The sequence below is a fragment of the Coptis chinensis genome, chromosome 7 (assembly GCF_015680905.1).
Source record: "Coptis chinensis isolate HL-2020 chromosome 7, ASM1568090v1, whole genome shotgun sequence".
NCBI lineage: Eukaryota > Viridiplantae > Streptophyta > Magnoliopsida > Ranunculales > Ranunculaceae > Coptis > Coptis chinensis.
In genome coordinates this window covers 65,767,598-65,839,686 of record NC_141462.1, presented here as the reverse complement: position 1 = coordinate 65,839,686, position 72,089 = coordinate 65,767,598, and positions in this window count along the sequence as shown.

The window sequence follows — 72,089 nt, the reverse complement described above, 5'->3', positions numbered from 1 at the left end:
AATTGGGTAGGTTGATTTTTTTATTTTGTTTTGTTTTGTCAGGGTAAAGGATTTGTGGTTTATGAAAGGCTAAAGAAAGGCTCAGAGGGGCGACTAGCGGAAAATAATTCATAGGTTTGAATTTCTTGCTATATCGATCCAAAGAGGGCCTAAATTCTCGCTTAGGATATGGTATAGTAATCAAGCAAGTGGACGTGTGATTTCTCTATCCAGATTTTACTTCTCCCTTGTGTCATTTCTCAAATGTTCACTCATATAAGGCTTTAGGCTATATTCTCACAGGATTTGTAGAATAAGTACTCTAGCCTACATTTCAGAAACTTACTGCTAACAATCATAGATACTCATGTAACATATTTATAGATAGATGCAAGGATTATTACCTACATATTGGCCTAAGTTTCTAAAACTATTCTAATGTAAAAGCTACGTGAGACTTCTAGATTATTGAGAGCATAGAGAAAGAAAACAATACCAATATTTCTAAGTGTATAGCATACTTTTTATTTATATTTTTAAAAATTTTGAATTTTTTAGCTAGAAAACAAGTGCATATTATACATATCTATATCCTAACAGATGCCTTAATTACACGTGTTTCTATGCTCTCCCCAAATAAAAAGGATGCTTTGTCCTCAAAGTATTTAAATAACTAGGGTAGAGAAATACCATTGAAACGCGTAAAATTCTAGAGCATCTGCAAAATAAGGTTAAACATACTAATATAGAAAAGAAAAACTGACGCAACTTTATTAGAGTTCCACCCGTTATGGGGTTAATGAGAAATAGATTGCTTGGGACATAAGCAGACACTAACTAAAACTAACATTTACCTGCACTCCCGTTTAAACATTGTCCTCCTCATTTCTCTCTTTAAAGAGATGAGGTTCCTTCGCATCTTGCCATGCCATGGTGATTTGTCAGGCTTCACGCCACTTATCGTCTACTATAGCTAACTTGTCAAGCACCACTTGGTCGGATGGGGTGTAAGGTGCAACCTGATGAGGTTGTATCTTCCACCCTTGCCAAGTCATTGCACGGAATGATCGTATAATACAATTGGTGGGTCTCACAATGTCGACCCCAACCCAATCCGTGAAACGGGCACAAAAAATAGGCATAAGAAGGTACTCATGCCTCTTGGCATGGGCTTGGGCTAAACTAGACATTAAGGTCTGGGGAATATCATAGAGTGTACGTCCCCCAGCTAAAGCAAGGAAAATATCACAAGTTTCATCATTCACAGAAGAATAACGCCATTCCCCTCTAATCTTTAGCATAATCCAAAACATAACAGTGCCCACGTTCATAGACAAGCTACCAATGGCGACGTTATAATCCCCTTGATCCTCTATCCTAAAGATTCATGCCCCGTAATGCTCATGCAAATCATCATAGTTATACATGTACATATTATCAACCAAATAGGCCCATGAGTCTTGTATTTCGGCCGGCATAGCAAGTCCAAGAACAAAGTCTATCAAGAACCTGGAAATTTCCATTGGTTCATCCCCGATGGTGATGGAGAACACTTGTTCTCCATCTGGTCTATCAAAGAACTTACAATTATCATAAAAATAAAATGCAAGTGTGGGAGAATAAAGTTCATTAGGACTTACTAATAGTGGCTCCCATCCTACTAGAATGATCACTTCGCGAAACCACGCACCATAGGTGTCACTTTGGAATAAGTCTTCAAAAGGCTGTTCTGGTATGATACGAGGGAAAGTCATCCCCAATAAACTTGTTGGAATAGCTGTGAAGGATCCTAGAACAATCCTCGGAAAACTGAAATTTTTGGTGCCCACAGGGGTCAGGGCTCAGGGTGCGCTCAAGGTATGCCTGGGATGGGCGCGGGTTACGCTTTGTTGAATTTCGAGTTCCAGGCACTTGGGCGCAGGGTGCGCTCACTTTTAGCCTGGGATGGGCGAGGGTTGCGCTCCGGATGAAAACTGGAATTTTAGTGTTTTGGGCATGTATGTATTTTCAGGTTGAAATTTGGGAGAGGGCGCAGTCGCTTCGAGGTAGAATTTCTCTCGACGGGGCTTAGGGGGCAGGTGTGGCGCCCACTAGGGCGAAAGCGCTTCGGGGAGTTTTAGGCGAAGCGAAGTCTTGAAGGAAAAATAAGGTAAAGTGGGAATGAAACGTGAGAGATGAATGTGAGATGTAGTTGGGGTTGTGAATGTAGAATGAATGCAGTTTTTATAGGATTTATGTTGCTAAAACGAATCGGGAAGTTACCAAAATGATTTAAGGAAATTGCCGAAAACAAAAAATTTCCAAAACCGAAAACGGAAACAACCCATATTCTCTATTCCAAAACAAACCTAATATCTTTTAGGTTGAATTTAGGTTAGATACTGCCTAATTCATTGAGATTTCATCCTATCACAATATCTATTCATAGTGATGCCTATATCGGCAATATTCTCACCCCTTACTCCAACACAACTACTAAAATGGAGGATCCTATAACAAATCATGCTAGGCTAAATAATACCACCCCCAAACAATTCGGGAAGGTGGTTTTAATGATAAAAACAACGCATAATTCGAAATTAACCAACTTATATTAAAATTTAAATTCAAATACAATTAACTATCGAATTTAAATTTAACTACTGAATTTAAACAACTTAATATCCAGACTAAGAAAAACAATAAAAACAACTAAATAACATCGAAACCACATATTTTTAGAAAACCTAGCCATGTGATGAAGATTGATCCTGAGATGGAGATTGGGCCTAGGATGAGGAAGGACCCGAGCCATCCATTCTTTGGCGACGACACTCATGCCACTCAGACTCATCTGAGACAGAACCCTCCAAGGGTGGCATGCGTCGTAGAATCTTTACTCGGAACAAGCGCTGTGCTTCCATCTCAGCCTTTATTACTGTATACTGGGCTTGGTGACGTTGGTGGATAGTCTCCATGTTACACAAGATATCTTTTTGACCCTTTTCGAGCACTTCTAAACTCGTCTGAAGGTTCATTTGTTTATTTCGAACTATAATTTGCCTATCTCGTATATCTTCACAAATAGTGTAAATGCAACGCACGCTAGTGTGCAACAATGACATGTGTTCTGAATCAGACGTACACCTCTTCAAGGCATCTTCATCCAAATATGTCATGTCCTCCATTTCCTCATCTGAATCCACCACCCTATCCTCCGGCAACATCCAAGTCTTTTGGATACACTCCTTATAACTGATTTCATTTGCATGCAATTTCAACATCTTCCGCTCAGTTTTTGGTTTATTCCCCGAAGACAATATTATCTTCGTAATTAAAACAAGGAAATGGTGCGATACTCTTCCTAACTCCTCTAATCATATTTAGCAAAAACTCGAGGATACAGAATTCATACCTCTTCTCTTGCAATATCCAGAGAACGTGCAGACATGTGAACCCGATGTCGCTCATTTTCTCCTTCCCAATAACGTTCTTACCAATCCACTAAGCTACAGCCAGTTGGTTGGTTAGCAAAGGTGACTGCCGAGCACAATGAGAAGTCGTATTATATTGACTCTCCATGAGGGTGTCGTTCATTAATGCAGGAACTCCAGTATACTGGGATTCCTGCATGGTGGCTTCTAGGTTATGTCCAGGCATAATGCCTAAGATTTCAGCCAACTTCTCTCTCGATAATTCTCTTCTAGTCCTAGCCACTTTCATGAAAATTTTATGACTGTCTAACTCTCTCTTCTTATAGAACTATTCGACCAAATCAGAGTGGTAGAAATCATCTGTCGAGTACCACAACTGATTCCAACCCCTTCTAATCATCTCGTCATCGTAAAACGGCGCGAAGCGGTCGGCCGTAAATGCTTGTTCCGGCAACAACCTTCGTCTTTGAGCCATTGATATTTTAGAACGATTTGGGCTTTAAAAGGACTGTGGGAATGGAGTTTGAGACTCCCTTACTAACAAAACAGTAGTGTTGGCGCGGGGGTGGCGCATCAGTTCGAGTTTCGTTGAGTTTTGGGTGTTTTTCGGTGGTGGAAATTTTTGGGATTGGTGGAGGAGTGTTTTGGAGAAGATTTGAAGTTGGAATTGTATTGTGGGCGTGGGTGTATTGAGGTTTATTTTTATTTTTATTTTTGGTTAGGTTTTTGAATTTGGTAATGACGGAATTAGAAAGAAATCGCGATTCTGTTTGTTTTGGAGGAAGGAGACGCACACGCGTGCGTTGGGCCCAAGCCTAAAATGATTTTTCGATTTTTGTCAATTTTTAGCGCAACTTCAAACTAAAATTTCCGCTTCGTTAACGGTCTGATTTTTGCGAATGAGGTATGGAAATAATCAAGAGAGAATTTCCAATCCAATTATCTATAAAACGCTCTAGTCTAACCGTTGGTGACATGTAAGAAGATGGAAAATACCTCGAAGTGCGTGCATAACGTAAGTTATGCAAACGAATGAAATCTAATTTCATAGATAATGTCAACCTGGATCGGAATACGATTAAACGGTCTAAACAACATAAATGGAAAGTTTGACCATCAATGAAAGAAACCCGAACACCCCATCCCCAAACAAATTTTAGACAACAGAGTTTAAAAAATTTGTTTTAACAATGGGTCTTTTAAAGTCAGATTCCCGAGACCTTTAACAATTAATTGGATATATTAATATATATACCATGCAGTTTTTCATATATTAACAACCTAAAGAGTTGTGGGTCTTTCCATAAATAATTACCATGGAATGCACCCCCAAATAGAATCAAGCACCAAGATTCTTTATGACGCAACTTATTGAAATGAAAGCGAAGTCTGATGGATCTAGAATGTAACCGCGCATGCACATTCTTTCTCGCCTTTAAACGAGAGGGTTTCCAAGTGAATGATCATGAGAAAATGGATGTTTGTGGAAGATATGGTGGATATGGATAAATTTTAGATGTAAGAAATAAGAATATAGGTTTGGCACAAAAGTCATTCATGGTGTAGGTGGGAACTATCTCAATTCTGAAAATGAAGGTGTCAAGTGCCTTTCCCTTGGGAATTATTTTTGTATTAAGAGGATTTAGAAAATCATTAAGTACAGAAGAAACAAAAGGGTCAAGCGCAAACTCTAGGTTCCTTTGAAAGGGTGGAAGGTGGGGAATATTAGTGAGGGAAGATGAATGAGTGTCAGCTAGAGCTCTCAGGTCTATATCATTAGAAGCCTTGAGATATGCTAGACATTCCTCAATAGGTAGGTCAAAAGAATCACTGGGATAGAGGGTGAAAAATTCATCTTCCGTCATAGCGTCAAGGGATAAAGGGATGTTGGCAAGGAGGGACTCGCGAGGTTGTAGGGAAGAGTTGCAAAAGAGTTGAAGGAAATCTTCCTCAATTTCCTCTACGTCCAAGGAGTAGTTGTTGAAGTTAGAACTTCCAAAGGAAAGGAATTTGTGCCTCTGGGCATTTGGAAACGTGGTTTTGAAATAATCATAAGTTAAGCTCTCGATCATGCTAACCTCTCCATCAATATTTGTATAAGACAACTGTTTGATCGTCTTAAAAACGTTAACCGCAACGGAAAGATGGCCAAAAGGCAAGGACATCGAACCATCGCGACAGTTTATAAGTGCGTTGGTAGTTGCCAAGAAAGGGCGTCCTAAAATGATTGGAACAGAATCATTAGTGACTTCTGTATCGAGGATAACAAAATCCGTAAGATAGTAGAAATCCTGAACCTTAACCAGCACGTTTTCCACTACACCCTTAGGATACTTGATAGACCTATCAGCTAGTTGCAACGTCATTGTTGTAGGTTGTATTTCATGTAGACCTATTTGTTTATATAAATAATAAGGGAGTAAATTAACACTCGCCCCAAGGTCTATTAAGGCAGTGGTCGTGTGAGTATCCCCTAAGGTGCATTGTACAGTAAGACGACCAGGGTCCTAGTACTTAACTATTCCATTGTGTTCTATTAAAGTTGGAAACTGTTCCATTAAAAAGGCGTCTTTAGGAATCTTTGTCTTATGCCTAGTAGTGCACAACTTTTTAAGAAACTTAGCATGGTGAGGTAACTTTTTAATCGTTTCAAGAAAAGGTAAGTTTATCATTAGATTTTTAAAAACTTTCCTATTCTCATCAAAATTTGTATCCTTGTTTAACATAGCTAATTTATGAGGAAACGATGGTTTCTCTCTATATTTAGCGTATGAATCAACTAGATGTCTAACCTTTGCTTTCTATTTCTTAGGTTGTGGTTTAACTGGTACCTCTACAGGGGTAGGATCTTCAGTTCCTATTTCGGTATCTAGTATAATATCTAGTGTAGGGACTATTGGTGGGGTAACTATAGACATAGTTACTTTGTTATCCACCACTCTACCTGAACAAAGAGTGGTGATGGAATTTATCTCCCCTACGTTTGCATTTTCATTACTAGTATTACCGTTTACCTCAAAGGTTGTGTTTGGTGTTTTCGGATTAGGTATCAATTGTCCTAGAAACACACCTTTGGGTTGCACTTTCTCTTGAGCTAACTGCTGTAAGGAAAGTTGGATGGCTTGTAAAATCTGTTGTTGAGATTGCATAAAGGTATCAAAACGATCCAGTTATGGAGTAGTATTTGCTACTGGTTGTGTGACAGGAACTATGTCACGTTGATTATTAATGGGTGGATTTTGGTAGTTATTATTTATCGTAATGATACCTCTATTAGAATTATAATTATTATTGTTATAATTATTATAATTACCCTGGCCTTGTCCTTGTCGTGGTTGAGCTTGGTTGTTATAATTATAATTTCCCTGACCTTGTCCTTGCCTTGGTGGACCTTGGTTGTAATTGTTTGTTTGCCTAACATTTGGGTTAAACAACCTTGGAGGTTGTTGATTATTCCGCCAACCGAAGTTGGGGTTTTGTCGCCAAGCTGCGTTAGGTTCGCTATTAATGGAACAAACATTATCTTGTTGTGATTGTTGTTGCTCATAGGCGAAAGGACAATAGGAGTCGGGATGCTCTGTACTCAAACAGAAATTACATGGATTGGAGTTGACATTCATGACGGGGATAGGCGTTTGTTGAACAGAAATAGCCTCTACCTTTTTAGTTAGAGATTCGATTAAATTTTTAAGTTCCGGATCGGGTTTCATCTCAAACATACCAGCGGCCTTTACTGTTATAGAAGAACTAGCGTTGCGGGAGATATCGTCACTACCCCCCAGTTATTATTATGCTTAGTCTGATCTTCTAAAAATTTATAAGCCTCTGAGGCTCCTTTACTTAAGAAACTACCCCCATTCATTATGTCAAGGAGTTCTTTATGGTGGTGTAGAAGTCCCTTGAAAAAGGCACGAACTAACGTGTCTTTCGCGAGGTTATGATGTGGACACTCTATAAGTAGATCGGTGAAACGATTCCAAGCCTCTGAAAATGATTTATGAGGATTCTGTCGAAAGAAATGAATCTTGGAAAGCATTTCATCTGTCTTCAGTGGTGTGTAAAAGTGTTCCATGAATAGCTGAACAAGTTTAGCCCACAAGTCCACAGATTTTGGCGCTTGGGCAGTTAACCAAGACGCCGCCTTATCGGCTAAAGTGAAGGGAAATACCCTTAGTTTAATTTGTTCAGCACCAACCGTAAGATGGTGAAATGTAGTAAGGATTTGGTCAATCCTACGCATGTGCTGATAAGGCTTTTCATGGTCTAACCCATGAAAAACGGGTAACAAATTAAATATATTCGGGGGAATTCGGAAATCCCCCACTGGGTCTGATAGAACGATGCAAGATTTAGGGCTATCGTTCAAGGCTTTGTAAAAGTCAGAGAGAGGAGACTCTCTTTCTTCAGCCATTGCTTCAGGTGGTGTGTGTGGTATATTAGTTAGAGGTGTAGTCGATGGTATACTAGAAAGGCGTGTTTGTTGCCATTGTCGGTTAATTACGTTAGGCGTTTTTCTTCGGCCTGACCTTAATCTCATGCAAGGCTAAGACCAATCTTAATAAAACACAACAACACTCCAAACAATCCTGATATGCTAGTATGAACCTCTAACAGAAGATGTGAGGTGTTGAAAAAAAAAGTACCTGAAAGCCTCCTTGCTTCGCTTATGAATAGCGTCTTGTTTACGCGTGCTCAGTGTATATAACAAGTTAGAACACTGAAAATCTTGAAGAAATGGAAGTTTGAATCAAACCTGTGGAAATCGGGCAGTTTCAGCAGAGGGCGCAGTCACGCTCAGAATAGGCCTAGGCTAGGCGCAGGTCGCGCTCAGGTCAAGTTAGAGTTCCAGGCAGGTGGGCGCAGGTCGCGCTCCAAGTTAGCCTTGGGAGAGCGCAGGTCGCACTCAGGCTTGAAGTGGAATTCCAGGCGTATGCTGAAATGTAATGTGCCGGCGAAAGAAATTTCTTATCACCCAAAGTGTAAGAAGTTAAACATCACACATCTTTGCTTTGCAGATGACATCTTGCTGTTCTATAAGGGTGATGAAACTACTATGAGGGAAGTACTGAAGAAAACCCTTGATGGTTTCACTGAGTGTACTGGGCTCAAGTTGAGTAGACAGAAGACAACACTGCTGGTTGGAAGTATGAGCTATCTTAAAGCAAAGGAATTGGTGAACATTATAGAAGTGCAACTGGTACAACCCCCCATTACTTATCTTGGGCTCCCCATCATTGCATCTAGAATGGTAATCAAAGAATGTCTTCCTTTGATAGAAATGGTTACTAAGAGAATTTCAAATTGGAAGAATAAGTCTCTCACTCATGCAGGTAGGCTCCAGTTGATTTAGTCGGTTTTATCCTCTCTCCATGTTTATTGGGCACGAACTTTTATTTTACCCAAGAAAACATTGAGCGACATTGGTAAGATTTGCAATAGATTCATGTGGGCTAGTCCAGAGATGACACCCAAAATGCATCATGCTAGCCACAATATCATTCGTCTTGGGAAAAATCAGGGTGGACTGGGGATAGTAGATCCGAAGACATGGAATAAGGCTGCCTATTGTGGCCTCATTTTTAAGATTGCAAGCTATGAAGACTCTTTATGGGTTAAATGGTCTATTGAGCATCATGTCAGAAAACAACACTTCTGGACTATGAAAAGTCCAGCTGATTGCTCGTGGGTCTGGAGGAATGTCTTAAAGCATCGGAAGGCTACCTAGAAGCTAGGAAGGCACCAGATAGCGAAAGAAAAGAAGAATTATATATGGCATGATCCTTGGTGCCATGATACCCCGTTACTTCAGTGGCCGGAAGCAGTTCAACTCTTACAAGTACCAGAGAATGCTCTAGTTAGTGATCTTATTACTGATGGGAGATGGAACCAACTAGTTACTAGTCTACTTGCGAGTGAACTAAAAAAGAGCATAGTGGATACTAAGTTGAACTCTATGCTAAGGTAAGACAAGGTCATCTGGACTCCAACAGTCTCAAGACGTTTCACAGCCAAGTAAGCATACATGGCACTCAAGCAGACTAGAACAAAAGTCAAATGGTACAGAGTGGTTTGGGGTAAGCTAGTTGTTCCTAAACACTCCTTCACTGGTTGGCAATTGTTTGCAAATTATTTACCTACGCAGGATAGGATGCTTAGGAAGAAAATTATTACCCAATCTATTTGTAGTTTCTGCAACTCTTCCAGGAGCACTCAAAGCATCTATTTTTTGATTGTCTATATTGATAAGCACCCAAAACTGAAATATTAAACCCTGATAGACATAGCATTTTGATCATTTATGTGTTTAATAATCATGTAATAATTATAATTTTGTACTTTTGTAGGTTTCCGCAGTTAACATGAATATAATGATAAAACATGCATCGAAGTAAGGGAATACTGGAATATTTGAAGTTTCCTACTCAATCCCAGTGAATCCCAACAAAGCCTGACTAGAGCTGAAGTTTCCAAAAGAACAAAACCAGTGCAGAATGGGTCCACATATAAAGAAGCAGCAAACTTCTGAAGCTCACATCTGATAAATCTAGATGCCGATGTTGGCTAGTGAACTGCCAGAGCGACCAGAGCGACCAACTCTACACAAAGACAGAAAGTTGTAAAAATGCCAATATCAGCGCCGCCACTAAACACACTAAGTGGACCCACTCTGCGGGCCCAAAGGCATGACGAATCAGCATAGGCAGGTGGCAAGTGATAGTCACAATTTTGTGCCACCTTGTAGAAGGAAAAGACACGTATCAATTCAATGTTTGAATTTAATTGAGCAAAGGGACAAAAGCAAAACACAAAAGGACAAAACATTAAATGAAAGATTTTGTTTCGTCGAAACTTTGGATAAAATGAATTCACTTGGAGACTATCAAAGTTTTGAATGTCTCAATTTGAGAAATGGCCAAAACTCAATTAAATCATTCTCCAGCCATCCATCCTATATATATGAGGGGGTCTTCGATATAGCTTATGCATTAGTTAGTTTTCATTCCAGCACTTACATTCCGTCCTTTTTATTTCAGCAGCTTAAATAATGTAAGTCATTTTCTTCTTAATAAAAGTCATTTCTTTTCAAGTTTAATTTTTGTCCTGCATTTACTTATTTAATGTATACATCAAGTTTAATTATTCCTTCAATGACCATGAGCTAATCCCCCCCTTCAGGGGAGGGTTATGCTGCTCGTGTGAGAATCCAGATTGACTCTTTAATATTCTAGAATCACTATTTATGAATTAGGTGTATATTAGACATCTGGTCCCAAAATGACTAAGACTGTACAAATTTGGAGTGCTGATGCTCCAGAACAGTCTCGCGAGAAGCCCAAAATGTCTCGCGCGCGACTCTCTGATGTTAGACAGCTCTCCAATTTGTCCAGCTGATGTAGAATCGAACCAGGAGCTGAAATGATATTCCAGAGATGAAATATTAGTTCAACTTCTTATGCTAGTGCGATGCGGCTCAGAGATGTGGGCATTTCGCTAGGGATCAATACTCGACGTCGTCTCAAATTTGTCTATGAACTCGAGACGAATTAGAGCTGTAGTGATGTGGTAATATAAACTATTAAAAAATGATTCTTGCATGAGCATGATTAACCCTCTCACTGTTTCTCTATCTTTGTTTCTTTACATCGAAATCACTGTTAGTAATTTACATTATTTACATTTCCGTTAAATTAATTAAACCAAATAAAAAACCTAAAATCCTACTCACTAAAAGTTGTAATTCCAGTTGTGAACCTTGCCGAGCCCTAAGGTTTGGACGATCCCTTACTCAACCTATCCTACCAAACCTACGCGAGTAAGGTAACTTGACTAAACGAACGACTATATGGACTTTGGACTTTGGACTTTGGTCTTCGGACTTCGGACTTCGGACTTAACTAACTAAAACCATAAACGTACATTTAGCGTTTTATCAAATGGCGCCGCTGCACGCCGAAGGACTCTAGACATTTAATGTAATAACTGGAATACATCAAACATAAACCCCCTCCCCTGCCCCTTCATCTTTTTGATTTCCATTTCCGGTATTACGTACCTATTTGCCCCAACTTTTTCTACTAACAGATACCTGTGAACCAGATCTTGTTTATTTTTATTAGCACAGTCCAAGTATTCCGTAAGAACTTGAAGTACTAAACTGACAAAAGAGTCTCGGACAAGACTAAATTAGTAGCGCGCGAGACTAACCTGGAGTATCAACACTCTGATTTTCAGGTACAGGCCAATTTTCCTTTCAGTACTCTTTTGGACTTTCTAGTCCAGTTTATCCAGTAAGTTCACGAGCTCGGGAGTTAGTTCGATCGTTGTACGAGGAATCGTGGGACACCAGGTTTCAAATTCTTAAACTCCTCAAACTTTGTCGAGGATATTATTTGATTGTTGCTATAACCTATTTTACCTTGCATGTTTGTGTGTTGGCATGAAAACTCTTTGCATATAAATGTGGTTCGTCATTACATCTTCACGTTAACACGATTAATATGATTCAAATATATTTGGATGTATGTGTAGTTTCAAACCACCTGCTTAGAATATTTTTGTATGCGTATATTACATCAATTCACGTACGCGGTATTCATTTGTATGAGTTCGTTCTTGACATTCCCCTAGCTCACATTTAAGTTACACGTATCGATAGTTATAGATTATTACATGCGTAGGACACATTTCTATTCACATAGATTTACATATGTAGACTTCCTGTGTAAAACTAGTATGTGTTAATTGTATGTTTAGTTTCTATTTTGACATCCATCATTTTTAATTACATGTTTCGTAATCACGTCTCCATAATACATTAATTACGTAAACTAAAATTAAAAAATATATATATAAAAATTAAAAAATATAAAAATTAAAAAATAATAATAATAATAATAATAAAATTAAAAAAAATCCTAATAATTAAAATTTCATCTTAATAACAGCCCGCATAAATCATCATCCTATTCCATCAGTGCCTAGGAAACTTAAAAAAAAAATTGAGGTTGCCTAATTAAGAAACGTGCTAGCACAAAAAACCTCCCTCAATTCTATCAAGTGACCTAGCTGCTGGAATATTCACACGTTGTCCTAGTTTACCTGCTCAAGTTAGCAACAGCTCAGGAAGACGTGCTTCACCTCCCTCCTCCCTTAATTCTAAAATCTCTAGTCACAATTCGTTCCTTATGAGCCTTGAATTAAATTTGTATTTGTATGAGACTACAGTCTGGTAAACATAAGGAATTAGAACTTACATATCGTCGTCGGAAATACAATAAACAACTGCTTATGCTATCTCTTAGACATAGTTCCTCCTCCGTAAACCAACCTCGTCAAACATCTCCATTGCCATTATCTACCTTAGTTATGGCTCAGGAAAATCCCACAGTCGAGAAACCCCTTTCGGATTTCTATACTGCCTTACAGGAAGGACCTGTTTCCTGTATTAAACTCGATGCGATTGTAGGTGATTTTCGCAATCCGCCAAATATTTTCGGTTTGTTACCTGTTTACCATGGTTTAAACCATGAAAAACCATACAATCATTGATAAACGATAAAATGAATAGTTTACCTACAAAATGAACGATGAAACTCAAAACGTAAGTAAACTAAAACTAGATTATGTGCCTATATTTTATCAAAGATTTCTACTCTCAATCCTATGAGATATAGTAGAGTAGAGTGATTCGTTCCACTCCTAGTCCTTCCGCATGTTGTGTTCTCTACATATAAGTATTCTTAACTCTAAAGTCTAATGAGAGATTTACGAAGTGGTGATAAAAGTTATTTTACGTATTCTAATTATCTATGCGTAAACACAAATAATCAATTTACGTAAATACGTGTTTATATCAATATTCCTACTCTCAATAACGAAGTAATATATTAGAGTCAGGAATCGTTCCACTCTTAAACCCTCAAGACTTAATTAGAATTCAACTACTCGACACAAGGAACAATGGTGAGAGTAATGGGTGATGTGAAATTTCTAATATCATTATACTATCATTTCTATATGAAATTGAATACAATATAATCTAAAGATTCTAACTTTATGAAATTTAACTAAACAATAATCCAACCCAACATCAATAACTACGAAATGACTAACAACCAAGAAATGAAATTAGATCTAAGCAATAGATAAATGACAAAATCGAATTTGATCAATAATAAACTACTTAATTTATCTAATGAAGCAATAACAATATTTTAATACTTTAAATTAAAACAAGGGAAATGAAAACTAATTAAAATGGAGATTTAATTCTAGATCTAAAAATTATTCTAACCCTAAACTCCATTAACATTAGCTTCCTAACCTAACTTATTTTCTAACCAAACTATCTTTAACAAAGAGTTAAGCTTTTGTTTTTATACTTCCAGATCCAAAAATCGTGCATGGGCTTGGAGCCATGTTTTGGGCCGGAAAATCTGGGCCCAAAACCCAATTTCTTTAGTCCAAAATGGGCTCTTCAGCTGCAGCTGGCTTCGACAGATGTTTTGTCCACTTTTGCTCCTCTGATTGGCCCAAAACTTAAACCATTGGAAAGCTCTTTTCGAGCCGGTCGTTTTGACATAAGCTACTCCCAATTCCGAGATCTGAGTCCAAAGATACGGCCTTCGGAAGTTCTGCTGACTTGTGCACTGTTTCTGCCCGTGTTGACTTTTCAGCTTTTGACCGGGCTTTACAAAGACTTTGTCTCCTTAAATATTGGCCTTTATTCACAGAACTCCTTAGCAACCGACCTTTGCTCCTTTATCTCGCTAAAGTGGCACATTTCTGCACATAATAGACTTTGAAGCCTGAAATGCATAAAAACACGTAATCAGTATTAACTCTTAATTATTACTCACATAATTGGTCTAAAAGTATGATTGTTAAGGGGTTAAAACTACAATTTTGGGTTCTTATCAAACCACCCTCAAACAGCATTTTGCTTGTCCTCAAGCAAAGATAAGAAATTAGAATAAGTGACCAAAAATAGAGTTCTATCTACTCTCATTTCGCTGAGTGCGATTGCATTGACCATATGCAACAAGGCTTTAAACCACTAGGAATTCCCTAGTGGACGAGTTATAGCCTCGTGAGAGTTTTCCAGTGAAGGTACTCACAAACTTCATCTATACTACAATGACTAAGAAATAAAACTATTGTTTCCTCATTCATGTCTCAACTATCTATACATCTCACTAGCAATTGAATAAGAATAACCAAGTCAAAAACCTAAACTAATATATGCATAATAATCAATCATCTATGATACAAATATATATACTATGAGTAATACTATGAAATGCCTAGCGAGGTTTGTTTTGAAAACTTCGAATAGCGTCCTTAAGTAGGTCCTCACATAAATGTCAAGACAAAACCACTCGATTTTTTCTGCTCAAGTTTCACAGCTACTCGATTAAAAAGTGGGCACACTTTACCTTTACAATCTCAATGACAACAAAGGAAGCCGGAGTCGATCAAACACATCTGCCACTTACTATCACACTAACCTATTCCTAATTGAGCTAGAGGTCTTTATTAGGTGTTTGCGGGATTAGGATATGGTTTAAGAAGGAAGGAAATGGATATTCAAAAGGACAAGTCCGAGATAATAGACTCTTCATATTATGTAACTTAGAGAAAACCTTGTTATTTTATTTTGCTTCTATACTTTGTTTCCATCCTTAGCCATATTTTTTTTTTCTTTTCTTTGGCTTTTGACTCCCCTTTTATTCTATTTTTTTGAGTTTTTAATTTATTTCTATTTTTTTTTTCTTTTCCTTGGATGGAAACTTCTTTTCTTTTTTCCTCAAGCAACTAACTAATTTTTTGTTTACACAGATTTTTCTTTCTTCTTTCTTCACTCATTCTATTCGGACTTATTCTAGATTGGGTAAGTTGATTTTTTTTATTTTGTTTTGTTTTTGTAAATGGGGTAAAGAAATTGTGGTTTATGGAAGGCTAAAGAAAGGCTCTCGAGAGGGGCTTACTAGCGGAAAATAATTCATAGGTTTGAATTTTTGGCTATATCGATCCAAAGAGGGCCTAAATTCTCGCTTAGGATATGGCATAGTGATCAAGCAAGTGGACGGTGTGATTTTCTATCCGGATTTTACTTTTCCCTTGTGTCATTTCTCAAATGTTTCGCTTCATATAAGGCTTTAGGCTATATTCTCACAAAGATTTGTAGAATAAGTACTCTAGCCTAGATTTTAAACTTACTACTAACAATCATAGATACTCATGTAATATATTTATAGATAGATGCAAAGATTATTACCTACATATTAACCTAAGTTTCTAACAATTATTCTGATGCAAAAGCTACATGAGACTTCTAGATTGTTAAAAGCATAGAGAAAGAAAACAATACCAATATTCCTAAGTGTATAGCATAAACTTATTTATTTATATTTTTGAAATTTTTAACTTGAAAACAAATGCATATTATACATATCTATATCCTAACAGATGCCTTAATTACACGTATTTCTATGCCCCCCCCAAACAAGAAGCATGCTTTGTCCTCAAAGCATTTAAATAAAGAGGGTAGAAAAATACCATGAAAATGCGTGAAATTCTGGAACATCTGCAAAACAAGGTTAGAACATACTAATATAGGAAATAAAAACCGACGCGAACTTTATAAGAGTTCCACCCATTATGGGGTTAATGTAATTAAATTGCTTGGGACATAAGCGCACACTAACTGAAACTAAAAACTTACCTCCACTCCAAAGATTTACTCGCCATCCTCCTCTTCTATAAAGAAGTGAGGTTCCTTCGCAAGATCCCGCCATGCCATTATAATTTGCCAAGCTTGCCGCCATTTATCATCTACGGATCCTAACTGTTAAGCCACTTGGTCGGATGGGGTGTAAGGTGCAACCCGATGAGGTTGTATCCTCCACCCTTGCCAAGTCATTGCACAAAAAGATCGAATAATAGAATTGGTGGGTCTCACAATGTCGACCCCAACCCAGTCCGTGAAACGAGCACAAAAAACAAGGAAGAAACATAGTATAATACGGCAAACTAATATAGGCATAAGAAGATACTTATGCCTCATGCTATGGGCTCGTGCTAAACTAGACATTAAGGTCTTAGGAAGGTCATATAGCAGGCGTTCCTCAGCTAAAGCAAGGAAAACATCGCAAGTGGCATCATTCGCAGAAGAAAAATGCCACTCCCCTAATATGTTTAGCATGATAAAGAACATTACCGTATCACATTAAGGGACAAGCTACCAAGGGCTACGTTATATGTCCCTTGGTCCTCTACACGAAAAATGCCAGACCCATAAGCCTCATGCAAAAAGTCATAAGTGTAGACATGCATATTATCTACCCAATAGCATCATGGGTCTTGTATTTTAACGGGCATGGCAAGTCCAAGAACAAATGCTAGCAAGAACCATAAGTGGTTCCCAGCCTACGTGTGTGATCACCTCGCGAAACCAAGCACCATAAGTAGTGCTTTGAAACAAATCTTTGAAAGACTGCTCCGGTATTATTGTAGGAGATGTCATCTCAAAACTACGCTCTGGAACAGCTGGAAATCACCCGGGAACAACCCGCAGAAAACTGGAAATTTCCTGGTCTATGGAAGTCGTATGCCGAGCGCGCTTACTTGAAGCCTTGAAGCGCTCTCAAGATTTTGGAATTCCAGTGTTTGAGCACGAGTCGCTCACCTTGCCGAAAAGGCCCTGCATAAAAATTCTGAAAATGTGTAGGGCACGAGTGCGATCCTCTGAAGCGCAGCGCCGCCCGAGGTCTTGATTTGTGAAAATGGTGAAGAACAACGGGAAACGTGGGAGTGAAAGGTGAGAGATGGAAGTTAGGTGTAGTGTGGGTTGTGAGTGTAGAATGAATAAAGTTTTTATAGGTTTTGAGTTGTTAAAACGAATCGGTAGGTTGCCAAAAGCTTTAAGGCAATTTCGAGGAAACAATAAAATTTCGAACCGAAAACGGAAACAACTCATATTCTTGATTCTATAACAACCCTAATATCTTTTATACTGGATTTAGACTAGTAACTTCTAAACTCTCTTAGATTTTATCATACCACCACATCTAATCATAGGTATGCCAATTATGACAATATTCTCAACCTTCACTCCAAAACAAACTCTAAAATGGAGGATCTTCTACAAATCATGATAGAATAAATAATACCACCCCCAAACAATTCGGGAAGGTCGGATTAACAATAAAATCCATACACAATTTGAAAAGAATAATATTATATTAAAATTGAAATTCAAACAACATTTAACTACCAAATTCAAAGTTAACTACGGAATTTAACAACGTAACATCCTATCTACTAAAAATAATAAAAGACAACATCAAAACAACAAACAAAGATAAATCTAGCTACTCTTAAAGGGAGCGAGGTGGGGATAAAAATAGGAAGTTTAGTGATCAAGCATGGAAAAATCAAACACCCCACCCCCAAACAAATTTTTGAAAACAGGTTTGTAAAAATTTGTTTTAAAACGTGGGTCTTTTAAAGTCAGATTCCCTAGACTTAAAGTGATATATATGTATTTTACATGCAGTTTCCCATATACAAAAATCTAAAAAGTTGTGGGTCTTTCCACAAATAATTAACATGGAATGCACCATCAAACAGAATTAAGCACAAAGATTTCCTATGACGAGCTTAGTGGAATGAGAGTAAAGCCTTATAGATCTAAAACCTAATCGAAAGCATACAATTTCTTCTTTGTCCTCCCTGAGAAGGGATGCCAAGTAAATGAATGTGAGAAAATTGATGGTTGTGGAAGATAACGTGGGATGTGGATAATTTTGAGAAGGAAAAAATGGAAAAAATGAAAAAGTGTCAGGTGGCTTGTCCTTGGGTGTTACTTCTTCACTAGTTGGTTTTAGATAGTTATGAAGCATAGGAGAAACGCCAAGGTCAAGTACAAACTCAATGGTTCTTTGAAAAGGTAGAGGGCGAGGGACATGCGTGATGGAAGGTGAATGAGTGACATGAGGATGTGAGGTGGGTGAATGGTGTTCAACTAGTGTTCTTAGGTCTATATCATCAGAGGCCTTGAGATATGCAAGACATTCCTCAATAGGTGGGTAAGAAGAATCACTGGGATAGAGGGCGAAAAAATTCTTCTTCCGTCATGGCGTCAAGAGATGAATGGATGTCAATAGGAGAGAACTCGCGAGGCGGCAAAGAAGGGTTGCAAAAGAGTCGAAGGAAATCCTCCTTGATGTTATCTACGTCTAGGGAGTAGAAATTGTGATCCTTGTCTTCTTCCATAAGAGGGGTATCTACTTGTGTGGGGAATAAAGTGTCAGCCGCACTAATGTGAGGTACAAAACTCTCAATGGACTTCACTTCCCCTTCTACAGGCAAACCTAGTTGTCCCTGTGTTTGTCTAAACATGTTAACTTCTACAGAAAGATTTCCAAAAGTAAGAGTCATTGAGCTATCCCGACAATTAATTTGGGCATTGGCGGTTGCTAAGAAAGGATGCCCTAAGATGATGGGAATGGAATCATGAGCAACTTCTGTGTCAAGAATAACAAAGTTAAATTTGGATAGTAAAAATCCTGAACTTTAACGAGAATATTTTCAACTACACCCTTGGGATACTTAATAGAACGATCGGGCTAACTGCAAAGTCATTTTGGTTGGTTGAAGTTTTGTTAGACCTAGTTGTTTATATAAATAAAAGGGAGTAAGTTAACACTGCCCCCAGGTCTAATAAAGCAGTTGTGATGAAGGTATCACCTAAGGTGCATTTACAAGATGGGATCGACCGAGGGGTCCTTGTACTTAACAATTCCGTTATGTTAGGATAAAGAGGATATTGTTCGGTTAAGAATGCTTCGTGGGGTATGTTGGTTTTCCTCTTCTTGGTGCACAACTATTTTAGAAACTTAGCGTGTCCAGGTAGACTTTTTATAGCTTCTAGAAAAGGTAGGTTTGTAGTCAAATTTTTAAACACTTCCCTAATCTCATCAAAATTCTCGTCCTTTTTAAACACAACTAATCTTTGGGGATATGGTGCTTTATCGCTATTTTTAGCAGAAGGGATAAAAGTTTTATTAGTCTTTATTTTATCTCTAGCCGTTTTCCAACTAGGTGTCCATCTTGGAACCTCTACAGGTGTAGGGTCTTCACTTTCTATTATTGGGTATTGTAATGTTTTCCCTTTTGGTTGTGGTTTAACCGGTACTTCTACGTTTGTAGGTCTTGAGTTTCTATTATAGTATTTGGTATGGCATCATTTTTAGTTTTGGGTAATCTTTAGGCATAGTCACTTGGTTATCAACTACCGCCCTAAACGGCGGTAGTGACTACTGTAGGTCCCCTTTGGTTTATATTACCATTACAATAAATTGTTTATTTCAAAGGCGGTGTTTGTTGACTTAGGATTAGGCAATCGCTTGACTTGGAAACACGCCCGGTTTGGTTATTATTTTGGTTAGAAGACATGTCTTCAATAACCTTTTGGCACAAAAGACTGCATCATTTGCATCGTTTGTTTCATCATATTAGAGTTTTGATCATCTTTGATCTTTCATCAAGTTGGAGTTTTGTTGCATAATTTGATTTTGTTTCTCCAACAAGGTCACTACTACTTTGTCTGTAGATGGTTGTATTGGAATTAAAAAGCTTGTTGGCGTTCATGTCTTGATGTTGATAGTTCGGGTTATGGGTACTAAACCTCTATTCGGGTCACCTAAGTTCCCTTGTCCTTGATGTTTAGTTAATCGGGTTGAAGTGTGATGGTTGTGGTGGTGTTTGTGCATAGACAAAAGGACAATAAAAGTTGGAATGCTCAAGATTACAACAGACATTACAACGAGTAGAGTTAATGTTCATGACTGGAGTGGGTTGTTGTTGAACAGAGATGGCATCTACCTTTTTAGTGAGGGCATCGATAAGAGTTTTAAGCTTCGGGATCATGTTTAACCTCAAAGAGAAGAAGGAGAGGGCCGGGAGGAATCGTTTCCTCCCCAATTGTTGTTCTTCTTAGATTGATCTTCTAAGAATTTATAAGCCTCCAAGGCTCCTTTTACTAAGAAAACTACCCCAGTCATGATATCTAGAACCTCCTTATGATAATGTGAAAGCCCCCTTGAAGAAAGCACGAACAAGCATGTCTTTTCGCAAGATTATGATGCGGGCATTCAATGAGAAGATCAGTGAAACGATTCCAGGCCTCATGAAAAGGATTCATGAGGATTATGGCTGAAGAAATGAATCTTGTGAAGCATTTCATCTGTCTTTAGTGGTGGGTAAAATTGTTCCATGAACAATTGAACAAGTTGAGCCCATGAGTCCACAGAGTTTGGTGTTTGGGCAGTTAACCAAGACGCCGCCTTGTCGGCTAGGGTGAAAGGAAACACCCTAAGTTTAACTTGATCTGGACTTACGCTAGGATGATGGAATATAGTGAGAACTTGGTCTATCCTACGCATGTGTTGGTAAGGCTTCTCGTGGTCTAAACCATGAAAAACCGGTAACAAGTTAAATATATTAGGGGGATTCAAAATCCCCACTAGGTCTGCAAGAACGATGCACGACTTAGGGCCATCGTTTAGGGCTTTATAAAAATCAGAGAGATGAGTCTCTTGTTCTTTAGCCATTGATGCAAGTGTAGTGTGTGAAATTCTAGATAGGCGTGTTGTATTTATTTCTATGAAAAACAAGTCTGATTATACTAGAATTAAAACTCCCCTGACAGAAGAGGCGAGGAGTGGAAGAAGGAGTATCTGAATGCCTCCTTGTTACGCGTTTGAATAGCGTCTTGTATACGCGATCTCAGTGTATTTAACAAGTTAGAAACACTGAGTAACTTGAAGATATAAAAATTTGCATTTACCTATGAAAATTGGGCTGTTCACACTGAATTTTCCCTTGAGGGCGCGAGTGCCCTCTGTTTGGGCGCGGGTGCCCTCTGTTTTGTCGAAAGTCCAGTGTTTTGGGCGCGGTCGCGCTCCAAAGTTTTCAAGTTTTAGGACTTTTATCTTACTCCAAAAAATCTAAAATTTTTACAGTAATTTTCTAAGACTTCTATCAAGTATCCTGTAAAATTTCAGATCAATCGGAGCTGTGAAAGTCCCTCTACAGCCCTTCAAAGTTTACAAAACGGTTTTCGGATACAATACAAACAACCGAATGGTTAACCCATCAATACGAATCCAAAAATTGCCAAACTTTTACTGGAGACTCCTGACAGATCCTAAATTTTCCTGTAAAAAATTTAGAGCAATTGAAGTTCTACAACCTCTCCTTATTGGCTGGTGGTCCAGATATTAAGTGTTTGCAACACTGCAGAAACACACTGGAAACACTCTACTATTTAGGAGGTCAAAACAAATAAAAAACTCATCAAATTTTTACTACAAACTACTGACTTAGGATAGATACTCCTGTAAAAATTATAGAATTTTTAGAACTCCCTAAGTAACCTTACTCGTCTGTTTTTCAAGAACATACGGTGTGAAAACTGAAATGTAGCACTGTAAAGATCGTATTTTTTTCACAAGGTAAACCAACTTTGAAAACTCTGAAAATATTCCAGTAAATCAACAACACATTATATATTATGTATGAAAATTTTCAGAATTTTTGAAAATTTGGAAATACCTTCACCGCAGTGTTTTTCTCTGTGAATCCGCAGCCCCTATACCTGAAACAATGAACAGATCCGAAAATTCAAGAAATAAGAATGAAAAATTAAAAGGGTGGGTGGGTAGAGAATGGGGGATTTCCCCTTGGATTCAAGCAATTGAATTCTTGTCTTGAACGAGATTAAGATGGCAGCGGCGCCATTTGATAAAAAAGTTATTTTCGTGATTCTAACTATATCTATCGTAAACACAAATAATCAATTTACGTAAATACGTGTTTATATCAATATTCCTACTCTCAATAACGAAGTAATATATTAGAGTCAGGATTCGTTCCACTCTTAAACCCTCAAGACTTAATTAGAATTCAACTACTCGACACAAGGAACAATGGTGAGAGTAATGGGTGATGTGAAATTTCTAATATCATTATACTATCATTTCTATATGAAATTGAATACAACATAATCTAAAGATTCTAACTTTATGAAATTTAACTAAACAATAATCCAACCCAACATCAATAACTACGAAATGACTAACAACCAAGAAATGAAATTAGATCTAAGCAATAGATAAATGACAAAATCGAATTTGATCAATAATAAACTACTTAATTTATCTAATGAAGCAATAACAATATTTTAATACTTTAAATTAAAACAAGGGAAATGAAAACTAATTAAAATGGAGATTTAATTCTAGATCTAAAAATTATTCTAACCCTAAACTCCATTAACATTAGCTTCCTAACCTAACTTATTTTCTAACCTAACTATCTTTAACAAAGAGTCAAGCTTTTGTTTTTATACTTCCAGATCCAAAAATCGTGCATGGGCTTGGAGCCATGTTTTGGGCCGGAAAATCGGGCCCAAAACCCAATTTCTTTAGTCCAAAATGGGCTCTTAGCTGTAGTTGGCTTTGACAGATGTTTCGTCTACTTTTGCTCCTCTGATTGGGCCAAGGCTTAGACCATTGGAAAGCTCCTTTCGAGCCGGTCGTTTTGACATAAGCTACTCCCAATTCCGAGACCTGAGTCCAAAGATACGGCCTTCGAAGTTCTCTTTGACTTGTTATAATATATTTACGCCTGCGGTGTTGACTTTTCAGCTTTTGACCGAGCTTTACAAAGGCTTTGTCTCCTTTAATCTTGGCCTTTATTCACAGAACTCCTTAGCAACCGACCTTTTCTCCTTTATCTCGCTAAAGTGGCACATTTCTGCACATAATAGACTTTGAAGCCTGAAATGCATAAAAACACGTAATCAGTATTAACTCTTAATTATTACTCACATAATTGGTCTAAAAGTATGATTGTTAAGGGGTTAAAACTACAGTTTTGGGCTCTTATCAAGTGGCAACTAGACTACGATGCAACTACCCACAAGATGCAACTAGTCGACTATTAGAACAACTATGGGAATGCTACGTTGATTCTATGATAAGGAGTTAGAGGGGGATTGATTCCACCTTAACTTCGATTTAATCCTACTAACGGCGAATTAATCGTAATCGAATGAACGCTTCAAGAGAACAATATGGTTACTCCTAATCCCTAATTACACATAGCATTTCTACCAATTCATAACTAGTATGTGAGCGATTAAACCCATTCTCATGGTGAACTAATCATTTCTAGAGTGGAAAGGAAATTACGGCGACTCTACGATAATCGAATCAAGCTTTCATCAAGGTTTCTCAACCCCTCAATGGAGGTTTAGCCGAGAATCATCACGCTTATCATTCCCAATGGAATTCACACAAGACATGATATAAAGATTGAAACTTTGCTTGTTTAAACCCAATTCAAAACTACTAATGCAATAATTTGAATTAAACTAATAATGACAATTACTTAAATCATGAATTGAAATTAAACAATTAATGGAAATGAAACTAACTTATGGAGAACACTATTTTATCAATCTAATGAATAATAAAACAATGATTCAAATACTAAATTAATAATCTAACTAATCTAAGTCTAGCTATCTACGTAATAAGGGAAATTAGATCTACACAATTGTAAATGACAAGAATCGAAATTGACAAACTATCTAATTTATTAATCAAACTAATTAAGAATAATGATTCTAAGAGTTTAATCTAAAACAAGAATTGAAATGGAACTAAACTTAATTCATTTACTAAAAACTAGATCTATAATTATCTATAGTTTTAGGTCTAACTAGCTACCATTAACTATCTACCCTATCTACCATTAACAAAGAGCAAAGCTTTTGTTTTTATACATTCAGATCCAAAAATCGTGCATGGGCTTGGAGCCATGTTTTGGGCCAAAGAATCAGGCCCAAAACCCAATTCTTTCAGTCCAAAAAGGCCTCTTCAGCTATAGTTGGCTTCAACAGACTTTTCGTCCACTTTTGCTCCTCTGATTTGGTCAAGGCTTATACCATTGGAAAGCTCTTTCCGAGCCGGTCGTTTTGACATAAGGTAGGCCCAATTCTGAGGTCTGAGTCTAAAGATACGGCCTTCGAAAGTTCTGCTGACTTTGTGTCTTTCATTTTACGCCCAGCGCCGACTTTTCAGCTTTTTGACCGGGCTTTAGAAAGGCTTTGTCTTCTTCAATCTTGGCCTTTAATCACAGAACTCCTTAGCAACCGACCTTTGCTTCTTTATCTCGCTAAAGTGGCACATTTCTGCACATAATGGACTTTGAAGCCTGAAATGCATAAAAACACGTAATCAGTGTTAACTCTTAATTATTACTCACATAATTGGTCTAAAAGTATGACTGTTACAGGGTTAAAACTACAGTTTTGGGCTCTTATCAATCATCTTCGTCGGATGCAACAAGTAGTCACCACTTTCCGCCATCCGACCGTTACCAACGAACAAGTCTTGCTTAGGTTGTTCCCCTTCACCATAGCTGATAAAGCTTCAGTTTGGCTCGCCGGACAAGCGCCTCAATCCATTGACACATGGGCCAAACTCGTACAAGCATTCATGATAAAATTCTATACTCAGAAGAAAACTACAGAAATGCCTCAGAAGATTCAATTCTTTCGCCAACACCCCCAGGAATCTTTTTCGAAAGCATGGAGCAGATTTACTGATCTGCTTCTCGAATATCCCCATCATCAACTCGACACCGCTGTATTAGTCTGTTCATTCTTTAATGGTCTCTCTGACCATCAAAAGGAAACATTAGATATTATGAATGTCGGTTGTTTCATGGATAAAAGCGCTTCTTAAGCATACACTTTCCTTGAGAAACAGGCTTCACGAAGCACCCATTGGGGAAATACTGATTCTTCCAGATCTTTTAAAGACACTCCTACCAAAGTTACGTCTATGTTTGAGGTCAAACCCGATCTGGAATTAAAAACCCTGATCGAGTCCCTAAACAAAAAGGTCGATGCTCTTTCGGTTCAAGTAAATGATCAGAAACCCAAACAGGTCATGGTTGCCAACACTTCCCCATGTCCTCTTTGCTTAAGTCCTGAGCACGCCGATTCTTATTGTCCTTTGGTATACGAGTGCCCTCCCTAATCTTCTGAAGAGGCTTGTGCTTTTAACATCCTTAATGCACCTTGGCGACAACATCCGAATTTGGCTTGGGCACCCCCTGCCCAACAACAAGCTCTTCCGAGTGTCAACAACGCTTTTGCACGACCACCCGCGAACTACAATTCCTACTGTCAAGGAAATCCTCCACAATTTTAGCAAGGGCAAAATATAGGGTACCAAAATAGCCGCAACTTTGTTCCCGCTAATCAAGGATATGACTACCAAAATCAACATGTAAACAATAACCATGAACTTGTTCCTACTGCTCCACTAGTACAATCCGCTGCCGATAAAACTGCTGAAACTTTTCTAACTTATATGAATCAACAGAATCAAATCTTAGCATCTATCTAACAGTCTCTTCAGCTATTAACACAAGATAAAAGTCAAAAGGGCTTGTTCCCTGGCCAAGCAGTTCCAAACCCTAAGCTTACAAACACTGCCTTTGAGCTCAACAATGCACCAGGATCTAGTAATCCAAGCCATGGTGAGGTGAATGCCATTACCACTCTTCGTTCTGGCCGAACCATCGACAATAACATACGTATGCTAGACGAAGAATCGACGGAAGCCATGGCTGACGTCCTTCCAACTCCTACCTCGCAACCTATAATAGACGAAGTTGTTCCTTCCAAATCTACACCTACGTCCCTAGGGAAAGACGCCACTGATCCTTATGCGCGATTCCACCCAAAAGCTCCGTTCCCTGCCCATTTGGCAAAGAACAAACGTGACGAACATTTCGATGAGATCCGTGAAACCTTCAAAATTTTGACCATAAACTTACCTTTTCTAGATGCGCTTAAGCATTTGCCCAAGCATGCCAAGTTTTTGAAGGACATGTGCACCACCAAACGACATATGAATGTTCCTCAACAAGGGTTCCTCACTGAGCAGTTTCCCTCAATCACTACTACCAATGGTGTGGTTAAATACAAAGACCCAGGTCGACCAACTGTACCATGCACGTTGGGCGACAAGTATACCACTACCGCACTTTTAGACCTAGGCGCCAGTGTTAACCTGCTTCCCTACTACTTATTTAAGCAGTTAGGTCTTCATAAATTAAAACCAACCAATATGACTCTACAACTCGCGGATCGCTCCATCAAGTACCCAAAGGGCATAGTAGAAAACACCATAGTCAAGGTCCAAGATTTTTACTACCCTGTTGATTTTGTCATCCTAGATACCGAAGTGGCATGTGATTCCATTCCTATCATCTTGGGACGTCCATTTCTTGCAATTGCTAACGCTCTCATAAATTGTCGGGACGGTTCAATGACGTTGTCTTTCGGGAACCTTTCTGTCGAACTCAACGTATTCAAATTAATGAAACAATTTCCGATCCTATAATGGAGGGTGAGATTAGCTTGGTTGATAGCCTGGCACATGATTATTTCACAAACTCTTTTTCCGAAGATGAGGTACACCAATTTCTTTCTTTTGATAATCCTGAGTTTGACAATGACTCGTACATCAAGGATGTCCACGCATTATTAGAGTCAGTACCACTATTTGATCCTACTACTGTAGTGTCAACTGATTCAGAAGAACCGAACTCGATCTTTGCCATTGAAGAGATGGTCGCTCACGAATCCTTAATCCCCAATCCTCCAACTCCATATTTAAAACCTCTACCCTCTGATTTGAAGTATGTGCATCTCGATCCCGATGGTACTCACCCTATAATAATTTCTGCTCACTTAACTACCGACGAAGAAGCACGTTTGATTCGTGTTATTCGTGAACACCGCTCTGCTATCGGTTGGTCCTTAGATGATATCAAGATAATAGACCCTAGCGTATGCACGCATCGTATACATCTCGATGACGTCTCAAAGACATCGCGAGAACAGCAACATCGCCTTAACCCCGCCATAAAAGAGGTGGTGAGAGATGAAGTTTTACGTTTACTTGATGCGGGTATCATATACCCTATCTCTGATAGTGACTGGGTTACTCCTGTCCACGTTGTTCCTAAAAAGTCCGGCATTCAAGTTGTTCAAAATGAAAATGGTGAATGCATCTCCACTCGCATTCTATTAAAATGGAGAATTTGCATTGACTATTGCAAATTTAATGCCAGAACACGTAAAGATCACTTCCCTCTCCCAATCATTGACCATATGCTAGAACGTTTAGCCGGTCATGCTTACTACTATTTTCTTGATGGCTATTTCGGCTACTTCCAAATTGTCATCGATCCCGCCGATCAAGAAAAGACAACTTTCACATGTCCCTTTGGAACCTTTGCATACAAACGAATGCTTTTTTGTCTTTGCAATGCCCCAAGCACCTTCCAATGCTGCATGCTTCACATTTTCAGTGATATGGTGGAACGTTATATGGAAATCTTCATGGATGACTTTTCCGTTTATAGAAATTCCTTTGACGACTACCTATCCAACCTTTCTAAAGTGTTAACGCGTTGCGAAGAGAAAAATCTGGTGCTTAACTGGGAGAAGTGCCATTTCATGGTTACCAAAGGACTTGTTCTAGGTCATATCATTTCGAAAGACGGGATAGAGGTTGATAAAGCTAAAATTGTTAAAATTTCTTCGCTACCTTTCCCACGCACAAGTCATGATATCCGTGCCTTTTTAGGCCATGCTGGGTTTTACAGGCGATTCATTCAGGATTGTTCTAAAGTTGCTCGACCCTTAACCAATCTCCTACTTAAGTATGTGGTATTCGACTTCAATTTCAATTGCAAACAAGCTTTTGAAACTCTAAAAACCGCTCTAACTACCACTCCTATCATTTGATTGGTCTCAACCATTCGAACTGATGTGTAACACTAGCGACTTTGCTGTTGGCCGCGACTAGGCCAACGATGTGATGACAAACCCATTGTCATTTACTACGCTAGTAAAACTTTTAATGACGCTCAACGTAATTATGCAACAACTGAGAAAGAGTTCCTAGCTATTGTTTATGCTTTGGATAAGTTTCGCCCTTACCTAGTTGGATCATCCACCACCGTATATACTGACCATGCCGCACTTCGGTACTTACTCGTGAAAAAGGATGCGAAACAGCGATTGTTCCGCTGGATCCTTCTCTTACAAGAATTCACCCTAGAAATCAAAGACAAGAAAGGAACCGAAAATATCATGACCGACCATTTATCAAAGCTGGTTAGTGACATTGATAGTGATTCTGAAGCCATCTGTGATTCCTTCCCAGACGAATATTTGTACTCTATTTTCTCATCTCCATGGTACGCGGATATCGTTAATTACCTAGTTACTGAGGAAGTTCCTTCCTCTTGGTCACGTCCCGATCGTAAAAAGTTTTTATCTACTGTAAAATATTATTTCTGGGATGACCCCTACCTCTTTAAGTATTGTTCCGACCAACTCATTCATCACTGCATTCCCGACTAAGAGCACACCGACGTATTATCCTTTTGCCATGAACAATCTTGCGGAGGTCATTTCAGTGGAAAGAAAACTGCGGCCAAGGTGTTACAATGTGGTTTTTACTGGCCTACCCTTTTTCGCAATGCATATGAACATTGCATAGCCTGCATTCATTGTCAACACCTAGGTCGAATTACAAAACGTAATATGATGCCCCTAAATCCTATCTTGATTGTGGAAATTTTTTATGTTTGGGGCATTGATTTTATGGGACCCTTCCCGATTTCTCAAAGTTTTCTCTACACTCTAGTCATTGTAGACTATGTGTCCAAATAGATTGAGGCACTCGCATGTCACTCAAATGACCATAAGACTGTCGTAAAATTTGTAAAAGAAAATATTTTCTCTCATTTTGGTGTCCCCAAAGCTATCATCAGTGATGGGGGTACACACTTTTGTAATAAAATTTTGGGTTTTAATGAAGAAATATGGAGTTACTCACAAAGTTGCTACTCCATATCACCCACAAATGAGTGGCCAAGTAGAAGTCTCCAACAGAGAGATAAAGTCCATTCTGGAGAAAACTGTCAATCCATCAAGAAAAGACTGGTCTCTCCGCTTATCGGATGCCTTGTAGGCATACCGAACAGCATTTAAGACACCTATTGGGATGTCTCCTTACCGCATTGTTTTTGGAAAACCTTGTCATCTGCCAGTTGAACTTGAGCACCGTGCCCTTTGGGCCATCAAAAGCCTCAATTACAATATCAACAACCCAGGCGGCTAAAAGTTTAAAAACTGCAATTAAATGAGCTTGAGGAGATTCGGAGTGATACTTATGATCTCTCGAAATCCTACAAAGCTAATATGAAAAGAGTATACGACAAGCACATTTTGCGTAAGGATTTTAAAATTGGCCAAAAGGTTTTACTGTACAATTCCAGATTACACATTTTTTCTGGTAAATTGAAAACACGATGGTCTGGTCCTTTTATTGTGTCAGCTGTGACACATTATGGGGGCAATCTCTTTGCTTAATCCATAAGATAACAACAAATTTCAAGTCAATGGACAACGCCTAAAACATTACCACGAATTACGCTCCCTAGACTCTTCTTCAGGATCCGGTCTACATAGACTAGATGTTTCGTTTGGTGTACTCAATCTTGTTTCTATAGAGGGTACACCATTTTGGTAGCCGGGCCATCTTCTATTTTATGATCTCAAAAGTTCTTTGAAGTGTGTGGTTGCAAGCGCCGGAACCTTAGTCCACGAAAACTCTATTTCATAACTGAGTATAAATGTCTTCTGCAACACGAACAAATGCGCCTGTCGGTAAACAATGGGTACCTAAAATTTCACTTCCTTCCTTCTCTTCCCTTTTCTATTCTCTGCCTAGCGAACTTCAGCTAATCATTTGGTGTAAGTCTCACTCATCATGAATAGGGAATGGTCGTAGTACTTTTGCTCGTAAACAACGTGCACGAAAGATGGGATGGTGTATGCATTGCCAAGCACCCTTTTGTCCAGGTCTTGACTTCTTATCCGATATTAGCCAGTTTAAGGTATACTTTTGTCTGACATCAGCTGCACAGGATAATCTTCACCGCTGTGCCATTTCTCCCATGGGTTGGGAATCGTCTTGAGAATCTGACGTTAAATGACTCACAAACATCTTGAGAATCTGACAATAAAAGACTCGATTCGTCTTGAGGATCTGATATTAAAAGACTCAACTTGTAGATATGTGTATATTGTTGCCCTTTGTAAACAAATTCCCCGTGCTTTAAGTTGTACCCTTAGAGGTTTGTGTTCATCCTCGGATGTTGCATACTTGGAACACAAATGGGCAATGGATTCCACCAGACCAACCCCTAGAATTGGTTACTTTGAGTTCCCTTTGGGGCGATTTGAGGATAGCATTATGTAATAAGGGCAATATTATTAGACCGTAGCGTGCACGGTCTAGGATGGTACCGTCCTGCCCCTAACCCCATAATACGTAAAGGTAAAGCCACAGTCTAGCTAGATTGGGTTCACTCCAGAGCCAACATGACAGCTGCCTATGAATTTAGATGATGACTTTTCTGGACATCCAGTGTGTTTCACGTAATCTCCCTTGTATATAAATAAAACATTTGTTTATAAATAAAACACCCTCATTTCTTTTCAAAACTCTTGTGACCTCTGAGAATGACTCATATAATTGGATAGCACTTTTCGTGCCGATCATTTCGATATCTCGTTCATCTAATTCGGAGTCCAAACGAGTCGTGGGTGAACGTTTAGATTTTTTAGGCTTAAATCGGGCTTTAGGCTTGATTTGGGCTTGGGAAATTTTTTTGGCCCAACCAAATCTCGAAATCTCGGGCCATTTAAACCCGACCACACGTGTCACCATCACACACTTCGTCTTCCCAAATATCTGAATCTTGTCCCCTCTCGATTAAGTCTCGCACGAGACAAGCCCACGTTATATCCAGGTCTCGCGCGCGACTCCTACAACTCCGACTCCAATTCCCTTCCGTCAGCAAGTCCCATTTCTCCCCCTCATTATAAATCAATAGCTAGCCTCTCCCTAAGAGCAGTAATGGCCGAAAACAGATGAATTTCTATGGAGAAATTTTTTGGAAATTTATTCAAAAATGGGATGTTTGCTCCATTCTTTGATAATGAAATTCACTCTAGAGGATGGGAGTACTTGTTATATGCCAATGGCGGGCTTTATTCCAAGGATTTGGTGATAAAATTTTACGACAATGGGAGCTTTAATGGCGACCATTTTTGGGTTACCATCGAGGGTGTGCGCCACGAAGTCACACCTGTTTTGATCTCCGGGATCACGGGCATTCCTCTATTCGACCACGTGCTTACTCAACAGCAGTCCGTGTACCCATAGACTTACGACCTAATGCTCGACACGCTAATCGTGGGAGAGTACAACATAGATGGGAAATGCGCGTATCAGCGCTCGGTGCGATGGAACCAGCTGGCTGTGACTGAACGTCATTGCCACCTCGAAGCCCTCGGACATCAACAAGACCTTCCTCCACCTTCTCTGGATCCTCCAGGAGCGAAAGGGTAACTTCTGCATAGTTACCATTCTTTTTGATATTATTACATATGCCACTCTTTGGTCAGCCCCTCTTGCCGTTCTTGTAACGCAAGTTATGATTAATTTTGGTTTTCTGTCCGCCACCCCGCTACTCCCTATACCACAATATGAGAATATGCTTGTCTTCAAGAAATGTATACTGACCCCTTGGGAACCCACAACACCAATGGCTGCTGAGCACGCTAACGTAGGCCCATCTCACCCACCCTACTTTGATGAGACTTGATAATCGTAAAATGAATAGTTTACCTACGAAATGAACATGAATTCAAAACGTAAGTAAACTAAACTTATTACTGATGCTATCTTGTTTATCAAAGAATTATTCTACTCTCAACCAATTGAGATATAGGGGAGTAGATAGAGTTCGTTCCACTCCTAGTTCCCTAGCATGGATGTTTTCTAATCTAACTAGTCGTTTTTAAGTCTATGAGAGTTTTACGAAGGGAATTATACTACGATGCAACTACCCACAAGATGCAACTAGTCGGTTATCGGAATACTAAGGGAATGCTACGTTGATTCTATGATAAGGAGTTAGAGGGGGATTGATTCCACCATAACTCAACTCAATCCACTAACGACGAATCGTCGTAATCCGAATTGAGCGCCAGCAGAACAATTTGGTTATTCCTAATCCCTAATTATACATGGCATTTCTACCAATTATAACTAGCATGTGAACAATTAAACCCATTCTCATGGTGAACTAATCATTTCTAGAGTGGAATAGAAAATATTATTTTACGACTCTACGATAATCGGACTCAAGCTTTCATCAAGGCTTCACAACCCCTCTAATGGAGGTTTAGCCTTGAATCATTCATAATCATTTCCATTTATATTAAAACTAAACATAATATAAAGCATTGAAATTTATTTAATTAAACAATAATGAAATCTAATTTAATGACTAAATTGAACTAAGGACATGAATTGAAATTAGATCTAGAATTGGAATTGACAAAAATCGAAATGGATAAAGAATACTACTTTATTGATCTAATCAAATGAAGAACAAGATTCAAAGGTTTAATCTAATAAGGATTTGAAACTAATTAAAGAAAACAATTAAATCTAGATCTAGAAGCTATTTTAATGGCTACTTTCTATTCTAAGCTATGAACCCTAATTCTCTACTCATTAATCTACCATTAACAAAGACTTAAGCTTTTGTTCTTATACATTCAGATCCAAAATTCGTGCATGGGCTTGGAGGGTTTTGGGCGGAGAATCGGGCCCAAAACCCAATTCTTTCAAATCAAAAGGCCTCTTCAGCTGCAGTTGACTTCCACAGACTTTTCGTCCACTTCTGCTCCTCTGATTGGGTCAAGGCTTAGACCATTACAAAGCTCTTTCCGAGGCGGTCGTTTTGACATAAGGTATGCCCAATTCCGAGGTTTGAGTCCAAAGATACGGCTTTCGGAAGTTCTGTGACTTTTGCTCCTCAGATCTCGCTAAAGTGGTACATTTTCGCACATAATGGACTTTGAAGCCTGAAATGCATAAAACGCGCGAATCAGTGTTAACTCTTACTTATTATTCACATAATTGGTCTAACAGTATGATTATTAAGGGGTTAAAACTACAGTTTTGGGCTCTTATCAAACCACCCCCAAACAAAGATTTTGCTTGTCCTCAAGCAAATATGAGAAATTAGAATAAGTGACCAAAAATGGAGTTCTAACTACTCTCGTTTGATTTGAGCGATTGCATTGACCATATGCAACAAGGCCTTTAAACCACTAGGAATTCCCCTAGTGGACGAAGTTATAGCCTCGTGAGAGTTTTTCAAATGAAGGTACTCACAAACTTCATCTATACTACAACGACTAAGAAAATAAAACTATTGTTTCCTTATTCATGCTCAACTATCTATACATCTCTAGCAATTACATAAGAATAACCAGTCAAAACCCTAAGTTAATATATGCATAATAATCAATCATCTACAATAAACATATATACAATGAGTAGTACTATCAAATGTTTAGCAGGTTTGTTTACGAGAACTTCGGAATAAGCGTCCTTAAGTAGGTTCTCACAATAATAGTCAAGAAACAACACTGATTTTTGCACTCAAGTTTAAGCTACTCCAGGTGTACAGTGGGGCACACTTTACCTTACAATCTCAATGACAACAAGGAAGGGGTCAATCAAACACATCTGCCACTTACTATCACACTAACCTATTCCTAATTGAGCTAGAGGTCTTTATTAGGTGTTACGGGGATTAGGAGATGGTTTAAGAAGGAAGGAAATGGATATTCTAGAGAACAAGTCTGAGATAATAGAGTCTTCATATTATGTAACTAGAGAAAACCTTGTTATTTTTTTCTTTTCTACACTTTGTTTCCATCCTTAGCCATATTTTTCTTTTTCTTTTCTTTGGCTTTTGACTCCCTTTTATTCTATTTTTTTTTTTTTTGGAGTTTTTATTTTATTTCTATTTTTCTTTTCTTTGGATGGAAACTTCTTTTCTTTATTTTCTGAAGCAACTAACAAATTTTTTTTTTTTTTTTTTTTTTTTTGTTTACACAGGTTTTTTCTCTTCTTCTTTCTTCACTCATTCTATTCTCAGACTTATTCTAAATTGGGTAGGTCGATTATTTTTTTTTTTTTTTTTTTTTTTTATTTTGTTTTTGTTTTTGTAACAGGATAAAGGAATTTGGGTTTATGGAAGGGCTAATGAAAAGGCTCGAGTGGTGACTAGCGGAAAATAATTCATAGGTTTGAATTTACGCTATATCGATCCAAAGAGCGGCCTAAATTCTCACTTAGGATATGGTTTAGTGATCAAGCAAGTGGGCGTGTGATTTCTCTATCCGGATTTTACTTCTCCCTTGTGTCATTTCTCAAATGTTTCGCTTCATATAAGGCTTTAGGCTATATTCTCACAGGATTTGTAGAATAAGTACTCTAGCCTAGATTTGAAACTTTCTTGCTAACAATCATAGATACTCATGTAATATATTTATAGATAGATGCAAAGATTATTACCTACATTATTAACCTAAGTTTCTAACAATTATTACGATGCAAAACTATGTGAGACTTCTAGATTGTTAAGAGTATGGAGAAAGAAAACAATACCAATATTCCTAAGTGTATAGCATAAACTTATTTATTTATATTTTTAAATTTTTGAAATTTTAACTAGAAAACAAATGCATATTATATATATCTATATCCTAACAGATGTCTTAATTACACGTGATTCTATGCCCCCAAACAAGAAACATGCTTTGTCCTCAAAGCATTGTAAATAAAGAGGGTAGGAAAAATACCATTGAAGCGCGTGAAATTCGAAAACATCCGCAAAACAATGTTAGAACGTACTAATATAGGAAATAAAAACTGACGCAACTCTATAAGAGTTCCACCCATTATGGGGTTAACCTAATTAAATTGCTTGGGACATAAGCAGACACTAACAGAAAATAAAACTTACCTCCACTCCCGTTGTTATTCGTCATCTTCGTCATCCTCTACTTCTATAAAGAAGTGAGGTTCCTTCGCGTCCTGCCATGCTATGATAATTTGCCAGGCTTCACGCCATTTATCATCTATGGTTGCTAACCTATTAAGTGCCACTTGGTCTGATGGGGTGTAGGGTGCAACCTGGTGAGGTTGTATCCGCCACCCATGCCAAGTCATTGCACGGAAAGATCGGATAATACTATTGGTGGGTCGCACCGTGTCTACCTTAATCCAATCCGTGAAACGTGTACAAAAAAAACAGGAAAGAAACATAGCATAATACATTGAAATTAGAACAGGCATAAGAAGGTACTTATGCCTCATAGTATAGGCTCGTGCTAAACTAGACATCAAAGTTCGGGAAGGTCATAGAACCGGGCGTCCATTGGCTAAAGCAAGGAAAAGCGCGCAAGTGGCGCCATTCACGTAAGAAAACGCCATTCCCCTAAAATGTTTAGCATTATCCAAAACATAACAGTTCCTATGTTCATGGACACAGCTACCAAGTGGCAACGCGTTATAGTCCCCTTGGTCCTCAATACGGAAAATGCCTGCCCCATAAGCCTCGTGCAAAGACTCATAGGTGTAGACATGCATATTATCGATCTAATAGCACCATGGGTCTTGTATCTCAATGGGCATAGCAAGTCCAAGAACAAAGGCTAGCAAGAACCTGGTAATCTCCATTGGTTCATCGTCAATGTTGATGGAGAACACTTGTTCTCCGTCCGGTCTCTCAAAGAAAATGCAGTTATTATAAAAATAAGATGCAAGTGCTGGAGAATAAAGTTCAGCCGGTCTTACCATAAGAGGTTCCCGTACCAACGTATGTGATCACCTCATGAAACCAAGCACCGTAAGTAGTGCTTTGGAACAAATCTTCGAAAGACTGTTCCGGTATCAATATTGGAGATGTCATCTCAAAATTACGCTTTGGAATAGCTACGAATGATCCGGAAACTACGCTCGAAAACTGGAAAATTTCTGGTCCAGAGAAGTCGCGTGGGGCGGCTCAACTTAGGCGCTGGGCCTTAACTTAGAAGCTGGCGCGCTCTTTGTATTTTGATTTCCAGTAACTTAGCTGGTGGTGGCGACTTCGACACGAACGGGCGCCTCGACCAAATTTTTCTCGACAGAATTTTAGGCGCTGAAGGCCTTCAACTAGTAAGCGCTGGCGCCTCCGGTTCCAGAATTGCGAAAATGAAGTCGAAGCATTGGGAATCGCGGGTTTGAAGGGTGAGTGATGGAGTTTAGGTGTAGTGTGAGTTGTGAGGATAGATTGTATCAAGTTTATATAGGTTTAAAGTTGCTAGAATGGATCGAAAAGTTGCCAAAACTAATTACGGCAGTTTCGGAAATCCTAAAATTTCCAAACTCGAAAGCGGAAACAACTCATCTCACGGATTCTAATTCAAACCCAAAGATCTCTTATTTGGATATTATGACTGAATGTACCTATTTAATCTAGATTTCATCCTACAATGATTCTCAATCATAGATATGCCTATCGGCCATATTTTCACCTTACTCATGATAAATTCTAACACTAGGGTTTTATAAAAATAAAGCGTGAAATGATCAAACCACCCCCAAACAAGTTTGGAAGGTGGGATTAATATGAAACAAGCACACAAACTGAAAATAACCCCTTATATTAAAAATTTTCATTCGAGTATCACTACAAAATTCACATTCTTGAAATAAAAATTACATTACAATAAAGACAACAAAAAGTAAATAAAACAACAACTACTAAAACATAAATATGCGGGACTATCACTCCTCATCCTCTCTAAACACCTCGCCATCGGTGGCGAGGGCAGCCTGAACTCGAAAGTGGTGGCTCCCGGGCTCCGAAGGTCCAAAGTGAGTGCGATCCTTCGCCGACGACGCCATGCCTAGTAGCCGTTTGTCCTCGAGGCGAGTCCATGCGAGGTGGGAAGCGTGCTAGCATATCTACTCTAAACCGATTTGGGCTTCCATCTCACCCTCCGCTCCCATCTCTCATCCTCCCCTCCGGGTGCGGAGCTCGAAGTTCGCGATGAATAGTCGCTGTCGAAGTCCGGAGGTCGGCACAGAGTGTTGAGTGAACGATGCCCCTATGAAGCATAGCCATGCGCCAAAGATCAGACCAACACCTCTCGAAGGCGATCCAGTATCAAAACAGGTGCCATCCTCCTCATCCTCCTCCGAATCATCCTGCGCGTCCCCGGCCTCCTCCTCCTCACCGTTCCCTATCCTCGGCAATTTCCAGACTTGTTGGACACACTCCCTATAAATACGCGGGTTCCGTGCAAGGTGGTAATGTAAATCCTCTCGAGGTTCGGAGTTGCCTTCATCTTCAACATGATCTTAGTGATAAGCATACGGGAAAGAGGTGCCAACGACCGTCGAACCTCCCCGATCATGTTAAGCAAAAACTCCGGGATACGAAATCGTACTTCCGCTCTGGAGTATCCATAGGACGTGGAGGCAGGTCGGACCGATATCACCGACCTTGTCCTTGCCTAGGACATTCCGACCAATCCACCGGGTGTAGCCGGTTGGTTGGTCCTCGAGAAGCTGGCGCAATGGGAGTTTGGATTGTAGCTCCATTGATGATGATAACGCCCATCAACGGCTCAACCCGTCAAATGGGGATCCTGTAAAAGCGGCATCAGATTGATTCTAGGCGGAATGCCTAGAATCTCGATAACAAAGTCAGTCAACTCCTCTTCTTCTTCACCAAAACAAAAATCCGACTCCCCTCCAACTCCGGGTGTTGTAGAACCGTCGACCAAGTCTTCATGGTAGAAGTCTTGGTCGAGTACCGAGAGACTATTCCAGTCTCTACTAGCCATTTCGTCACCATAAAAGCGGTAGCGAAATGGTCGGGTGGTGAAAATCTGCTCCGTATAATACGGCGTTGAGCCATTTAGAGTTTGATTACGGTTTGGGGTTTGTAGAGGGTGTGGTAGTGGTGGTTTTACTTGACCGACTTGAAGAACAGTGGAGGTGGTGGAGTGGTGGCGGCAGCACCAATTGGTTTGATTTTTCGGTGGTTTTTCGAGTTTTAAATTGGTGGAGTTTGTTTTGATTGGTGTTTGCAAACAAAAATGGGTTGGGATATGATTTTGGGCGTGGGTTTATGGTATTTCTTTTTATTTTTGCTTTTCTAGGTTTGGAGGTTGTTAATGGCGGTGGAAGATGAAGAACGCGATGAACTGTAGCTGAAAAGGTAAAGAGAGCTGAGCGCTCTCCATGGGCTGGTGAAGTGAAGTTGGGCCAAGCCCAAAATCGAAATTTTGATTTTTTCGATTTTTTAGCGAATTTCAAATCAAAATTCCCGCCGTTACATGTCCGATTTTTGCACATGAGATATGGAAATGATCAGGAGAGAATTTCCTATCCAATGATCCATAAAACACTCTATTCCGACTTCGGATGACATACGAGATAGTGGAAAATGCCTCGAAGTCGTGCATGGCGTAAGTTATCTTAACGAATGAAATCTAAATGAATAGATCATGTCAATCCGAATCGTAATACAATACAAAAACGCCTAAGCAACTCTAATGGGACATAAAACATTTTAGTACAGAAACACAAACACCCACCCCCCAACAAAATTTTACAAGAATTTTAGAAAATTTGTTTTAGCGAATGGGTCTTTTAAAGTCGATTCCGAGACTTCCTAGATTACTATGTTTATTTTATTTTTTATTTTTTTTATTTTAGTTTTAGAAGGAAAAACAATAAGCAATACAGATATAATTCACACCATAGAGAAACATGACTCAAAATCCGGAGAAAACATGCAAGAGTGGAAAAGCGTGAATTATGTGAACCGTGGACTTAGGATCCGTACTTCTGTACCACACACTCCATAGGGAGGGTCCGGTTACCTTAATGGTGCACTCACCAATATATTGGAATGAAAGGAAATGCACCAACACAGAAATTGAGTCGTTTATAGTCGATACTCAAGACTTTATCTAAGACATATGTATGAACATGCAGTTGATCATATATCAACAACCAAATAGTTGTGGATCATTCCATAAATAAATATCACAAGCAAACATATCCAAATACAATGAAACACCAAGATTTCCTACGACTCGACCTAGTGGAATCCAAAGCGAAGTTGGGTAACCTTATTGTGTAACCTATCATGCACCTTCTTTTTCATTTTGAATGAGTGGGTGTTCTAGTAAATAAGTGTGGAAAAGTGAATGGTTGTGGAGAATATGGTAGATATGGATAAGTTCTAGAAAGACAGCCTGCACCAATGAGGATTTGGTTTTAGCACCGAACTCATTCATTGTGTGTGTGGAAGCCTCATCTCTGAAAATGAAGGTGTCAAATAGTTTGTCCTTCCAAGTATCCGTTTGCTAGGAGGATTTAAAAAATTATAGAGCACGTAAGAAACAACGGGATCGAAAGTGCAAACTTCGGGTTCCTTTGAAAGGGTGGAAGGAGGGAATCGAGGTGGAAGTTGTGCTAGTTAGTTCTTGATAGGGTGAATTGTCACCTACTCAAGAAACTCATCAAATTCCTCATCTAGATTGGTCATATCCACATTACTATGGTAGTCCTCTACATCTTTGAGAAAGTCATCTATCCCGGCCCTCATCAATAACATGTGTATCGACTAGTGTAGGAATGAAAATGTTGAGTCCGACTTTCCAAAGGAAAGAATTTTGGGCATATGACTATCGGGGAGCGTGTTGTTGAAATAATCTCGAGCAAAGCTCTCGATCATGCTAACCTCTCCATCCATAGACGAATCGGGTAAGCTGCGTCCTTGTTTTAAAACATTGACTTCAATGGCAAGATGGCCAAAAGACATGGACATTGAACCATCCACGGCAATTAATGAGCATTGGCGGTTGCCAAGAAGGGACGCCCTAAAATGATGGGGGATGAGTCGCTAGTTAGCGACTCAGATCGAGGACTACAAAATCAGCCGGATAGTAGAAATCCACGAACTTTACCAACACATTTTCGACTACACCCTTAGGATACTTAATAGACCGATCAGCTAATTGCAACGTCATTTTAGTGGGTTGCATCTTGTCTAGACCTATTTGTCTATACAAATAAAATGGGAGTAAGTTAACACTAGCCCCGTGTCTAATAACTTGGGATGCGTCGTATAGGAATCTCCTAAGGTGCATTATCTGATGGGGCGACCGGGGTCCTTGTACTTAACAATTCCATTATGTTGAGGATAAGGTTGGGAATTGTTTCGTTAAAAGGTCTTTTGGTATATTGGTCTTACGCCTAGTAGTACACAATTCCTTAAGAAACTTAGCATGGTGTGGTAGCTTTTTATAGCTTCGAGGAAAGGAAGGTTTATAGTTAGATTCTTGAAAACATCCCTAATCTCCTCGTAATTTGTATCTCTAGTTAACATGGCTAATTTTTGTGGAAACGGTGGTTTCACGATATTTAGCAATGGTATCACTGGATGTTTAACCGTGGCTTTTGTTTCTTAAGTTGTGTTTAACTGGGACCTCTACGGTGGTAGGCTCTTCGGTTTCTATTTCAATTATCTAGTAATATAGCGGTGTAGGACTCTTGGTGGGGTAACTATAGGCATAGTTACTTTGTTATCAACCACTCTGCCGAGAGAGTGGTGATGGCATTTATCTCACCTACATTTTCAAATTCATTACTAGTATTATCCGTTACCTCAAAGGTTTGTGTTTGTTGTTTTAGGATTAGGTATTGCGTTACACGGAAACACACCTTTGGTTTGGGCTTTATCTTGAGCCAATTTGTTGGGTTAAATTATTTCACGGATTGTAGAAAGCCGTTGGTTGGATTGAGCCATGGTTTGGAAAAGTTTTTGGCTCACTTGTATAAAGGTGTCAAGGCGATCCGGTTGTGTGGGTGTAGTAGTCACGGGTGGTATTCTTGGAACTATTTCCGTGAATTATTTATTGGTGGATTTTGATAGTTATTATTTCTAGGAACGATACCTCTATTAGCATTATAATTATTATAATTACCTTGACCTTGTGCTTGACCTTGTCGGGTTGAACTTGGTTGTTATAATTATTAAAATTACCCCGACCTGTCCTTGTCGTAGTGGAGCTTGGTTAAAAGCTCTGCGTTGGCCTAACATATTGATGATTGTACCCTTGAGGTGTGACGCGTTTTGGTTATTTCTCCAACCCGAAATTGGGATTTTGTCTCCGCGGGCGTTAGGTTCACTATTAATGGAACAAGCCTGTTCATAGGCTATGGTGACGATGGGATTCGGGATGCTTTCGGGGCTCCAATGAAACTACATGGATTTGAATTTACATTCATAACGGGATTGGCTTTTGTTGTACGTGAAATGGCATCTACCTTTTTGTGAGGGATTCAATTAGAGTTTTAAGCTCGGGATCTGATTTAACCTCAAACATCTTGGTAGCCTTAAGCGTGGAAGAAGAACTAGCGGAGCGGGAGTAATCGTCCACTACCCCCAATTATTATTACGCTTTAGTTTGGTCCTCTAAAAATTTATAAGCCTCGAGGCTCCTTTGTTTAATAAACTACCCCGTTCATTATGTCAAGGACTTCTTTATGGTGATGTTGAAGTCCTTTGAAAAAAGGCAACGAACTAACGTGTCTTTCGCTAAGTTATGATGTGGACACTCTATAAGCGATCGGTGAAACGATTCCAAGCCTCTCGAAAATGTTTCATGAGGATTTTGTCGAAAAGAAATGAATCTTAGAAAGCATCTCATCCGTCTTTAGGGGTGGGTAAAATGTTCCATAAACAAGTGAACAAGTTTAGCCCACGAGTCCACAAAATTAGGCTTTGGGGAGTTAACCAAAGACGCCGCCTTATAAAACTAAGGTGAAAGGGAATACCCTTAATTTAATTTGTTCGAACCAACCGTAGGATGGTGGAATGTTGTTAGGACTTGTTCAATCCTACGATGTCTTTGGTAAGGTTTTTTTCATGGTCTAAACCATGAAAAGCGGGTAACAAATTAAAATATTTGGAGGGATTTCGAAATCCCCATTTGGGTTTGCTAGAACGATGCAAGATTTGGGGCTATCGCTCAAGGCTTTGTAGAAGTCCGAGAGAGGAGTCTCTCTTTCTTCCCCATTATATATGGTGTGTGTGGAATAGTAGCTAGAGGTGTAGTGTGTGGTATACTAGATAGACTTGATTGTTGATGTTGTTGTGTATTTACGTTGGTGTTTTTTATGCGACCGGACCTTAATCTCATGCAAGACTAAGTCGAGCTTAACTACACATGCAACACTCCAAACAATTCGATATACTAGTATAAACCTCTAACAGGAGATGAGAGGTGTGGAAGAAAGGAATACCTGATGATTGTGTCCTTTGGCGTATGAATAGCGTCTTGTTTGGCGTGTTCGGTGTATATAAGAGAATAGAAAACGAAAAACTTGACAACTCGAGGTTCAAATCAAACTGTGGAAATCACGGAATTTGAGAGAAGCGCTGGGCGCTTCTATCTTGTATCTTAGCGAAGCCAAGGCAAAGTCGAGCTCGATAAGATAAGCGGGTCGCGCTCTCTTTGAAGCGTGGCCTTCGATGTATATAAACGAAGTCCAATAAAATAGCGGGTCGCGCTCTCTTTGAAGCGAGGCCTTCGGTCGGTCGTTTTTCATGAATTTTTCCAAAACTGAAGCGGCAACCACGGTATGAATCAAACAAGGGTGGGTGGGTGAAATGGGACTTAAAAATTACTAATTCTATTATGAAAACAATGCTAAAGTGCAACTAAGACGGCAGCGGCGCCATTTGATAACCGATGAAATGAGCAGTCTACCTACGAAATGAACATGAATTCAAAACGTAAGTAAAATAAACTTATTACTGATGCTATCTTGTTTATCAAAGAATTATTCTACTCTCAACCAATTGAGATATAGGGGAGTAGATAGAGTTCGTTCCACTCCTAGTTCCCTAGCATGGATGTTTTCTAATCTAACTAGTCGTTTTTAAGTCTATGAGAGTTTTACGAAGGGAATTATACTACGATGCAACTACCCACAAGATGCAACTAGTCGGTTATCGGAATACTAAGGGAATGCTACGTTGATTCTATGATAAGGAGTTAGAGGGGGATTGATTCCACCATAACTCAACTCAATCCACTAACGGCGATAAAATCGTAATCCGAATTGAAGCGCTTTCACGAACAATTGGTTATTCCTAATCCCTAATTATACATGGCATTTCTACCAATTATAACTAGCATGTGAACAATTAAACCCATTCTCATGGTGAACTAATCATTTCTAGAGTGGAATAGAAAATACGACGACTCTACGATAATCGGACTCAAGCTTTCATCAAGGCTTCACAACCCCCTCTAATGGAGGTTTAGCCTTGAATCATTCATAATCATTTCCATTTATATTAAAACTAAACATAATATAAAGCATTGAAATTTATTTAATTAAACAATAATGAAATCTAATTTAATGACTAAATTGAACTAAGGACATGAATTGAAATTAGATCTAGAATTGGAATTGACAAAAATCGAAATGGATAAAGAATACTACTTTATTGATCTAATCAAATGAAGAACAAGATTCAAAGGTTTAATCTAATAAGGGATTTGAAACTAATTAAAGAAAACAATTAAATCTAGATCTAGAAGCTATTTTAATGGCTACTTTCTATTCTAAGCTATGAACCCTAATTCTCTACTCATTAATCTACCATTAACAAAGACTTAAGCTTTTGTTCTTATACATTCAGATCCAAAATTCGTGCATGGGCTTGGAGCCAGGGGTTTTGGGCAGAGAATCGGGCCCAAAACCCAATTCTTCGATCAAAAGGCCTCTTCAGCTGCAGTTGACTTCCACAGACTTTTCGTCCACTTCTGCTCCTCTGATTGGGTCAAGGCTTAGACCATTACAAAGCTCTTTCCGAGGCGGTCGTTTTGACATAAGGTATGCCCAATTCGGAGGTCCGAGTCCAAAGATACGGCTTCGGAAGTTCTGGCACTGACTTTGCTCCTCAGTATCTCGCTAAAGTGGTACATTTCGCACATAATGGACTTTGAAGCCCGAAATGCATAAAAACAGCGTAATCGGTGTTAACTCTTACTTATTATTCACATAATTGGTCTAACAGTATGATTATTAAGGGGTTAAAACTACAGTTTTGGGCTCTTATCAAGACTGCTATGAGTAAGATGAGTCACCCTATGGATGCCTTACGTGCTATAAACAGTGGCATGAGAGACATGTACACTCGCCAGGTATCGATGAAACATGCCTTGGGCGAGTTAAGGACAAATATGACCACTCACCACGGGGCGTTGACAGACAGCATGGGCAAATTTCAGCAGAAAATGTGAGCTTCCATGAATGCATTTCAGGACCAAATGACTACTTGCCAGAACAAGTTCCAATGAATGTTCATGGCAAACCAGCATCAGTTTTAGGCCCAGGTGTTGGATACTCTGGGAGATATCTAGGAGCAGTTAGCCTCCACAGGAGCTCGTCCTGCACGACGTCGCAGGACTCTTGGTTCTTCTTCTGTAGCCCCCGAGGATTCTCAATAAACAGTTTATTTTCACCGTTCTTGTATATTAATTATGTCAGATATTTTATTTACGTGTTTGCATTTTTATTTTCGAACTTAGGATGTCTTTCAATTCCTACATTCTCCAAAATTTCTGCCTTGTTAAATAGTATATTAGTTATCTCCAATATTATATTATATAGGTAGAAACATATATAATAATATTAGTAATAAAAATATATATAGATATATAAAAAATATATACATATATTTTTAATGTCACAATTAACGACAAAATTTTACCTTAAACCAACGTTTTGCAAAAAGGTCAAAAAACGGTCATGAAATCGCATCCTAGAAAACGGTCATGAAATCGCATCATAAAAACGGTCATGAAATCGCATCCTAAAAACGGTCAGAAAACGGCTCAATTTTCTTCTATAAATAAGTTCAACACATTCTTCACATTTCACTCCTTTCACTTTCTCCCCTCTCCACTTTTTTAAAAATCGTTTTTAGATCACTCCAAGTTTCAAGATTCATGGATGCACTAGAAAAGTTTGAGCAGCAACAGATTGAATATGCTACTCAAGTATTCATGCTCGGTTGTTTTATTATAGTAATGTTGTTAATGTGGCATATAATTCTATCTAATATTTAGGTTTGTATTTTATTTCACGTATCATTACGATGTGTTTCCAATCCTCTGTACGTTCTTACATCTTATTGTAATAATATATTTACATCTTCCTTTGCCCTCTATTTTACACTAAAAAAAAAAAAAAAAACTCCTTGTAGTCACATGCCCCATTCTTCTCATCCACACTTTGCGCCATATTTTAGAAAATACACGTGGTCTAACTACCCTGTGACACCTCGATCCGTATTTTCTACATTTTCGGATTGGTGCCTATTTATAACAAGGATAGACACCCTAAATACCAACTTCCCTTTTTCCACTAAAAATTTTCTTTACCCCTCCATCTTTAATGGCCCTCACTCGAATTTTCGTGCCCGAGCAAAATTTTATGGAAAATTTCCAAAACGGTCTTTTTCATCCATTTTTTGACACAGAAATTTTACGTCGAGGATGGTACCCTCTTTTACATCATAAGCAGGCATTTTTTTCCAGAGAATTGGTCCTGTTGTTCTATAAACACGGTTATTTCCAAAACGGGCAATTCTTTGTCCGTGCAAACAGATGCAAGCGTGAATTGACTATGGAAATTATCTCCGAGGTACTTCAAATTCCCATTACAAACCAAGAGATACATCTTCAAGATTCACCATTCAACAATATCAGACATCTGATGTTTGCAACTATCCTTCACGGTGAATACAACTGGAAAAACCGTGTTGTTTATCAGCAATCCTTGCGAAAGAACCAATTATCTGTGATCCAATGGCTTGCTCATAATGTGCTCGGCATGTCTAAGACTTCCGAAATAACAAAGCCCCTCCTCCATCTACTATGGGTCTTGCAGACTAACTGCAATGATTTTTGCATTATTAAATTTATCTGGAACGCTATCGCACGTGCCAGGAAAAAGGCAACTCCTTTGCCTACCATTGTGACACTTATAATAATGCATTGGGGTACTTCTCCTAATACACCTCTCAGAACAGCTAACATCCTTACCATTCACTCAGTTAGGAGGAACGGTTTCTGGAATCCCGACGTTGCAAAGAACCATGTCAGTACAGAAACCGAAGAAGCTTGTTCCGCTGACAACATCTTCACTGAAAATGCATTAAGCAATGTGTTTAATCCTATGGAAGGCCTTCGTTTAATTCAACAAGGACTGATGACATTATACAAATGTCAAAACATTATCATCACCAGTCTCCTTGAATTTCACAACCTGTGGACAATACAGGAAGAGGAACAAGCACAATTCTTGCACAGTCATAACCTGTTCTCGGCAAATCACACTCTCATAATGGAGAACCACACCGAGATTTACCAAACACAAAGTGAAATTATGCAACGAGCTGTTGCCATAATTGACGGCATCGAAGATCTTATAAATGGATTCCTTTCACAAAAGGATCCTCGCCGTTACTTGGGCCCATGACACAATTTAAATTTTGCAATTTTATGTTCTCTGTCATTTTCTTTTTAGTTTTTTCAAATATAGTGCAATTTCCCTATGGTAATTTTTTTTCCTTAATTATTCTCATCATATTCTAATATTTGTTTATCTTTGTGAACAGGTAGCATCTTTCTTCACACATCTTCTACAATGGAAGCTCCAAAGATTATTCCAGAACAATCTTTCCATTCGTTGCTGAATTCTCCTACTTATGGACATCTTTTCAGAGACTACATCACTCGAGTCGGTTGGAACTCTCTTATTCTACACCCAGAGTAGACATACTCCCCAGGTTTGGCAACTTATTTTTACGATCATATGGAAGATCTACCTACTATATAGGGTTTCCCTTTGAACGGATTTACAATCCGTATTGGTAACACCCGACACTCTTTTTACGAGCCAACAGTTGCTATGGCTCTAGGCCTTCCTCCTTTTAAGCCAGACATCGCCATCCAATACATGGTAGAAAACAACTTTAACGACTATTCTTGGGAAAAATTTGCCGCCCGTTATGGCGATGGCCTTGCCCAGGTCAATGAACGTGTCGTAGCTAGCCGATGGCCAGACTTTACTATTCCACTTGCCAATATGACCATGAATGTTAGAACTGCCATGTTATTTATTCTTCTGAACATCATGGGGGATTGGCATTTTTCCACTGCATCAAAGTCAGGTTGTAAGACGTTCCATGCACTAACCCAGCAACATACCGCCTTCGACATCACAGACCTAGTAATTGAGAACCTAAAGAGGGCTCGGTCTTTTCGGTAGCACTATATCACCTTGCCAGTCACAGCATGCAGGATAGTGAGAACGTACTTCCCACAGTTTGCGGCCACCTTTCAGGACTGGGTTAAGGTTGACTCTATGTGTCCAACCAACAAGATCATTCATTCTTTGCGATTTCGGACATGGCGACGCCTTGCAAGGTATCTAAAGAGAGTGCGTTCCTTCCCTAATGATGATAAAATGATAGCTCATCTGGACACTGCAAAGAAGAGAAAGTGGAGCAAAGTCTGGAAAGCTATGATAGATTGGCATGATGCAAAGGAATGGCATTTCTACAGGGACGAAGCAAGGATGGACTATCCCCTAGTTCTTGGTTTGGGCAATGTGAGTTGATGCATGTACATATTTGTTTTATGTTTTGATGTGAGATAAATAAATAACCTAACAGTGTGCTAATCTAACAGTGTGCTTTCACTTTTATGATGTATAATATATAGTATGTTACAATAAATTTCTGTGGAAGATGTCAGCTATATTTTTGCTCAAAGCCTCTCAGGTATACTTTTTCTTCCTCTTAACACTTTGAGGACACAGCGTCCGTCTGTTTGGGGGTGGTGAGAACCTTTCGCAAAAATTAAGCATGCATAGTTATATATAGTTTACTTTATATCTAAATAAACGTATTTAGTGACAAATTCTCGTTTCTTTTTCTGTGATGAAAAATATTTAGAAATCTCACCCTAGCATCAAAATTAAGACTTGTTCTTAGAAACTTAATTTATTACATATGCAATAGTTTTTACATCTTTTCATGAGCATTCATGTACTGACTATCATTAAATGTACACAGCAGAAAGTTTCTATGACCCACGGTTAGACAACTTAGTTTCCATATCCTGTAAGAATCTAACCAAAAAGCCTCAAAATGTGTGATATGTGAGTAATGACAGAAAGGAGTAGTTTTTCCGAAAAGAGAAATTCACACGTCTACTTACTTGATCACTACCCAAATCCTAGGCAAGAATTTAGGTCTTCTTGGATCGATATAGCCAAAAGTTCACACCTGTAAAAAAAATTTACCGCTAGTCGCCCCACTGAACCTTTCATTAACCATTTCTATTTCACCAAAAATTCATTTCCCATCTATTAACCATAAATAAATAAGCCTACCTAGATGATGAGTATGAGAAATAGGATGAAGTGCAGAAAAATGAAGAGAAAAACCTTGTCACAAACCAAAATCAGTTACCTATTTCAGAAGAAAAGAAAAAGGAAAATAGAAATATGTTTCCAAAAATCAAAAGAAATATCAAAGTTAGAATTCACCCCACCCACAATCAAATCAAAAGGGAATACAAACTTGTTGCATACGGTCAATGCAACCGCACTCTGCGAAATGAGATTTAGCTTAGGACAACACATTTTTTACCACTTATCATTTTAATGTCTCTTCTTTGCTTGAGGACAAGCAAAGTGCTATTTGGGGTTGGTGTGATAAGCACCCAAAACTGTAATATTAAACCTCGAGAAACATAGCATTCTGATAAATTATGTGTTTAATAATCATGTAATAATTATAATTTAGTACTTTTGCAGGTTTCCGTAGTTAACATGAATATAATGATAAAACATGTATCGAAGTACAGGAATACTGGAATATTTGAAGTTTCCCACTCAACCCCAGTGAAGCCCAACAAAGCCTGACTAGAGCCGAAGTTTCCAAAAGAACAAAACCGGTCGTAAGCGGGTCCACATATAAAGAAGCAACAAACTTCCGAAGCTCACATCTGATAAATCTAGATCTTTGATGTTGGCTAGTGAACTGCCCGAGCGACCGACCGGGGAGACCAACTCTACGTAAAGACAGAAAGTTGCAAAAATGACAATATCAGCGCCGCCACTGGACACACTAAGTGGACCCACTCTGCATGCCCAAAGGCATGACGAGTCAGCATAGGCAGGTGGCAAGTGATGGTCATAATTTTGTGCCATCTTGCAGAAGGAAAAGACATGTATCAATTCAATCTTTGAATTGAATTGAGCAAAGGGAAAAAACAAAACACAACAAGACAAAACATTAAATGAAAGTTTTGTTTCGTAAACAAAACTTTGGATAAAATGAATTCACTTGGAGACAAAACTTTGAATAGCAAAGTTTTGAACATCTCAATTTGAGAAACGGCCAAAACTCAATTAAATCCTTCTCCAGCCATCTAGCCTATATATATGAGGGGGGGGTTCTTGGATATTCCGCCAAGCAATTATGCTTTAGCTTATACATTAGTTAGTTTTCATTCCAGCACTTACATTCCGTCCTTTTTATTTCAGCAGCTTAAATATTGTAAGTCATTTTCTTCTTAATAAAAGTCATTTCTTTTCAAGTTTAATTTTTGTCCTACATTTATTTATTTAATGCATACAGCAAGTTTAATTATTCCTTCAATGACCATGAGCTAATCCCCCCCCCCCCTTCAGGGGGAGGGTTATGCTGCTCGTGTGAGAATCCGGATTGACTATTTAATATTCTAGAATCACTACTTAGGAATTAGGTGTAAATTAGACATCCTGTCCCAAAATGACTGAGACTGTACAAATTTGGAGTGATGATGCTCCAGAACAGTCTTGCGAGAGACCCAAAATGTCTCGCGCGCGACTCTCTGGTGTCAGACAGCTCTCTAATTTGTCCAGCTAATGTAGAATCAAACCAGGAGCTGAAATGATATTCCAGAGATGAAATATTAGTTCAACTTTTTATGCTAGTGCGATGCGGCTCAGAGATGTGGGCATTTCGTTAGGGATCAATACTCGGCGTCGTCTCGGATTTGTTTATGAACTCGAGATGAATTAGAGTTATAGTGATATGGTAATATAAACTGTTAAAAAATGATTCTTGCATGAGCATGATTAACCCTCTCCCTATTTCTCTATCTTTGTTTATTTACATCGAAATCACCGTTAGTAACTTACATTATTTACATTTCCGTTAAATTAATTAAACCAACTAAAAAACCTAAAATCCTACTCACTAAAAGTTGTAATTCCAGTTGTGAACCTTGCCAAGCCCTAAGGTTTGGACGATCCCTTACTCAACCTATCCTACCAAACCCATGTGAGTAAGGTAACTTGACTAAACGAACGACTATACGGACTTTGGACTTTGGATTTTGGTCTTCGGACTTCGGACTATGGACTGTGGACTTCGGACTTAAGTAAGTAAAACCATAAACGTACATTTAGCGTTTTATCACATATACTAAAGGTGTTTGGGCGAGAGTGAAAAGATGGTTGGGCTTGAGCACTCAAGTTAAGTCATCAATTGCCGAGTGGTATAACATTATGCGAATTTGTAGAGATGCCACTATGGAATCTGAAATTGTTAGAGTTGTTGTCTGCACCACCGTATATGCCATCTAGGTTGAAAGGAACTTGAGGAAGTTTCAGCAAAAGCAGCAAATTAAAGACCGAGTTTGTGATTAGGTAAAGCGGGATATGAAATTATATCTACAGACAGTGTTGAAAGAAGTCCCTAATACGGTGGCAGCTAGAGTACTTCTCAACAGGTTAGGAATACAAGCTTCTTTCACGGCATGAGCCCTTATCTGGTGTAAATGGTTTAAGCAAGAACCAGGTGAGTTTGTAGTCAATAGAGATGGATCCGTCACTGAAAATTTTAATAGGTTTGGTGGTACGGTAAGAGATACAGCTGGGGTTGTTCAGCTAGTGTATACTGGGAGCTCTATAAAGAGGTCGGTCATTACCCAGGAACTCTTGGCTGTTGAAGCGGGTATGAAGGGAGTTATTTGTATTGGAGCTTGACGAATTACAGTTTGCTTAAACTCTAAATGTGCAGTAGGAGCGATAACTGGACGAAAGGAACCTCTTTGGTATTTTCTCAACATTATTGCTTTTATCCAGCTATTGAAACAATAGTTTGAACAGGTTGATTTCAAGCATGTGTACAAGGAAACAAACAGGGTAGCTGATTGCTTCTCTAAGTTATGTAAGTCTCATGAGGATTTTGTTTTCCATTTTCTTCCTCCGTTAGACTGTGCACTAACTAAAATTGTAATGGAGGATGCGCAAGGAAAAGTGTACTTGAGATCTTGATTAATACAGGTTGGGGTCTGCCTAATCCCTAGCTTCTTAAAAAAAAATTACTACCGTCTTTCAAGAAAGTTACCATACACCATTTCCTATGGGAAGAGAATCGCCATGCTGACAGCTTGGCATACCTCGCGACCCAAACACCAAACTGTGACCCTAGGAAACTACTCATCGAAGTAATTGATAGACCTGCTTACCAAAATGAGCACGTCCTAGAAATCAGCAACCTATGGCCACTCTCTGACACTCAGATGAGTCAAACATGGATGCAACCTATCATAGAGTATATCCAACTAGGCAAGACACCAACAGATCGAACTAAGGCCAGACAGGTTCAATACCAGTTAGGTCACTACATCCTAGTAAACGGCAAACTTTTCAGAAAATCCGCCGGAGGGCCACATCTGAGGTGCATAAGCCCAATACAAGGTCAAATGATTTTCGCAGAGATCCACGAGGGCGAATGCGGGAATCATGTAGGAGGTCGCTCTTTGGCTCATAAAGCGATCTCACAAGGATACTTCTGGCTAAGAATGCATATCGATACCAAGAAGTATGTACTGAAATGTGTTAAATGCCAAACGTTTGGCCACAATATCATCCAGCCAGCTCGAGAACTCATCAACATTGCCAGCCCTTGGCCATTTCATATGTGGAGCTTGGACATCATGGGTCCATTCATTCCACAAAAAAGCATAGGCTTTCAGTTCATCCTAGCTGCAACAGATTACTTCACCAAATGGGTGGAAGCGATCCCCTTGGCTCATGTCAATGAATCTAATGTCAAAAACTTCATCTAGACCAACATCATTACCAGATTTGGCCTCCCTCACACATTGGTGATGGATAATGGTTCCCAGTTCAAGGGAAAAATAGTTAAGGAATTCATGGCTAAGTGGAAGATCATTCACGCGTTCTCTACTCCCCAGTACGCTCAAAGCAATGGCCAAGCAGAAGCTAGTAACAAAGCAATTATGGAGAACTTGAAAAAGAAGATTGAAAAGAACAAAAGCTAGTGGCCAATGCAGCTAGAAAACATTCTATGGGCTCATAGAACGACAACTCGTTCTAGTACAAGCAAGTCACCGTTCTCACTATGCTATGGTACTGAGGTCGTCATTCCTACTGAGCTGACAATTACAACGGCTCGATCTAAGATCGTCGAATCTGGTTAAAATGATTCCATTCTTGCTCAAGAGGTCGACTTACTTGAAGAACAACATGACCTAGCAGTCATTCAAGTGGCATCCTACCACCAAACTCTGAGGAAGACATACAATAAGTGAGTAACCCTCGAAGTTTCCAACCTGGCAACCTAGTCTTGAAAAAGACTAAGGATGACTCAAAACTGGCACCAACATGGAGAGGCCCTTACATAGTGGAACGAGTCGTTGGCAATGGAGCATATTGGATCAAAACCCAAGATGGGCAGGAATTACCATGTCCTTGGAATACTTTCTTGTTGAAGAAATTTTATCAATAAAAAATTCTATTTCCATGAGTTCTTACTCTTAACACTATACACATAATTTTTATTTTGCATCAATGAATTGCAGTCTCTTAATGCTATTAATTAGATGCACAGCTCACTCTCTAAGAGCAAAACGCTAACTTGAACTAAAACGCTCTCTAGAGCTCAAACATTCTCTATGCTTTTCTCTGCCCCTTTCTCTTTCAAGCATTCTCAAGCAATAGTTATCTCTCTCTCTGTTTTTTTTTTTTTTTTTTGTATGTCTCTCTATTTTTCTCTTGTATTTCAAAAACCCGAAAAAAACTAACAAAGAGGGAGAGTTCGGTTGTAACCAAACCATTCTAACTCTCCCACGTTTTTATCTTATCATAATTTATCTTTATGTTTATTTTTTTTTTTTTCTTTATCTTTTTTTTTTAAATATTATTATTACTTTTTAAACCCTAATAAATAGGAAAAAATATAAAGAAAATAAACGGGGTGTTATACTAACTGACACGTCTCCTTATGTCTTGTCTTTTTGACACCCACTAAACGAGGCGGTTATTATTCCACACATATGCTACACACGTGCTAACATTCTCTCTCAGCAGATCGCTATAACGTACAAAGTGACCTACTGAGATAGGGTTGTGTGAGGGAGTAATATTCACAATCCAATGAATATCAAACACGTATCCAGCACAGTAGAGTTAACAACCAACCTCATATCCTCATCCTCAGAGCTCGCTTCATAGTGACTCGACTCAGGCAAGTGACTTATGCAACTCCCGCCCAGAGCGATGTCACCACCAATCGATCTCATGCACTCGTCCTGCGAGCTCACTTCAAAGTGACTCGAGTAGAGTAGACGATCTCGCACGGGAGTGATCTCCTCGGTGCACACTCTTCCCATCCCACAATGGCTCGTAACGTATGTCTTTATGACTACCATGAAGACCGAAGCTTCAGGTATGCATCACAGTAAATGTCCTTAACTCACCATCATGACTCGCAAGTGACCTGAAGACCTAAATCTAACCTAACGCGGGAGAGCTGGAGACGCGGTCACCTTGCCTATATAAAGAGGATGAGGAACTACGTTTGACCTGATTCAAGTCTCCCCCTAGTAGAGAGAAAACTTGATACGTAGGCAGTTCCTCCACATGAACTCGGTCAAACCCAATCAATCAACCCTTTCTCTCCCAAATTACCTACATCAGTATGGTTAAACGAATCTTAACATTTACACTTGCCACTCCAAGATCCGATGTTTTATTATTTTAACTAGTGTACCTCAAAGGACATATGCACTTTGATTGAGATCGTCATTCAAATGTTTTTAAATAAATGGGAAACTCGGAGTTCGGTAGTGTTAATGGGATCTTTTCTCATACATCAATGCATGTCTTCTTAGGGAAAGCGATAAGAGGAATCGGATTAGCAGTAACATGTCTTTGTAATGTCTGGCCAAAGTTGTTCTTTCTGAACATCTTACATGTAAATCTTGATCTTGGCGAGAACACTAGCTACTAGTAATCTTAGAAAATGGTAAAAGTTTGTGACTAGGTGTTTTCTACATTAGGTAGAAAAAGTCTAATTTGTACTCTTTTGTACTCTAGGTTGTCTCAAGAGCTACTTGCTGACCTTGCCTCTTTTTTGTGTTATATAGATGGTATATGGATGATGTAGATAAATGATGGTCATTGAACAAAATAGATGCGTATCAAAACCTAATTATCCTTCAATAAGTAAAGGATGAGTAGGGTATCGTTCCACTTTTAAGTGTATATTTATATGAAGGACTGGATTGGAAAGGGGGTTTGAGGGATTAAAAACTATTATTATAGATATTGTAGATTCTAATACTAAACTAAACTAAAATAAACTAAACTAAACTAAACTATTGAGAATTTATAAGAGAGGGAATTCAAGAGATTATAATCCACCAATACTTTTGATTCAATGACCTTTTGCTTCATGGTTGTTCTCACAAGTAGACTATAATTAGGCAATCGAGCGAGTCTCGATGCCCTCTTGGACGAAACATCGTTAATGAATAACTCTACTTAAGGTTGTTCCTATGTTCATATTACTAGTATCTTCTTTCCTTTTATGTGAGCTTGGGCAGCTATTCAATGAATCACCATCTAAGGCAAACACAAGGAATACTTTCCTTACTCTAAAACAATACACAACTAGAAGAAAAGTAGAGAATAATAGTATAATATTCAATTACAATAAATAAAACTCTATTCTAGCATTATATTCAATTGTAATAAATAAAAGCATGTCACTAGCAAATATTCAATTGTAATAAATAAAACCCTAAACTAGCATGATATTCGATTGCAATAAATAAAAACCTTAATCTATACTTCCATCCCCTAGTGTGGGCAATGGAACTAATAACTAAAAACATAAAGAACTAACATGATTGAAGAACACCATGAACCAGAAGAATCATTAAACCTTAAGCACCGGCTTCATCTTCTCCCTTGAAGGAGAAGATTAGCCTTCCATAAAGAAGGAAGAACACGAAGAACGAGAAGAAGAAGAGTCGAAGAACATAAGACTAGAAAGACTAATTTATTAAGACTTAGCTAGTTAAAACCGATCTTTTATTATTAATCTCTCTCTGCCTCAAGTTCTGGAGACAAGAATATAAGTGAATTGGCAAATTACATAAGGCACTTAGGTCCTCTATTTATAGAGGTTACAATGAGCTCTATGATAAGAGCCCAAAACTGTAGTTTTAACCCCTTAATAATCATACTCTTAGACCAATTATGTGAGTAATAATTAAAAGTTAACACTGATTACGTGTTTTTATGCATTTCAGGCTTCAAAGTCCATTATGTGCATAAATGTGCCACTTTAGCGAGATAAAAAAGCAAAGGTCGGTTACTAAGGAGTTCCATGATTAAAGGCCAATATTCAAGAAGATAAAGCCTTTCTAAAGCCCGGTCAAAAGCTGAAAAGTCAACGCGGGCAGAAACAGCACACAAGTCAGCAGAACTTCCGAAGGCCGTATCTTTGGACTCAGACCTCGGAATGGGGCCTACCTTATGTCAAAACGACCGGCTCGGAAAGAGTTTTCCAATGGTCTAAGTCTTGACCCAATCAGAGGAGCAGAAGTGGACAAAAAGTCTATTGAAGCCAACTACAACTGAAAAGGCCTTTTTGGACTGAAAGAATTGGGTTTTGGGCCTGATTCTCTGGCCCAAAACATGGCTCCAAGCCCATGCACGATTTTTGGATCTGAATGTATAAAAACCAAAGCTTCACTCTTTGTTAATGGTAGATAGTTAGACCTAGATTAGAATTAGATTAGTAGCCTCCATTAATTAATTCTAGATCTAGTTTTCCTTATATTTAATTAGTTTAATTTAATTAGTTTCATATCTTGTTTTTATTTAATTCCTTGAATGATTGTTCATCATTTAATTAGATAAATAAAATAGTTATTATTATTCAATTTCGATTTTTGTCATTTGCATTTATAGATCTAGTTTAAATTCTTGTTCTTATTTCATTCTTAGTTAATTAATTATATTTCGATTATTGTTTAGTTAAATTTCATAAATTTAGAATCTTTGTATTATGTTGTATTCAATTTCAATGGGAAATGATGGGTTGATGACTCAAGGCTAAAACCTCCATTAGAGGGGTTGATGAAGCTTTGATGAAAACTTAGTGGTTTAGTGTAGAAGCGTGGTAGAATCTATTCCACTCTAGAAGGTCGTGATTCGCCATGAGAATGGGTGGACGACCTCACATGCTAGTTAGTATTTGGTAGAAATGCCATGAACACTAGGGATTAGAACTCAAAAAATTTTTGCCGTAAGAACGTAAGAATCGAGATACAAGAATCTATGCTATGTTATCAAGTTGGATTCAAGGTGGATTCAATTCCCCTCTAATCCTTTATCTAGATTCAAGAACATTAGTATTTCCATATATTTCGTAGTGACATTCAACATATTGCTTTTCATATTGCATCGTAGTATAATTCCCCCTTCGTAAAGCTCTCATTAGACTTAAGACCGACTAATTAGACTAGAAAACTATTCCATGCAAGAGCACTAGGAGTGGAACGAACTTCCTACTCCACTATATCTCATAAGATTGAGAGTAGAGAAATCTTTGATAAACATATCAACATAAAAAGTTTAGTTTTACTTACGTTTAGAGTTTCATCGCTTTATTTCGTAGGTAAAACTATTCAATTTTACGTTTATCACTCTAGAAGCATTCCAAACCATCATTTGTTTCCTAATACAAATAAACTTTTTTCAGAGTCGAACTTCGTCTCCAAAACTGAGAAGGATTTGGCTACAGTGTCGATTCATACATCTGGATGCACTATTCATGCATCTCAGACACAATCAATGCGTCTGGACGCTCGATCCATGTGTCCCAGACCCGTAAGTCTATTTTGTCTCTTCTGCTCTATCCTTCTATCATCTTTTATGGGTTTTGGTCCAAGCAACGAATCATTTGGCCTTGGGCTTCCAAATAGGCTTTAAAATAGGTCCAAGTCACATCTTTAATAGCTCTAATTCCTTGGCCTTCTCCATGATTGTCCACGGGCCTCCCATGTGATCCTTAATGCTCCGAATTGCTCCGTTTTACCCTTTTTTCTCTAATATTCTACAAAACTCTCTCTTTCACCTATAGAATCATAAAACATAACTTACAAACACTATTAGTTCACTAAGATTGCTAAACAAGAGCCATAATTGAGGGTTAAATAGAACTTTTTGAGCACTTATCACAACTCCCAACTAGCGTTTTACTAGTCTCTTAGCAAATAAGATAAAAAAATAGATAAGTGATCAAAATCACATCCTAATAACAAAAATAAAATCTTAACTCATTTTCGCAGGCATCGTGATTGCATTTACCATATGCAAAAGGCTTTAAACATTTAAGTTCCCCAAAAAGGACGAGTTATAGTCTCGTGAGGGTTTTCAGGTGATATACCCACAAAATCAATCAATAGCATGTTCAAGAATGATAGTATTTTTCAGAGAGAGAAATTCCTTTACCCACTTAGTGCTTACTAAGTGACGGTCTCTCCATTGCTAACTACATTGCTGCAAAGACTCGTAGATTATGATGGGAGATAGTAAAAATTGACAAAATTCTCAATCAAGGCTTATGTGTGTACTTAGTCAATCTCCTATACTCTCCTATCCAATAAACGAAATCCCTAGTTTACCTTTAGACAGATAATCTCGACTTTCAATCCTCACCGGTCATACTCTCAGAAAAGAATCTCTCAGAAGATGGTCTACTATTTTACCTCATATATGTGGGAAAAAGAATAATGAATACGAACATCTCACATACTACCTTGAAAAACGGACTTCTGGATGAAATTAGTCTCATGGAAAGAATGTCAATCACATATGAAGTGTCTGGTCCTTCACTTTAGCATCCTCTCACCTATTCTAGACTTCGTACCATACTGTAGTGATAAGTCATGGGTTGTAACTTGGCTTGGGTATTGGTTTATGAAGGAAAGGTAAAAAGGATTCAAATGTTGTTTCTGAAAAACACTAAGAGTTTTGCTTCATTCTTTGGAAGATTTCTTCAAATTCTGTATTGCAGAGAAAATTCTTCCTTTGTCTTAGCTTTTCCATCCATTCTGTTCAACTTCTTCTTTTTCTTTTTTTTTTTTTTTTTTTTTTTTTAACTTAGTGGTATATCCTGGATATGCTTGTTTTCCACTAGCTTCTTTCACTTAGAACAGAATGATGGTCTTCATTGTATCTCTCTGATATTTCCTTGTAATCTTCCTTTTGTGCTCTTTCTTCCTCCTTATACCCCTCGTATTCTCAGAAACATATGGGTATGGCTGATAAAGGTTTTTGGCTATACTCCTTGTCTGGAGTTGGGTAAAGAGTAAAGGTTTTTATGAAAGAAAATGGCTTATTGTAAGGCTCAAAAGGGTTTAACATGATGGTCCTACTAGGTGGGATTAAAGGCTGAATGGGTTCACTACTTGACTTATCAGTATGATACTCTGTTTTGAATAGACTACAAGACCTAATGGGCTATCAGGCTCCCAGGTTGATGTCGCCGTGATTAACCAAATCAACAAATAATGAGACTATATTACAACGACATAAAGAACTGAAAGATGTTGAGTAACTAAGACTCGGATTTTTCGTAAGACTCTCCAAAGAATGGGTATAAAGCTCAAGTCTCACGGGCTAAGTCTAAAAATTCTAATAGTGGTTTAAATCTCTCTTCTAGCAAAAGTACACAAAACTGACCAAGTACTATGGTGGTGCCTTGATAAAGAATTCTATCAACAAGAACTATGTCTGAGCATAATAAATAGTCTAAGCGGTAATGAAATCAACAATATCAACTATCTATCAAACTCAACACTAAGCAAAGATAGAATCTATATCCCGGACTCATCATTAAAATTCATTTTTCTCATGCTACTGATATAGAAACAAAAATATTTTTGTTTTTGAAAACTAATTTTCAAAATTCATTTCTCAAGTACACCCTCCCCCAACTTAACATATGCATTGTCCTCAATATATGGAAATTAAGTAAATGAAATGAATAAGAAAAAGGGAAGATGTTACCATTGATGCCGAATATCAAAATTAATCCCAAAAATAAGAACATTTCCTTTTACCAAGTTTTTTTTTTTTTTTTGTTAGGTCTTTTTAAGTCAGATCCCTAAGACTATATATTATATCATGCATTATCAATTTGGAGTGAGGAGATCAGATTTTCTTACCCAAATCTGACAAATGTTTGGAGGACAAGGAGGTCTCACCTTGTGGGTTGTAAAAATTACTCCTTGATATGCCGGAAAGATTGTTGGTGAAGTTGCTTCTTTACCTTGAACTATTTTAGGTTTGATGATTGTATGATAGGCCTTGTGGTTCCTCTGTGTAGAAAATTGACGAAAATCTTTCTTTCTAACACGACAATAATATCTAATGTGCCCTTTACCACCATAGTAATGATAATAGATATCTAGCTGACTACGCTCAAGGTGGGTGGTAGACTGTTTCACATACTTCTCTCGTTCAGACAATGATGGTGTAGAAGAGGTTTCAACAGTGCAATACTTCTTATCAATATGGTCCACTTTCTGCTTCAGAAGACTCATTTCAGTTTCAAGATTATGTTGTTTTTCCAAAACTTCTTTAAGCTGATTCTCTAGTAATTGATTTTTATGGGCAGAAGTCTATTGTTCATCCTGAAATGTAGAGTTCATCTTCTCAAGGTATGATACTCTCTCTGCCAATTTTCCATTCTGCTCACTTAAATCCTGAATTTTCTGTAGAGATTCCAAGAACATGGCTAGCAATGCCTGCCTGTGGTGGGGTTCTCGGGTTCATCACAGTTTTCTGTAGATTGAGCACTCTCAATTGTATCTTCGAATGGGCAGAATTCTTGTATCATGCTATCAAGGAAGTACACCTCTCCACCTTCGGTGTGATCACAATCCTTACGCAACAGGTGAAAGATATTTATGTCCATGGACATCTTACTGATAAAAGTGATTTTACGTATTCTAACTATCTATGCGTAAACACAAATAATCAATTTACGTAAATACGTGTTTATATCAATATTCCTACTCTCAATAACGAAATAATATAAGAGAGTCAGGATTCGTTCCACTCTTAAACCCTCAAGACTTAATTAGAATTCAACTACTCGACACAAAGAACAATGTGAGAGTAATGTGTGATGTGAATTTTCTAATATCATTATACTATCATTTCCCAAGCAAATCAAACAAGACATGGTATAAAGGGTTGAACTTTGCTTGTTCGAATTTAAAAGGAAACTACTCATGTAAGAATTGATTTAAACTAATAGTGACAAATACTAAATCAATGAATTGCAATAGATGTTTAATGGAAAATGAAGCTAGATTATCAAAAACAACTAACTTTATTAATCTAATGAAAAGTAACAATGATTCAATAATCTATATTAAAACAAGGTATGAAAACTAATTAATTAAAGGGATAAAACTCAAAACTAGATCTAGATCTATCTTTTTCTAACCCTAAACTCCATTAACATTAGCTTCCTAACCAAACTTATTTTCTAACCTAACTATCTACCATTAACAAAGAGCTAAGCTTTTGTTTTTATATGTTCAGATCCAAAAATCGTGCATGGGTTTGGAGCCACGTTTTGGGCCAGAGAATCAGGCCCAAAACCCAATACTTTCAGTCCAAAAAGGCCTCTTCAGCTGCAGTTGACTTCGACAGACTTTTTGTCCACTTCTGCTCCTCTGATTGGGCCAAGGCTTGAACTATTGGAAAACTCTTTCCGAGCCGGTCGTTTTGACGTAAGGTAGGCCCAATTCCGATGTCTGAGTCCAAAGATATGGTCTTCGGAAGTTCTGTTGACTTTGTGTAATTTACGCCCGCGTGGACTTTGACTTTTCATCTTTTGACCGGCTTTACAGAGGCTTTGTCTTCTTGGAAATTGGCCTTTAATCACAGAACTCCTTAGCAACCGACCTTTGCTCCTTTATCTCGCTTAAAGTGGCACATTTCGCACATAATGGACTTTGAAGCCCTGAAATGCATAAAAACACGTAATAAGTATTAACTCTTACTTATTATTCACATAATTGGTCTAAAAGTATGATTGTTAAGGGGTTAAAACTACAGTTTTGGGCTCTTATCAAACCACCCCCAAATAGCATTTTGCTTGTCCTCAAGCAAATATGAGAAATTAGAATAAGTGACAAAAATGGAGTTTAACTAACTACTCGTTTCACTGAGTGCGATTGCATTGACCATATGCAACAAGGCCTTAAACCACTAGGAATTCCCTAGTGGACAAGTTATAGCCTCGTGAGAGTTTTCAAGTGAAGGTACTCACAAACTTCATCTATACTACAACGACTAAGAAATAAAACTATTGTTTCCTCATTCATGTCTCAACTATCTATACATCTCACTAGCAATTGAATAAGAATAACCAAGTCAAAAACCTAAACTAATATATGCATAATAATCAATCATCTATGATACAAATATATATATACTATGAGTAATACTATGAAATGCCTAGCAGGTTCATTTCTGAAAACTCATTATAGCGTCCTTAAGTAGGTCCTCACATAAATGTCAAGACAAAAACCACTCTGATTTTTCCGCTCAAGTTTCGCTACTCCAGTGTGCAGTGGGCACACTTTACCTTACAATCTCAATGACAAACAAGGAAGCCGGAGTCGGTCAAACACATCTGCCACTTACTATCACACTAACCTATTCCTAATTGAGCTAGAGGTCTTTATTAGGTGTTGCAGGGATTAGGAGATAGTTTAAGAAGGAAGGAAATGTATATTCAAAAGGACAAGTCTGAGATAATAGAGTCTTCATATTATGTAACTTAGAGAAAACCTTGTTATTTTCTTTTGCTTCTATACTTTGTTTCCATCCTTAGCCATATTTTTCTTTTTCTTTTCTTTGGCTTTTGACTCCCTTTTATTCTATTTTTGGAGTTTTTATTTATTTCTATTTTTTTTTTTTCTTTTCCTTGGATGGAAACTTCTTTTCTTTTTTCGGAAGCAACTAACTAATTTTTGTTTACACAGGTTTTTCTCTTCTTCTTTCTTCACTCATTCTATTCTCAGACTTATTCTAGATTGGGTAAGTTGAATTTTTATTTTGTTTTGTTTTTGTAACGGGGGTAAAGGAATTGTGGTTTATGGAAGGCTAAAGAAAGGCTCAAAAAGGGGCTTTACTAGCGGAAAATAATTCATAGGTTTGAATTTCGGCTATATCGATCCAAAGAGGGGCCTAAATTCTCGCTTAGGATATGGCATAGTGATCAAGCAAGTGGACGTGTGATTTCTCTATCCGGATTTTACTTCTCCCTTGTGTCATTTTTCTCAAATGTTTTGCTCATATAAGGCTTTAGGCTATATTCTCACAGATTTGTAGAATAAGTACTCTAGCCTAGATTTCAAAACTTATCTTGGTAACAATCATAGATACTCATGTAATATATTTATAGATAGATGCAAAGATTATTACCTACATATTAACCTAAGTTTCTAACAATTATTTCGATGCAAAAGCTACATTGAGACTTCTAGATTGTTAAGAGCATAGAGAAAGAAAACAATACCAATATTCCTAAGTGTATAGCATAAACTTAATTATTTATATTTTTGAAATTTTTAACTTGAAAACAAATGCATATTATACATATCTATATCCTAACAGATGCCTTAATTACACGTGTTTTTATGCCCACCCCCAAACAAGAAACATGTTTTGTCCTCAAAGTATTTAAATAGAGAGGGTAGGAAAAATACCATGGAAATGCGTGAAATTCTGGAACATCTGCAAAACAAGGTTATAACATACTAATATAGAAAAGAAAACTGACGCAACTCTATAAGAGTTCCATCCATTATGGGGTTAACAAGAAATAAATTGTTTGGGACATAAGCAGACACTAACTGAAACTAAAAACTTACCTCCACTCCAGCGTTTACTCGTCATCCTCCTCTTCTATAAAGAAGTGAGGTTCCTTCGCGTCCTACCATGCCATGCTTCACGCCATTTATCATCTATGATTGCTAACCTATTAAGCGCCACTTGGTCGGATGGGGTGTAAGGTGCAACCTGATGAGGTTGTATCCTCTACCCTTGCCAAGTCATTACACGGAAAGATTGGATAATACAATTGGTGGGTCTCACAATTTTGACCCCAACCCAATCAGTGAAACGGGCACAAAAAATAGGGAAGAAACATAGCATAATACTGCAAACTAAAACAGGCATAAGAAGATACTTATGCCTCATGCTATGGGCTCGTGCTAAACTAGACATCAAGGTTCTGGGAAGGTCATGGCACATACGTCCCGTGGCTAAAGCAAGGAAGACGCTGCAAGTGGCATCATTCACAGAAGAAAAAAAAACGTCATTCCCCTAAAATGTTTAGCATGATCCAAAACATAACAGTTCCTATGTTTATGGACAGGCTACCAAGGGCGACGTTATATTCCCCTTGGTCCTCGATACGGAAATTGCCTGCCCCATAAGCCTCATGCAAAAAGTCATAAGTGTAGACATGCATATTATCTACCCAATAGCATCATGGGTCTTGTATTTCAGTGGGCATGGCAAGTCCAAGAACAAATGCTAGCAAGAACCATAAGCGGTTCCCAGCCTACGTGTGTGATCACCTCACGAAACCAAGCACCATAAGTAGTGCTTTGAAACAAATCTTCGAAAGACTGTTCCGGTATTATTGTAGGAGATGTCATCTCAAAACTATGCTCTGGAACAGCTGCAAATCACCCGGGAACAACCCGCAGAAAACTGGAAATTTCCCCGGTCTACGAAGTCGTAGCGAGTCGCGCTCCTCCGCTTGACGCATAAGTCGCCTCAGTGTTTTGACTTACAGTGTTTTGGGCGCAAGTCACACTTCAAATTGAAGATTAAGGCTTTCGATTGTAAAATTTCATAAAATGGCTAGGGCGCAGGTGCGCTCCGAGGTGCTGATTTGTGAAAATGGTGAAGAACAACGGGAAACGTGGGAGTGAAAGGTGAGAGATGGAAGATAGGTGTAGTATGGGTTGTGAGTGTAGAATGAATGAAGTTTTTATAGGTTTTGAATTGTTAAAACGAATCGGTAGGTTGCCAAAAAGCTTTAAGGCAATTTCCGGAAACAATAAAATTTCCGAACTCGAAAACGGAAACAACTCATATTCTTGATTCTATAACAACCCTAATATCTTTTTTATCTTTGGATTTAGACTAGTAACTTCTAAACTCTCTTAGATTTCATCCTACCACCACATCTAATCATAGGTATGCCAATTCACGACAATATTCTCAACCTTCACTCCAAAACAAACTCTAAAATGGAGGATCTTCTACAAATCATGATAGAATAAATAATACCACCCCCAAACAATTCGGAAGGTTGGATTAACAATAAAATCCATGCACAATTTGAAAAGAACAACATTATATTAAAATTGAAATTCAAACAACATTTAACTACCAAATTCAAAGTTAACTACGGAATTTAACAACGTAACATCCTATCTACTAAAAATAATAAAAAAACAACATCAAAACAACAAACAAGGAGAATCTAGCTACTCTTTAAAGGGGGCGAGGTGGGGGATAAGAATAGGAAGTTTAGTGATCAAGCATGGAAAAACCAAACACCCACCCCAAACAAATTTTTGAAAACAGGTTTGTAAAAATTTGTTTTAAAATGTGGGTATTTTAAAGTCAGATTTCCTAGACTTAAAGTGATATATATGTATTTACATGCAGTTTCCCACATATCAATAATCTAAACAGTTGTGGATCTTTCCATAAATAGTTAACATGGAATGCACCACCAAACATAATCAAGCTCCAAAACTTTCTACGACGCAACTTAGTTGAATAAGAAGGTGTCCAAGTGAATGATCGTGAGTAAATGAATGGTTTTGGAAAATACTTGGAATGTGGATAAGTGTTAGAAGAAAAAGAGTGGGAAGAATGATTGGATTTTATGAGGGATTAACTTTCAGGTGGATGGTGGTAGGGTGGTGCTCTAGGTACTTGCTTGAGAAGGTGGATCATCACAGAGCTCTTAGAAACTTCGTCGAATTCCTCATCTAGGTTGTTAGATCCATATAATTATGGTATTCATCTCCATCTTTGAGGAATTCATCTATCTCGTCTATTATGAGGTTTAGTCCATCTCTTCTATGGTCAGAAGGCAGGGTTGAAAATTCTTTCTCTAGTTCAGTTATGTTCAAAGAGTCAAAATTGTGATCTTTGTCTTCTTCCATAAGAGGGATATGTACTAGTGTAGGGACGACATCGTCGAAAGCACTAATGTGATATACAAAACTCTCAATAGACTTAACTTCACCTTCTACAGGAAAATCTAGTTGTTCATTCGGTGTTTTATCCCTATACCTAATATGAGGGGGAACATATTTGTTAACCGTTGCTTTATCTTTTATCACTTTCCAACTAGGTTTCCATATTGGAACCTCTACAGGTGTAGGGTCTTCAATTTCTATGACAATATTTGGTATGGTATCATTTATAGTTTGCGGGTGATCTTTAGGCATAGTCACTTGGTTATCAACTACTCTCCCTGAGCGAAGGGTAGTTGGTACTGTAGGTCCCCTTAGTTTATATTACCATTACATGAATACTTTTTTTTATTTCGGCGGTGTTTGTTAACTTAGGATTAGGCCTTTGCTTGACTTGAAAACACACCTTTGTTTGGTTATTATTTTGGTTAGAAGACATGTCAATAATCTTTTGGCACAAAGACTCGCATCATTTGCATCGTTTGTTTCATCATATTAGAGTTTTGATCAAAGCCGATCTTTCATCAAGTTGGAGTTTTGTTGCATAATTTGATTTTGTTTCTCCAACAAGGTCACTACTACTTTGTCCGTAGATGGTTGTATTGGAATTAAAGCTTGTTGGCGTTCATATCTTGATGTTGATAGTTAAGGTTACGGGTACTAAACCTCTATTACGGTCACCTAAGTTCCCTTGTCCTTGATGTTGAGTTAACTGGTTGAAGTATGATGGTTGTGGTGGTGTTTGTGCATAGACAAGAGGACAATAAAAGTCGGAATGCTCAAGACTACAACAGAGACATTACAAACGAGTAGAGTTAATGTTCATGACCTGGAGTGGGTTGTTGTTGAACGAGAGATGGCATCTACCTTTTTAGTGAGGGCATCGATAAGAGTTTTAAGCTTCGGGATCATGTTTAACCTCAAGAGAAGAAGGAGGAGAGGAGCGGGAGGAATCGTTTCCTCCCCAATTGTTGTTCTTTTTAGATTGATCTTCTAAGAATTTATAAGCCTCCAAGGCTCTTTACTAAGAAAACTACCCCAATCATGATATCTAGAACCTCCTTATGATAATGTGAAAGCCCTTGAAGAAAGCACGAACAAAGCGTGTCTTTCGCAAGATTATGATGTGGGCATTCAATGAGAAGATCGATGAAACGATTCGGACCTCACGAAAAGGATTCATGAGGATTATAGTGGAAGAAATGAATCCTGTGAAGCATTTCATCTGTCTTCGATGGTGGGTAAAACTGTTCCATGAACAATTGAACAAGTTGAGCCCATGAGTCCATGAGAGTTTGGCGTTTGGGCAGTTAACAAAGATGCCGCCTTTGTCGGCTAGGGTGAAAAGAAACACCCTAAGTTTAACTTGATCTGGACTTACGCTAGGATGATGGAATGTAGTGAGAACTTGGTCTATCCTACGCGATGCTGGGTAAGGCTTCTCGTGGTCTAAACCATGAAAAACCGGTAACAAGTTAAATATATTAGGGGGATTCAAAAATCCCCACTAGGTCTGCAAGAACGATGCGACTTAGGGCCATCGTTTAAGGCTTTATAAAATCAGAGAGAGAGGAGTCTCTTTTTCTTTAGCCATTGATGCAAGTGTAGTGTGTGAAATTCTAGATAGGCGTGTTGTATTTATTTCTACGAAAAACAAAGCTGATTATACTAGAATTAAAACTCCTCTAACAGAAGAGGCGAGGAGTGGAAGAAGGAGTACCTGAATGCCTCCTTGCTACGCGTTTGAATAGCGTCTTGTATACGCGTGTTCAGTGTATATAACAAGTTAGAACACTTAAAAACTTGAAAATTCGAAGTTCGAAACAAAAATGTGGAAATCCGGCTAAAATCAGCTCAGGGCGCGGGTGCGCTCTCCTTGGGCGCAGGTGTGCCTCAGGATTTTGTGAATGTCCAGTGTTTGAGCGGGTCGCGCTCGGTTTGGGCGCGGGTCGCACTCAATTTCTGTGTTTTGAGCGCAGGTGCGCTTGCTTAGGGCGCGGGTCGCGCTCAAAAATTTCAGATGTCCAGTGTTTGAGCGCAGGTCGCGCTTCAGAGTTTTCGAGTTTTAGGCCTTTTATTATACTCTAAAAAATTTGAAATTTTTACAGTAATTTGCTAAGACGTCTATCAAGTATCCTGTAAAATTTCAGATCAATGGAGCTATGAAAGTTCCTCTACTGCCCTGCAAAGTTTACAAAACAGTTTTTGGACACAATACAAACAACCGAATGGTTATCCCATCAAAACAAAGCCAAAAATTTCCAAATTTTTAATGGAGATTCCTGACAGATCCTACTTGTTCCTGTAAAAATTTTAGAGAAATTGGAGTTCTACAACCTCTCCTTATCGGCTGGTGTTCCAGATATTAAGTGTTTGCAATACTGCAGAAACACACTGGAAACACTCTACTATTTAGTAGGTCAAAACAAATCAAAAACTCGTCAAATTTTAACTACAAACTCCTGACTTAGGATAGATACTCCTGTAAAAATTATAGAATTTTTATAAGTCCCTAAGTAACCTTACTCGTCTGTTTTTCAAGAACATACAGTGTGAAAACGGAAATGCAGCACTGTAAGGATCGTATTTTTTCACAAGGTAAACCAACTTTGAAAAATCTGAAAATATTCCAATAAATCAACAACAAATTAAATATTATTTCTGAAAATTTTTAGAATTTTCGAAAATTTAGAAATACCTTCACCGTAGTCCTTTTCTCTGTGAATCCGCAGCCCCTATGCCTAAAACAGTGAACAGTTCAGAAAATTCAAGAAATAAGAATGAAAAATTAAAAGGGTGGGTGGGTAGAGAATGGGGGATTGCCCTTGGATTCAAGCAATTGAATTCTTGTCTTGAACGAGATTAAGATGGCAGCGGCGCCATTTGATAAAAGTGATTTTACGTATTCTAACTATCTATGCGTAAACACAAATATTCAATTTACGTAAATACGTGTTTATATCAATATTCCTACTCTCAATAACGAAGTAATATATGAGAGTCAGGATTCGTTCCACTCTTAAACCCTCAAGACTTAATTAGAATTCAACTACTCGACACAAAGAACAATGTGAGAGTAATGTGTGATGTGAATTTTCTAATATCATTATACTATCATTTCCCAAGCAAATCAAACAAGACATGGTATAAAGGGTTGAACTTTGTTTGTTCGAATTTAAAAGGAAACTACTCATGTAAGAATTGATTTAAACTAATAGTGACAAATAGTAAATCAATGAATTGCAATAGATGTTTAATGGAAAATGAAGCTAGATTATCAAAAACAACTAACTTTATTAATCTAATGAAAAGTAACAATGATTCAATAATCTATATTAAAACAAGGTATGAAAACTAATTAATTAATGGGATAAAACTCAAAACTAGATCTAGATCTATCTTTTTCTAACCCTAAACTCCATTAACATTAGCTTCCTAACCTAACTTATTTTCTAACCTAACTATCTACCATTAACAAAGAGCTAAGCTTTTGTTTTTATATGTTCAGATCCAAAAATCGTGCATAGGCTTGGAGCCACGTTTTGGGCCAGAGAATCAGGCCCAAAACCCAATACTTTCAGTCCAAAAAGGCCTCTTCAGCTGTAGTTGACTTCGACAGACTTTTTGTCCACTTTTGCTCCTCCGATTGGGCCAAGGCTTGGACCATTGGAAAGCTCTTTCGAAAATTCAAGGTCCGAGTCCAAAGATATGGTCTTCACCAATTGACTTTGTGCACTATTTCGCCCGCGTGGACTTTGACTTTTTATCTTTTGGACCGGGCTTTTCTGAGGTATCTCTTCTTGAAAATTGGCCTTTAATCACAAAACTCATTTGACCTTTGCTCCTTTATCTCCGCTAAAGTGGCACATTTCTGCACATAATGGACTTTGAAGCCCGAAATTAAAAAAATGTCTTATTAACCTTATTATTCACATAATTGGTCTAAATATACGATTGTTAAGGGGTTAAAACTACAGTTTTGGGCTCTTTTCACTTACCAAAGTTGATCTTCATTTCCCCGTTGTGATAATTTATCAAAGCTTTTGCAGTAGTGAGGAAAGGTCGGCCTAGAATAATTGGTATTTTATCAAAGGCTTCCTGGGTGTCTATCCAATGTGGATAGTATAAATTGGCTACTTGAACAAGAACATCCTCAACTATGCCTCTGGGAATCTTGGTAGAGTGGTCAGCTAACTTCAATTTGACTTGTGTAGGCTTTAGGTTCTCCAGGCCCAATGCTTGGTATACATGATATGGCAAGAGATTAACACTAGCACCAAGGTCTAAAAGAGCATTACTCGTGAATTTTTCTCCTATCTTGCATGATATTGTAGAACTTCCTGGATCTTTGAGCTTGACTAGAGCTTGCTGATGGATAATAGATGTTGTTTGTCTAGCTAGAAACGCTCGCTTTGGAATATGAGTACTTCTCTTTATGTTGTATGCATCCTTCAAGAATTTGGCATATGATGACAACTGCTTGATCACTTTGAGAAAGGGGATATTGATGTTATCTTTCTCAAATGCCTCCTTCATCTCTAAAAATTGCTTGTCCTTTTTGCTTTAAGCAAAAAACATAGGAAAAGGTGCCCTTGGTACAAACACATCAGCATGTGTTTGCTCTTTTTTCTCTTTGGCATTCTTGCATATCTTGTCTTGGTTATCTTGACAAATGGGAGTTGAAAGGATTTCTCCTAGAACTTCATTTGAAATCTTAACCGATTGCTCTGTAACAATGTCATCATGAGAAGGTAAGTAAACCTTGTTGTCTATCTTCAATCCTGATCTGAGAGTAGTAACTGAGCTGATCTGATCATGGAGGTGATCAGTACTAGAAGTTGTCCCAATGTGGCATACATCTTCACTCCTCGATATCGGTTCCAATAAGCTAGGTTGAGTGGCTTGTGTCTTTACAAACAAAGCAGTAGTGAGTTGGTCGACCTTAGCCTCTAGAGACTCCATTCTAGAACATTGACTTGCCTGAGATTACTGAAGATTGAGATGAGACTATGCAAGAAGCTCTAGAACACTTTCAAACTTCTGATTTTTTTTGTGATAGCAAAGTAATAGCATTCTCCAGGTTGGCAGGTGCGGCATAATTTCTCTTAGGATTAGGCACTAACTCTCTACTTGTATTGGAATTCTGCTGAGAGTATAATTGTTGTTGAGGAACCAACTGTGAAGCTTGACTTATCTGTGGAATATAACTTTGATCTTGAGAACCTGGGGGTCCAGCGTTCTGTCTCCAATAATTACCTTGAAAGTTATTACCACCTTGGTTGGGCCTCTGAAATGAGTTCACATTGTATTCTCCAACTAATGCATGTTGATAGTAACCAGGACACTCTAGAGTTGCATGGGAAGTGTCTGAACAAACTTCACAGTATCGGCTAGTTTGCATGACTGGGAGAGATTTAGCTTGAGACTTGTTGATCTTGGAGGGATTCATAGAGAACTTATTGAATTTCTTACTCAAAGTTTCAATGCTAGTGGCCAGGCTAGCCAATGTAGACTTTAGTTCTTGATCTGATTGTTCATGTGCTTGGTAACCAAATTGTTTTGGCTCCCCCTCCATGTTAGCGACATCCTCGTTGCTAGTAGTCCACTGTTGTGTTTCTTCAGTTAAATTCCCGAGAAAGTTGTAAGCTTCCTCTCCATCCATCGATGTAAACTTGCCTTTGTGCATTGACTGTATCATCTACTTGTTCATCATCGAGAGTTCTCGATATAAAAAATGAGCCAATGTGCTCTTATCATAACCATGATGTGGACATGAGACTAGTAGATTATTGAATTTCTCCTAGCTTTGATGATATTCTTCAATCACCTTCCCTTTGAAATTGTTGATAGCTTGCTGCATGGCATTAGTCTTCTGG